Below are 72,089 nucleotides of genomic sequence, written 5' to 3' on the forward strand. Positions count from 1 at the left end.
TCCCGGTCGATGTCAGAGACTGGTACACAGTTATAAGAAACGCCTACTTGAGGTTGTTTCTGCCAAAGGGGGCAATACCACCTATTAGAGCCAAGGGTGTACTTACTTTTTATCCATGCGAAATTTGCATTTATGTTTATTTAAATTATACAATGGACTACAAAATGTAAATGTTTCATGATATTTGTTATATTATATCACCTTTATCTATCAATATTGTTGAATGAAGATCAAATAGCTGTATGTTGAATTATGTTGAAAAAGTCAAAATTTTACATGGGGTGTACTTACTTTTTCACGTGACTGTATATGTATATAAATATATAGATTTGTTTGTTTGGATATAAAGTTTAAGTATACACTTTATGTATAAATATTTGTTTGTTTGGATATAAAGTTTAACTATACACTATATGTATAAATATTTGTTTGTTTGGATATAAAGTTTAAGTATACACTATATGTATAAATATTTGTTTGTTTGGATATAAAGATTAAGTATACACGATATGTATGAAAAAATTTGTTTGTTTGGATATAAAGTTTAAGTATACACTATATGTATAAAAAAATTTGTTTGTTTGGATATAAAGTTTAAGTATACACTATATGTATAAAAATATTTGTTTGTTTGGATATAAAGTTTAAGTATACACTATATTAATAAAAACATTTGTTTGTTTGGATATAAAGTTTAAGTATACACTATATGTATAAAAATATTTGTTTCTTTGGATATAAAGTTTAAGTATACACTATATGTATAAAAAAATTAGTTTGTTTGGATATAAAGTTTAAGTATACACTATATGTATAAAATATTTGTTTGTTTGGATATAAAGTTCAAGTATACACTATATGTATAAATATTTGTTTGTTTGGATATAAAGTTTATACACTATATGTATAAAAATATTTGTTTGTTTGGATATAAAGTTTAAGTATACACGATATGTATAAATATTTGTTTGTTTGGATATAAAGTTTAAATATACACTATATGTATAAATATTTGTTTGTATTGTTGCGGTTTTGAGAACCCACACTTGTAAATATGACATCATTAAAGGTTAAAGGTAGCACCCCATAGATAGGCCACAAGCAACACGTAGGTCACCATAGGACATCAGTTATTTCATAATATGTGTTAGATAAGGCTATTTCCAATAGTTGAATATGCGTTGTGTCAATCAAATAAGAAGTAGGCCCTTCCGTCCATTTTGCAGCCTCCCTCCAAGCGACGCCATTAAGCGCGCTCCCCAGTCTGTGCCCCATGACCCTTTCCAATTTGTTGCGTGCCTTTGTTAGCAGCGTTCGCTGCCCTTGAGCTTGAGCTCGCTCAAACGCCGCCATAAGCCACGAGGTGAAGCCCGGAAAAAGGGGGCGGAGCGCCAGGGAGAAGGTGTGGCCACGTCACCCAGCCGTCAGGGCGGGGCCGGTAAGCGATCACCAGCCAACCAGGGCTGGAGGGACATCGCCTGATAGGCGTGGCTTTTGGGCTTGCGGAGCGATCTCTGGCTGGATTATAAAAGTGAGCGCACAAAGCCCTTTTAGAGGACTCTCGGAGGACTCTCGCTAAGCACTCGAGTGAAAGATTGATTAAAGAGGACTTGTTGGAAGGCACTTGGTAAAGGACGTATTGGGAGAGTGCACCTTTAAGGGGACTTACTCGCTGGCGCTGATTCCGAAGAGCTCGAGAATATATGTGCATGTGAGAGGACTGCCAAGGACTGTCGTGATTACGAAGAACGCGAGAGTATATGCGCTTGTTCAAAGAGGGCTCGCTGGCATTGAGAGTTCAAAGAAGGACATTGGAGAGGGGGCGTTTGGCGCGGGTCGTGCGCCTATTACGTACGCTAGTACCAGCCTTCCCCCCCATCATTATAACTGTCTGTTCGCGTCACGCTACATGCAGAGCTGCCTGCCGGGTGTCGTCCGCTGGACTGGAGCCTGGACGCTCTGGTGACCATCAACCTACCATCTCAGCAATCCCCGTGTGAGTGTCTGTGTGTGTGAGACGGGCCCCTTTGTCCAGGGAATAAGTTAAGCCTGTAATTAAGACTGCCCTGTGTGCTTCTCCTTCCTCTTTCCTTATTGTACATTCTTTCGTTTCCTCTTCTTTCTGTACATTTGTTAATAAATTGCCTTGTTCTTTCTGGTTTCCTCTTATCCGATCGTCCTAGTCTTTTCTCTAATTGGGCAAGCGTGGCACGATCGCAACCGCTTCGAATCGGGTCTAGTCACCTGTTAACAGCTTGGATCGTGGATTGCTATCCGCTCGGCATAGCCCATCAATATCCGTGGTTCGAGCGGGAGTTATTTCCTTGCTTACTGGGCGGCGTTAATAAGTAGGTAATAAGAAGACGGCTTACAACCGTAGTTAACGTCGTCCGGAAGTGACGTCATAACTTCCAGGGTCGCATCGGCCAGATCAAAGACAAGGGGATTAACCCCCTCTTGATAAGGGGAGAGCCGACGTTCGAGATCCGTAACAATCTGTATAAAAAAATTTGTTTGTTTGGATATAAAGTTTAAGTATACACTACATGTATAAAAATATTTGTTTGTTTGGATATAAAGTTCAAGTATACACTATATGTATAAATATTTGTTTGTTTGGATATAAAGTTTAAGTATACACTATATGTATAAATATTTGTTTGTTTGGATATAAAGTTTAAATATACACTATATGTATAAATATTTGTTTGTTTGGATATAAAGTTTAAGTATACACTATATGTATAAAAATATTTGTTTGTTTGGATATAAAGTTTAAGTTGAGATAATTGTATAAAATCCACAAGTGTGTTAGACGGATGTGAAGCGAAAATGATGGTGCCTCACCTCAGCCATCGTTTCCAGGATTCCCCCAGAAAATGATGCCATACTTGGAATGAATGTAACATGAATGAATCATATTGAATGGGATGAAGACGTGGGGTGTGTAAAGTAAAAATGGAAGTAAATGAATTGAGCAAATATGTGAATAAAACAAAAGAATATGTGTAGAAGATTAACATGATGGGTCAAACACATAAACATTTCTTGGCTATCCTTTAACATTTTTGAGAAATCAAATAACTTGAAGCCTAACCTGCAGGAACTGCATCCGTTCCACTTGCCGCAGTCCGTGGAGGGTATACGTTTCAGGAAAATACTCAGCCATATTATCTCTCCCATCACAAGTCTCATCACCTGCAGGTCCAGCATCTGATCCATTCGGCATCTCGAAATTTGCATCTTCATAACCCGCATCATAATGCAACCTCTTTCCAGGCCACTCTGTGAATGCAAACAGAAACTTGGTTCATACAGTTAATCTTACACTTTAAAAAACAATATCAAAATTGTTTTGAAGAGAGTTGATGAAAATGTCAAATACTGTGATTGTTTGTGATCAGGATATCTCTTTTTAAGATATCCTGCTGACAGACAGACAGACAGTCGTGAAAACACAACCTCCGTCCACCTTCGGTCCACCTTTGTAATCAATCACCCAGAAGGAAAACACTGAATTAAAACAATCCCTCAATGCCTCATGAATATAAGAAAACACAATAATAGCAGCCACATGACCAAATAGAGTATTGTAGAAAAAAGAAAACAAAACACAACCAGCAAGGTGTTTTTACCTTTTACCAAAGAGGAACGGCGGTTATGTTTTCACTCCTGTTTCTTTGTTTGTCTGTGAGCAGGATATCTCAAAAAGTTGTGACTGATTCGGCCAAAACTTGGTGGACAAGCTTGGCATGCGACAATGACAAATTGATTACATTTTAGTGATGATCCGGATCCAGATCCGGATACTAGAATTTTTAAATGATTCTTCACCATTGAAAGATAGGGCTAAACATGATATCTCAAAAAGTTGTGGATGGATTCCAACAAAACTTGGTGGACAGGTTTGGTATGTGAAAAAGAGAAAATTGATTCAATATTGGTGAAGATCTGAATCTGGATCTGCATGCGAGAATCTTACTATAATTCACCAAATGTCTGTCTGTCCGTCTGTTCCCAGGTACCGCAAAAACGGCTGAACCGATCGCAACGAAATTTTGGGTGGGTAATCCTGGGACGCCCTGGAGTTAAATAGGCTAGATTGTTTTTCCATTTTTTCCCCCAATTTTCCAATTTTTCCAATTTCCAATTTTTCCAATTTTTCCAATTTTCCAGTTTTTCCAAACCCCTTGGAGTAAAATAGGCCATGTTGTTTTTCCAATTTTTCCCCAATTTTCCAATTTTTCCAATTTTCCAGTTTTTCCAAACACGATCGAATAATATTTACTGATATGAACAGTGATGTGGCTTTTATTGAAATTCTACAAATACTGTTTAGATTTTGATGATTTGCGTGTAATATGATTTAACGGATGTTTATATAAATAGTTTAAAATTTAAAAAGCCTTCAATTGCTGATATTTTGCCTTTTCATTTGGGCCTCCCAATTGAAGCCCGCCCAAAGGGCTAGTATTTTTTAATTCTTCAAGTGATTCTTCACCTTTGAGAGATGGGGCCAAAACAATATACAGCATGATATTTCAAAAAGTAATGCATGAGTTATGACAAAACTAGTCGGATAAGTTGGTTAGGTGACAAGAACCAGCTGATTCGATTTTGGTTCAGGTCTGGATGCACATCTGGCCTATCAGTGGGATAGAAAACGTAACCTGTTCAGCCTGGCGGAGGTTTGTGCTCTACTGAGTGTCGTTATAGTTTGAAGGATGATATTCTCAACTTTGGAAATCACTGGATAAAATTGTATAAGTTTGTTAAACTCACCATCTTCATCGCTTGCCAACAGGCTGATGCATACGGTGCGAACGGCCTTCCAGCCTGCACGGTAACGCTTGCACAGCGTGAGTGCAGAAGGGAAAATCAAGGCCTGGCCCAGTGAGCACCACACCATAACCGCTATCATCCATGGCTCATCAATATCATCCCGGACACTCACCAGACTCACTGCCTGCAATAGATCACAAAAGGAGTGTCAGTAACTAGCTTTATCCCCTTTGATTGCACACTTTTCTGGGTTGCTTAAGCTTTAGATTAACTTCCTCTAAAATTGCCCCCACATCCTTTCATTTTCAACACTGTGCCAAATTCTTAAGAGCCATGTTGGTTCTGCACATGCAGCCCGTGTTAAGTTAAGCCATACAATAACAATTTTGTGAATCTATATATATAAAACACAGTTTGTGTGTGTGTGTGTGTGTGTGTAATGTTACTGATAGACTCCTAAACGGAGAGGCTCACGTACTTGATATTTGGCACAGACATGGCCATTGAGCCTGGGACGAACATGGCCGACCGAAAAATTTATTTCATAATATTTTTTTACCATATTTTTACCTCAGCGCGGAATATTATGACCGGAATCTGACCGATTGCAGAGCAGCGCGCTGATTCGCTCAGAGCGATCACGTGATGTTCGTTGCCGCCATTATCTCAGTTACGCGTTCGCACGTATTTCAGAGCGAAAAGCGATTGCGTTTTTGCCGGGTACTTCTGCATGATTAGCATTTAGCATGATTTAGCATGATTTAGCATAGATAGTAGCATGTTTCACATAGATTTTTTTTCAGCGAGCAGAAGTACCCGGCATTGTACGAATAATATATAGATAGTGCCGTGTAGGGCGGAGTGATGCCGCTGTGGGCGGGACCGAGCGAGGTCGCTGTGGGCGGGGCCGGGCGAGGTCGCTGTGGGCGGGGCCGAGCGAGGTCGCTGTGGGCGGGGCCGAGCGAGGCAGCTATGGGCGGGGCCGAGAGAGGTCGCTGTGGGCGGGGCCGAGCGAGGTCTGCGTTAGTGCGTTGCCGTTGCCGTTACCTGGTATAAAAAGATGGTGCTTGATGCTCTCTGCGTCAAGATACGGACTTGATGTCCGTATCTTTACAACAGACATTCCAATGATGATGATGATAAATGTAATACCACTCAAGGAAGGCCCACAACTCAAGAGAGTGGAAAAAAACAATAAAATGAACAAAAATACGGGGAAGGAGAAGCAACCACTCAGAAGAATGACAGAAAATCATTTCCCTTAAATTTACCGTGTTCACCAACTAGCACGACCAGATACAGGACACCAAAATAATTTCCCTTACACATATCGTGTCCACCAACCAGCAAGACCATACCACTTACCTCTGGATCAAACTGTATTTCAAATATTCAAACGGTTTTTACATGCTGCCGTCTCCTAGCAACCAATGAAATTTTTCAAAAATATTGTAGTAGATTTATTTTTTAATAATGTACCATATTTACGGCAGTATATTTATTTACGCCATGAGTAAGGAAGGAAAATTTCCAGCGTGCTGATTCGCTGATTCGCGCTCATTGATGACGATCACGATCACGTGATGACGTGATCACGAATGATGTTCGTGACGCGATCACATGATGTTCCTTGCCGCCATAAACTCACAGCAAGTAGCATAGATTTTAGCATGATTAGCATTTAGCATGATTTAGCATGATTTAGCATAGATAGTAGCATGTTTCACATAGATTTTTTTTCAGCGAGGAATATTATACACAGATTCTGACCGGTGGCAGAGCAGCGCGCTGATTCGCTCAGAGCGATCACGTGATGTTCCATCTCCGCCGCCAGTTGGCTTCACTTTTCACGGAGTATGAGCGTTCTATATATTTTCAATTCAGTGCGCCCGACTCGCTCACGTACTTGATTTGTGGTATAGACATGGCCATTGGGCCTTCACGGTGTAATTTGTGCGAGGCTTTTGTCCGAGTGAGCTTGAGTCGAGAGGGCGAATGTACGGGTTGGGAATGCACGGTCTCCCTTCCCCCACACGGCAACGCCGGTGCTGGAGGGCGTCACAGGATCGGTGAGTCTCCAAAATCCGCTTCGTGCTCTTGCGAAGATTCAGGACGATGTCGCGATTGTTGTGCTGCTCTCCGACCATGAGAACTGCAACGTCATTGTTGACTGGCCCTCCCCTTCCCTCCCCCTTCCCCCTCCCCCCTCCGTCTTCCCCTCCCCCTCCCTTCCCCCTCCACCCTACCCCCTCCCCTTCTCCCCTCCCCCTCCCTTTTCCCCCTCCCTTTCCTCCTCCCCCTCCCTTTTCCCCCTCCCCCCTACCCCTCCCCCCTACCCCTTCCCCTCCCCCCTACCCCTTCCCCTCCCCTCCCCTCCCCCTACCCCCTCCCCTCCCCTCCCCCCTCCCCTCTCCCCCCTCCCCCTCCCACCCCTCTCCTCTCCCATCCCTCCCCCTCCCCCCCTCTCCTCCCCTCCCCCCTCCCCCTCCCCCCTCTTCTCCCTCACGTTTATACACGGATTGCCGGGTACTTCGCCCCACTCTTCTCCCCTCCCCCCTCTCCTCCCCTCCCCCCCTCTCCTCCTCTCCCCCCCCCCCCGTTCCCCTCCCCTCCTCTTCCCCCTCCCCTCCCCCGTCCGGCAATGCCGGGTACTTCTGCAAGTAATCTATGTATATAAAACACAGTTTGTGTGTGTGTGTAATGTTACCGATAGACTCCTAAACGGAGAGGCTTACGTGCTTGATATTTGGCATAGACATGGCCATTGAGCCTGGGACGAACATGGCCGAACTCAAAATATTTGACGATCCATATTTTTTATTCATATTTACCTCAGCGCATTTCAGCGCACGGAATCAACGGAATCAGGGCAGGTGGGCGCTGATTCGCTCAGAGCGATCACGTGATGACGCTATGACGCTATGAAAAAAAAAATCGCTATGACGCTATGAACGCTATGACGCTATGAACGCTATGACGCTATGAACGATATGACGCTATGACGCTATGAAAAAAAAAATCGCTATGACGCTATGAAACGCTATGACGCTATGACGCTATGAACGATATGAACGCTATGAACGCTATGACGCTATGACGCTATGAAAAAAAAAATCGCTATGACGCTATGAAACGCTATGAACGCTATGACGCTATGACGCTATGGAAAAAAAAATCGCTCGCTTTACCAAGGGGCTCGCTCTCCCCCCGTTCCCCTCCCCTCCCCTTCCCCCAACATACATTAAGCTTCCACCACCCCTCCCCTCCCCCGCCCGGCAATGCCGGGTACTTCTGCTAGTCTTCTATATTATAAAAGGAGCCGTGTCTGTCTGTACGTTCTGAATCAAAAACAAAGGCTCCGTAATATTAACAGTGAAATAAAGAATTGTGGAGACCAAATACTTTTGTCAATATTGACTTATTTTTCGAGAAAATTGCTAGTTATTTGAAAAAAGCGCAAGGGTGCCAATATTTTTGGCCACGACTGTATATGCTTTACCTACAGTCATGTGAAAAAGTAAGTACACCCCATGTAAAGTTTTGACTTTTTCAACATATTTCAACATACAGCTATTTGATCTTCATTTCAACAATATTGATAGATAAAGGTGATATAACATAACAAATATCATGAAACATTTACATTTTGTAGTCCATTGTATAATTTAAATAAACATAAATGCATATGGCGCATGTGGAAAAAGTAAGTACACCCTTGGCTCTAATAAGTGGTATTGCCCCCTTTGGCAGAAACAACCTCAAGTAGGCATTTCTTATAACTGTCTCCCAGTCTCTGACATCGACTGGGAGAAATTTTTGCCCACTCCTCCATGCAGAATTCTTTCAGCTGTGCGATGTTTGAGGGGTTTCTTGCATGCACAGCTCGTTTCAAATCCCCCCACAACATCTCGATGGGATTTAGATCCGGGCTTTGACTTGGCCATTGCATAACCCTCCATTTATTTCTTTTCAGCCATTCCTTGGTGGATTTACTGGTATGTTTAGGGTCATTGTCATGTTGCAAGGTGCACCTTCGGTTGAGCTTCAACTTTGAGACAGATGGCCTCACATTATACTCAAGCACCCTCTGGTACAATGAAGAATTCATAGTGGATTCTATGATGGTGAGCTGCCCAGGCCATGATGCAGCAAAGCTGCCCCAAACCATAATATTTCCACCACCATGCTTTTCAGTTGGTATCAGGTTCTTGCGGTCAAATGCTGTCTTTGGTTTTCGCCAAACATGTCTTCTGGTACTGTGGCCAAATAGCTCTACCTTTGACTCATCTGTCCAGAGCACATTGTTCCAGAAGTGCTGGTCTTTGCCTCAGTGTTCATTGGCAAACTTTAGTCTTGCCCTGATGTTCTTTCTGGACAGCAAAGGTTTCCTCCTGGCACACCTCCCATGTAGATCAAATTTGTGCAGCCTCTTTCTAATGGTAGGCTCGTGCACTTTGACATCAACAGTGGCAAGAGCTACCTGTAGGTCCCGTGATGACATTCTGGGGTTCTTCGAGACTTCTTTCAGCATCTTGCGGTCTGCTCTCGGGCTGAACTTGCTGGGGCGGCCTGGCCTGAATAAGTTGGCAGTTGTTTGGAGTCTTCTCCACTTGTAGATGATCTTCCGGACAATCGAATTATTGATTTCAAATTGTTTGGAGATCTTTTTAAATCCCTTCCCAGACTCGTAGGCATCTATAACCTTCTTTCTGTAGGCCTCAGAGAGCTCTTTTGATCTAGGCATGGTGATGCCGCACACTTCAACAACAAAGAGAAAACCAAACTAAATGTCTGAGGTTTAAATAACACAGGTTCCTCCAAGATCCTCTCTAACGATGTTCTAATCATTTGCACCTGAGCTGGTGCACCTGATTCTAATTTTAGGTATTTGAAGTAGTGATAAATGTCGGGGTGTACTTACTTTTTCCACATGCGAAATTTGCATTTATGTTTGTTTAAATTATACAATGGACTACAAAATGTAAATGTTTCATGATATTTGTTGTATTATATCACCTTTATCTATGAATATTGTTGAAATGAAGATCAAATAGCTGTATGTTGAAATATGTTGAAAAAGTCAAAACCTTACATGGGGTGTACTTACTTTTTCACGTGACTGTATGTCCTTTCTAATGTGAGACTGTTATCATGCGGGACATTCATAAACTTTCTGAAGAAGTACAATTTCTTCAGAGTGCTGCAGGAGAAATCGCATGAATCCACTTCTGATTCAAAGTGATTGGTTGGTGTGAGATTTGCTCCTCCATTAATTGAGTTATGCCAATCAGATTAATTGTGCCTGCCAATTTTTATAGTTCATTGACATCTGTATATAAAAGGAGGTCAGTTTCTCCATTACGCTTTGTTCTAAAGTGGTTCTGCTGTCGTACAACAACAAAAAAATTCATTAACTAAATTACAAACCTGCCTATTTAAAAACCGTCTTTAGGGGTTTGATGAAGAAGAAGCGGATCCTCGAGCTTTCATGTAGTACTTCCAACTGTAACATTTATTATTTTACAACAGCAGGAACTCTTTACAAGGACCTAGAAGGAGCACATAAATTATCTTATATCTCCTTATATATTCTCCACCTGTCTATCTGTCTGTCCCTCTGTCTGTCCGTCTGGGCCTGGCTTCAAAATAAAATTGCCGCCATTTTCTTGCTCTGTGTTGGTTCTAAGGCCTCACAGGCCTCTGGTGTACATGAACTGCTGCAAGTTGCCCTTCGTTGGTGATGAGATTATGTGAGTGGGTGTATGCGTGGATATTTGGAGAGACGAGTGTTTCCTGAGAAGAATAAGGTAAGTCGCGTGTGTTTGTGGGGTCTCGGGTTTTTATTTTAATAATGTTAAAAGTTTTGCTGTGCTTTGAGAAGCCCGAACAAAGCTAAACCCTTTCGGGCTATCTCACAAGATATCATTTTTTTGCAATATCATTTTTCACTGTCGCTCACATAGTTTAAGACTTGACTAAAACAAATCCTGAGAAAATCGGACAAAATCAGATGTTTTTAGACAAAAAAAAAAGCATTTTAATAACGAAATATATGTGTGGTTTTCAGACCTGTCCTCTTGGGGATTGCTTATTCGTAAGGTCTATTTGACAGGTGTATGCATTTTTAGAGGTCCCGAGAGGTGTTCTGAATGAAATTGGGAGAAATCTGGGAGAAAAATGAACATTTCTTAAAACCTGGGGGAGAATGAAGGTGTCCCTGCTGCTGTTTTGTGAGATGCATGCATACTATATAGGACCCCTTTGAAAGATATTGCTGGTCATGGGGAAAGGAGGAGGTAAGGGCAGAGTGTGGGGAAAAGGGGGTGGAGTGCTGTTGAGAGAGAGAGGAGAGAGGGAGACAAGTGAGGGGAGAGAGAGAGAGAAGATGGGGGGAGTTACATTGTAACTACTTTGAAGGCTTTTGAAATACTATATAGGACCTCTTTGAAAGCTCTTCCCAGAAGCTGGGGGAGAGGAAGTGGGAGGAGGAGGGATACGGGAGATTGTGAGGGGGTGGGGGGAAGAGAGGGAGGGACTGGGGGAGGGAAGGGAGAGGGGAAGGGAGGGAGGAGGGGGTGGGTTTCGGTGAAGGAGGGGGGAGGGGTGTTGAGAGAGGGAGGGTAGAGGGGGGAAGAGTTGAGGTCTTGAAATCACATTTTACATTTCGTGGAATTTCCACGGGTCCGTGTTACCGACGAGTGTATAGTAATACTTCTCAAAACAATAGAAAAATATATACAAGTACACAGAAGGAGCACACAAACAACAACCACAGCAACAACAGCCACAGCAACAACAACCGCAACAACAACGTGTTATAAAATATCCTTTGTCGCATATTTTACTTGATATACATCCTCATTGACATCCATAGGAAGACGTCCAATATGTTTGTGAAGTACAATAGGCCGTGTTTTGATTAAATCATTCAGCGAAGCGACAGGAGGCACCCCGAGTATTGTGAAAATCAATGTAGTGCCACACATGTCTGAAAACCACGTGCAGGGGCGCCGCCAGGGAGTTTGGGCCCCATGAAAAGATATCACACTGGGCCCCTATGAAGCACGTGCGCACATTTTTCCCCAGACTTTTTGCCAGGAGGTTGAAACAATGCTTATGCTTCTGCATACAGTATGGAATTCACTATTTGATGCAAGACTGATACCCACACAAGAAATGTGCTCAAGGCCATCTTTTACAGTCTAAATGTAATTTTAATGGTAATAATTACAACATACATTAACCTCTTCAATTAAAATAAACTAACATTATCATCTATAGAATGATATAACAAACAAAATAATAAAATCAGCAGCAGAGTATACATACCAAGTATACATACCAAGTGTAATGATCCAATGGATGAGGGCGAGACTACCGGAAGTAAGCTGTAACACGTACCCTTTTGTGGTTTGTTTTCAACGTATCCAATCACGTGACTGTTGTCACGCAAAGGGTGCACTAACCGGAAGTTACGTAGTTCCGCGGGCGCCAATATCCATGGCCATGCCATTTAGTTATCACTGGTCCTTGCTCAGCCTTACACACCAAGAGCCCAGCGCCGAGCCTTGTTGCTCGCAAAGTCACTGATCAAGACTTTGAAGTCCAGCTTTCTAGCCAACTGACTTTCAATGGACAGCAGGGCAAGACTGCAAAGCCTGGTTAATAATTTAATATTGAGAATTTTTACCTAATGTTCTAATCATTTTTAGGGCCCCTGTCAGTGCACGGCCCTTGGAATCATCCGAACTTCCCCCCCCCCCCCCCCCCCCCTTACAGCGCCCCTGACCACACGTGTATTTAGTTATCAATATAATACCTTTCAGTCCTGTATATCTTTGTATTTTCATTGTTGTGCAACATGCTCAGATTTTCCAATGATAGACATTGTCTGCTTGACCACTCTAATCTGCCCTATCTTACTCTTTGCCATTTTCTTTGTTCTCTACCGAACTCCTTCCTTCTTTCATCTCTCCACCTCCTCCTTCATAAATTACAAAACTCACCAACTCTTTTCACTCCTTGCACTCTATTGTTGTGCTTTTTTCTCCCCCCACCTCCAACCCCAACACTTTCTCCTTCCACTTTCCTGTCTTTCCCTCTCCCCAGTTTCCACTCTTCCCCGGTCATCTTGACATGACTTTGATATCAGAAAGCAAGTGAACGAGCTCATTCAAAATGAAGCGACCAATCACCGCACAAGACTTGTGTGAAGTGGTTTGTTTTGGAATTCCAGCAGGCAAGAGCATTATCATAGATCTCAAGGACTCAAAGGTCTGTACTCAGTGAGTGTCTTGAACACCAAATGGCACCCACACAGACTTTTGGAAGACGATCTGTACTGAACTCAAATATTTTAAAGCTTAAGGTGAGGCATTTCTCTCATTACTAATCGTAGAAGAAGAGATGCATGCACACCAGAAAAGAAGGAAAAATCAATAGTGGTACGTGCTCCTCCCCAAACCCCGGTCACGGTGTACCTCCGAGCCCCGAGAGGAGTCACGGCAGAAAGATGTGTTATTCTGTGTGTCAAAGATCAGTGGTGAAATCACACCAATTGTTACCAACAAACAAGTATTGTATTAAGGTCACACAAGAATAACAGTACAATAACAATATTAATCAATTGTACAACCAATATATAATTCCTATGATGGTACCATCAGTTTCGTATAATATAACTCACTGTGCTCCAAGTGAGCGAAAATAACATTCCCAATGTCTCTGTCCCAGCTTCAAACCAAAGTCGATCCACGCTCCAGTGATCGTCCGAACGATGTTGTATCGAGACCAGAATCCCGCTCGGTTGACAGTCACACTGCCAAAGATAGGCAAAGGTATCCTCAAGAGACGACTGGGAAATCACACCCTCGGGTATGGATGTTCAACGGCTCCTCACACTGCGAACCGCAAATTCCCACTCGAAATCCACGTTACACATGCAAACCAAGCTAACGGCTGGATGCGTTGAAATGGTTGGAGCGAGATGAAAAACCTGGAGAGATGCGAAATCAGGCGCGAGGCAAAATGGCCAACGGTCCGTTCTCGAGACGTACGGCACTCCAATGATTCACTTCAGAATCAACCGCAAAACCTGTCATGCAGGTTTATCTGTCACAGCGATAACAACTCTGTCGCAGGAATCCCTTTCCCAGGAAACCCAAAGTTCACTCGTGACCCCCGTTCACCAGCGTTTGTTCAAAACCTCAACACAGCTCCGCTCCTTCCACCTTATTTGCTCCGCCTCTTTTTCCTCTTTTCTTCTTCCTCTTCTTCGTCCGGTTCTCGATCCGGTTTCCGGTTTCTTTTAAAACACTAACTTTTTAAACCTTTTGAAAACAGTTATCTCCAATTCACTTAAACGATAACAATAATAGTACATGCAACCAAAAATGTTTACAGTGGATGAGAACCACAACAACGGAAGTGACGAATCCGTAACAATAGGGTGGAATAATAGAGGATAGAGGCTGGCAGGATGGCGTAGATGTAGCACACTCGCCTCCAGAATGTTCCAGCCTGGGTTTAAATCCAGACCCAGCTAAACTGAACATCAAAATAAACTTATCACTTTCATTTTTTGAAATGTGCAGCTTTACAAACACTTTTCTTCAATTGTAATGGCTGATTATGTAACGGGAACTTCATTTCAATCACCTGGTTGATCAACAATGGCATGCTTGAATGGTTCTGTATATTGATCTTTCCCTTTAAATAATGACCCTCATAATGAAATCCTTCAGTTCTCGTGGTTAGACATTCATTTACTGCTGTCTACAGTCATTCTAGAGGCTTCTGACAGGGAAAACAACAAGAAAATTCAGATGCCACGCCTGACATCTGAACAACGTTTAAGGGCAATTGGGATGCTTGAGGCTGGTGTAAGCCAGCGAACAATTGCCCAACGTCTTGGTTGCTCACAGCCTGAGATTTCCAACCTGGCCAGGCATTACGGTGAAACTGGAACTGTGAATGATGGTTCCACGAAGAGGAAGACCACGGGTAACCACCTTGCAGGAGGAGTGGGACAGACTCCCCCAGGACCGCATCAGACGCCTGGTACAGAGCATGCGTCAGAGGTGTACAGCCTGCATCACAGCTCAGGGAGGACACACACGATATTGAGGACTGCTGTCATTCTGTGCTTGACTGTTAGGAGTGTTGTGTCCATTCCTGTGTCATTTTGTTTTGACTGTATTCAGGTGCGTGCCTTTGTGTTGTAGTGCTGTGACTTTTGTTGCATCACCCCCTGTGATGTTCATGCGTTTTTGTTTTTTTGTGATTGAGGCAACCTCTTGTTTATTGACATGTGTTTAGTAAAGATTGCTGAACTTTAACTCTGTGTTCAAATATTTTTCATTTTTGCGTGGAGGATTTCAATGAGTGTCCTTCTAAAGATTTGATAAGTTTATTTTGATGTTGAGTATATAAACTGTCATCTCGGTGTTTCACAGGGTGGGTGATTCATCAATGTGTGTGCTGTCCCTCAGACCGATGTTAAACTGGGTGTTCTGTCTACTGGCATTAGTTGGTGGACGTTAAAGATTCCACAGCATTCTTTGCGAAGAGTAGGTGAGCTTTCACCGACACCGTGAACAAACGTCAAATTCTTGCCCTAACTTCCTGTGTCAGAGTGGCGACCCATCCAGGACTATAACCCTCGCGAAGCAACTGCTTCATTGTAGCAACAACGATCTGTCTATAAAGCATGGTACTTGATCATCATGATGGTAAAGGATATTGATCTGCAGACGTAGTGCAGTCTTGATGGGTCACATGGCCTTCGTCTGCATCCTAGTTCATTGTGCATCCTAGTTCAGGTGTATCACCCTGGAAGAAATTCACGATGCGACACTCAGCCAGAAAAGTGATGACCATTGTGTTCTGAGAAGAAAGATGTTCTGCTTGTTGACTCTATGCCAAAGGTTGCCACTAAAAACTCAGTTGTACATTGAGACATCGAAGAAACTGAAAAGACGTGCACAGAAAGCCTGCCATGACCGGGATAGGCCACACATGAGCCTGCTCACCGCTGAGGTAATCGCGTTGTTCAGGTGGACTGTGCTGCCCTACATCGTGTACAACCCGGATCATGCACCTTCAGATTACCCTCTCTTTGGATGACAAAAGGATACGTTGCATGAACACCACTGTGACATGAAGGAGGTTGTTCGCAAATGACTAAGCAAATGTAACTAGGAGTTATAGAGTGTGGGCACACATGCCCTCGTTTGACGGTGGCAAGCATGCATTGATAGCGATGAGAATGATGTTGAAAAACACCCGGACGGTCAGAAAAATACCTAGACGGTCAGAAAAATACCTAGACGGTCAGAAAAATACCTAGATGGTCAGAAAAATACCTAGACGGTCAGAAAAATACCTAGACGGTCAGAAAAATACCTAGACGGTCAGAAAAATACCTAGACGGTCAGAAAAATACCTAGACGGTCAGAAAAATACCTAGACGGTCAGAAAAATACCTAGATGGTCAGAAAAATACCTAGATGGTCAGAAAAATACCTAGACGGTCAGAAAAATACCTAGACGGTCAGAAAAACACCCAGACGGTCAGAAAAATACCTAGACGGTCAGAAAAATACCTAGACGGTCAGAAAAATACCTAGACGGTCAGAAAAACACCCAGACGGTCAGAAAAATACCTAGACGGTCAGAAAAATACCTAGACGGTCAGAAAAATACCTAGACGGTCAGAAAAATACCTAGACGGTCAAATGGTCAGACAGGCAGAGCTGTATTAAACTGGAAATATTATATATATATGTATATACGTATATGTATATATATATTTGTACACTTAGTTGAGGCTCGTATAAGAGCTAACACATAGAGCGGAAGGGTGTGAGATATAGTAAAGTATATAGTAAAGGAGCGGGAGGCAAGAGGGGGTGTGAGAGGGAAGCAAAACAACAGTAGGGAACAGGGACATCAGGAGAGCTATGGAAGTGAGAGGGCTGGTATAAAGAAGATGGCCACTGCAGGGAATTTCAGCAAATAAATCAGCGAATTTGAAGGAGGTGGGTTTGGGGTGGATTAACAGTGGTCGAAAGGATCAAGGTTTTGGATGGGGGAAGATAAGAGATGGTGGTGAACAGCTGTTTTGAGGACCTGGAGGGAGGAGTGGGATTGAAGAGAGTGTGAGAGTTTGTTCCAGAGGCGGGAAAAAAGAGGAATGAAGGAGTGAAGGTGAGCAGAGAGTCTTGATTTTGGCAGTTTCACCAGAAGAGGGTTGCAGGCAGATCTTGTGCGACCTGTTGGAATATTGGGGGGACAGAGCCCAGAGAGAGCTGGAGGAGCAAGGCCAGAGAGGAGTCGGTAGAAGACAGAAAGACCACCAACCTGCCTGCGGTGAGTGAGTGAGAGGCCCTTGGAGATAGCGTCATCGCGGGAGATTGCAATGATTGTGAAATCTTTGGTTTCAACAGCGTGAAGACGAGCTAGGTGTGAGGCAGGAGCACCAGCCCAGAGGGGAGAGCAGTATTCCATTGAGCTGCGGATGAAATCCTTGTATGTGGTGAGGATCTCAGAAGTGCCCAGGAAGGACTTCGAATTACTTTCATAATTACCCTTGGTCATATAATTCCACTGTTGTAGCAGAAACAAAGCCGACAATACTCTCCTGCCTTGTTAATATATAGGAGAACATAGGTTTGGAGGAACCTCGGGAACGATTCATAATTCAAATAACACATTTTCCCAAACAAATTCACACCCATACTCCCCGATTACACTTTGCAACACCAGACCAGACACCTTTTTAAAAATGACATCACGTCACGCTCACATCAAACACCCCCACAGTCTGTGGATTGAACGTAGAGCTAGTAATGTGGAGCAAGATGCCAAGGGGAAAAGCTCTTCGGTCCTGGAAATATCCAGAACATGTGCCAAACGCCCAACACTTTGCGAGGATTTGATGATTATATATACTCCCAGGCGGGGGAGCCCATCTCGGCCCACCTATGGTGGGCAATTTAAAGTGGTGATATTTCCACAAAGTGATACTTTCTTCTGGCACACAATGTAGACTTGGAAAAAAATGGGATATACTATAATCAGATTTGGCCGAGCTTTGCTGGACCATACTGTAATGTTTTTGTGATGTAAAATGCAACAAAGATATAATTTACACAAAGTGATCATTGTACACCTGAAAATTATTTTTGGGACATAATGTAACCATATTTGCCTTTCTGGACAAAACTGGAGAGTTTTCGTGATGGAAAACGCCAAGTGATCATTTGTGAAGTTTTCGTCATGCATGTATAGCCATATAAGCATTAGCTCCATATATAACAATATTAAGTTATAGGCAAATATATAACATCCTTGTCAGCCAATTGAGGTGGGTGTGTTTGTATATTGGTAATTCCTTTTTTGCATTTCTTGCCCGACTTGGAGTGTATCGAACAGAAAGAAGGAGCTTGGGCAAGAGAGTGGTTCAGGCTGCCTTGAACGGCTCACTTTGGATTTGGAGGAAGTTTGCAGAGGCTCATGGTCAAACGGTGTAGGTTGAGGTTGAGGGTGTGGTGATTCTTTCATCCCAAAAGGGTTATATTAGTGACTGAGAGTGAAAGGGAAATGGAGGTGTTTGTGGTTGCTGTTTTGAGCAGTGTATTAATATTATGAGGCTACTTGGTTGGTTGTGTGTGTGTGTGTGTGTGCGTGTGTGTGTGTGGGTATGGTAGTGACAGAGTGGAAGAGAAATGGACATGGGTTTATAGTTGTTGTTTCAAGCAGTGTATGCTATGGGGATAGTTGGTTGGTTGTGTGTTTTGTGTGTGTATACGTGTGTGTTATTGCATGTGTGTGTGTGTTTGTGTGTGTGTGTGTGTGTTGTTGCATGAGTGTGCATTTTTGCATGTGTTTTGCTGTTGAGTGGTGTATGTTGTAAGGGTAGGTGGTTGGTTGGCTGTGTGGGTGGTTTGTCTTTGTTTTTTTTGTGTGTGAGTGTGGGTGTGTGTGTTGTGTGTGTTCTTTTTGTGTTTTGTTATTGAGTGGTGAAAGTTATAAGGGTGGGTGGTTGGTTGGGTGCTTCACCGTGTTTTTTTTCGTGCTGTGGATTCTGGATAGGAGTGGAAGCTGTTGTTTTGCTATGGCGTGGGACACAGTTTTAAGCAAGCATCCAAAGATAAATGAATGAATAAACAAGAAGACGTCATGCGGAGCACAATACTTGCAAAATACACCCCCCCTCCCAAAGAAAAAAAAATTCCATTGATACAGCAAATTGTCCATTTCATCAAGATTAAAATTGACAATCTTGATCAAAGCTCGGGTGAATAGGAAGAAAATTGACGATTTTTCAGATGAAAATGATGATTTAGGAAGGTTGACCTTGAGTTGACCTTTGACCTTTTGACCTCAAAAATAGTTGGTTTCCCTATTTAGTGACAATGTGCAAATGCTGTTCAATTTTCAAGTCAATCGGATGAAAAGTGATGGTTTTTCAGATAAAAAGTGATGATTTTGGAAGTTTGACCTTGAGTTGACCTTTGACTTTTTGACCTAAAAATAGTATGTTTCCCAATTTAGCGACTCGATATGCAAATGCTGTTCAATTTTCAAGTCAATCCGTTGAGAATTGACGTCTTTTTAGATGAAAATTGAGGATTTTTAAAAATTTGACCTTGAGTTGACCTTTGACCTTTTGACCTCAAAAATGGTATGTTTCCCAATTTTGTGACTCGATATACAAATGCTATTCAATTTTCAAGTCAATCGGATTTAAAATGGCGATTTTAGAAACTTGACCTCCAGATGACCTTTGACCTTTGACCTCAAAATCAATAGGCTTCTCAATTGGGACGACTCATACAACGTGAAGTTTCGTGACGATCGGTTTAGAATTGTGACCTGTAGGCTGGCGACAAACAGACAAACAGACAGACAGACAGACAGAACCACAAATGGAACCGACCAATACACTTGAAAAATCTTCGATTTTGCAAGTAATGAACAAATGAGTGTTTGTAAATGCATGTTGATATGAATCCCTCACCAGCATTGGAGCTCCAGCAAGCAAAGTATACAACAAGACGAGAGCGGTGACGAGGGCGGTGAGCTGGCGTGACGTGCGAGGTGGCTCCGATCCATCGAGCGATGCTCGTCGTTTCCCGTGGACATCTTCCACCACGATCCGCGGGACCGTGGGTTCGGAATGGCGACTGGCCCGCAACGTCTGTGCCAGGGCCACGACGACGCAAACTATGCCCATCGTTAGCCCACCGGCTAGCAAGAGTAGGAAACAAACTGCAAACCCCAGTCCCACCTGTGGAAGGAAAGGGGAAAAGGTGATCAAGGAAGGAAGGAAGAGAGACAGACAGAGACAGACAGACAGAGACAGACGGACAGAGACAGACAGAATAACAATCTGCCGTAACAAAGTTGCACTCACATAGTGCAATTTCATTGTAAATTTAAGCTCCTACATTCAACACCACTTCTTGCAACTGGCCCAATTATTCCCACCTTGTTATATGGGGGCAGTCAGGTAACGTTTCTGGCCCAAATCTTAAGGAACCGGCTGAAAAGGCCTAAAATTCGATTAGAGCCATCTTGGTGAGGAATTTGTAATTAGTTCAGGGTACCAGTGGTAACTCGTGTACTATTTGCAAAATACACCATTGGGATATTTAGCATCCATCAATGACCTATACAGGGATCTATAGCTTAACATCTTCCTAATAGAAGGAAAACATATTGATGCCTCATCCTGAATGGGAAACACCAGGGTGACAGTTTATGGCAGGGTCGATGAAATTGATGTAAAAACATGAAGTAATGGCCCTTTGGGCGATTGAGTGTTATATGATGGGTGTCTGTCTGCCTATGGGGGGCAGAACCTGACCATCGCTGCTCTGTCGGGAATCAAATCCATTGAACTTCTATATATACAGTGCATTCAGAAAGTATTCAGACCCCTTCACTTTTTTCACATTTTGTTAAGTTGCAGCCTTATGCTGAAATCGCTTAAATTCATTTTTCCCTCATCAATCTCCACTCAATACCCCATAATGACAAAGAGAAAACAGGATTTTAGAAAGTTTTGCAAATTTATTAAAAAGAAAAAACTGAAATATCACATTGACATAAGTATTCAGACCCTTCGCTATGACACTTGAAATTTAGCTCAGGTGCCTCCCATTTCTCTTGATCATCTTTGAAATGTTTCTACACCTTGATTGGAGTCCACCTGTGGTAAATTCAATTGATTGGACATGATTTGGAAAGGCACACACCTGTCTATATAAGGTCTCACAGCTGACAATGCATATCAGAGCAAAATCCAAGCCATGAGGTCGAAGGAACTGCCTGCAGAGCTCAGAGACAGGATTATGTCGAGGCACAGATCTGGGGAAGCCTACAAAAAAAATCTCTGCTGCATTGACGGTTCCCAAGAGCACAGTGGCCTCCATAATTCTTCAATGGAAGAAGTTTGGAACAACCAGGACTCTTCCTAGAGCTGGCCGCCCGGCCAAACTGAGCAATCGGGGGAGAAGGGCCTTGGTAAGAGAGGTGACCAAGAACCCGATTGTCACTCTGGCCGAGCTCCAGAGATCCTGTGTGGAGATGGGAGAAACTTCCAGAAGGACAACCATCACTGCAACTCTCCACCGATCTGGGCTTTATGGCAGAGTGGCCAGACGGAAGCCTCTCCTCAGTGAAAGACACATGAAAGCCCGCTTGGAGTTTGCAGAAAAGCACCTAAAGGTCTCAGACTGTGAGAAACAAGATTCTGTGGGCTTCCTAGTTCAGGTGTATCACCCTGAAAGAAATTCACGATGCGATGATTGGGAGCAGGCTGATTGGTCTGTAGGTGCAAGGATATGTTTTTGCACATTTTTTGTGTAAAGCGGTGATGCTGGCTGATCTCCAAGGTGATGGCAGATGACCTTGAGCAAAAGAGAGGGTGAAAAGAACAGAGAGAGGGTGAGATAGAGCGGAAGAGCAGGATTTTAGGACCCGTGGGCTGATGCCGTCTGGTCCAGATGCAGAATCAGTCGAGGTTTGTCAAAAACTTCTCCACCTTGTCAGGAGAGGACACACAGAAGAGATTGGGTCTTGTTGTATACATATATATATATTAAAGGAGCTGAGTTTGTGCGAGTAATACTTTTTCGCACACAAGAAGGGAGAATTTCCATGACGACAACAACAGCGATGACGTGTTATAAAAGACCGTTCATTTTCTGAGGCTGGTTCACTTAATTGTTCATGGTGATTGAAACTCTCACGGCTATGTTCCCGTGGCATTTTTCCCCAGGTTAGATGGCACATGACAGGCTGCACAAAAGGCATTACTAAAAATACCGGCTCACACTATGCGATCAACCTGAGTGTTTTCTATCACACCGTTTCTTTCACCTATCCTTAAACACTATCTGTCCTCATATTTTACCTGCCCATTTGAATACTTAACCAAATACCCCACACCATCACTGAGAGGGAGGACGTTGTTTGTTTGTGTGTTTTACAGCAGCGCTATAGTAAACATATACAGTGCCCTCCATAAGTATTTCAACAAGGAAGTCACATTTGTTACTATTTCTATATACTCAAGAAATTTGTATTTGAGATCAAAAGATGAATACGAGGAAGAGCACAGAAGGTCTGCTTTTATTTCTTGGTATTTCTATGTATATATGTTTTAACATTGTAGATTAATAGCACTTTTTATGTTCAGTCCCACCATTTTAGTTGAGCATAAGTATTGGAACAGATTCACTTAAAGCGAGTTAAATAGTATAATAGTTACTATGTGGTCGCATATCCCTTGCATGCAATAACTGCATCGAGCCTGTGACCCGTTGACATCACCAAACTCTTGGGTTCTTCCTTTGAGATGCTTTGCCAAGCATTTACTGCAGCCATTTTCAGTTGTTGTTTATTTTGGGGGGGTTCTGACTTTAGTCTCCTCTTCAGTAAGTAAAATGCACGATCCACTGTATTTAAATCAGGAGATCGACATGGCCAGTCTAGAACCTTCCACTTTTTCCTCTGGTGAACTCCTTGGTTGCGCTGTTCGTGTGTTTTGGGTCAATGTCTTTCAACGTGGTGAAGCGCCACCCAATGAGTTTGGAGGAATCTTTTTTTTACGTAGACGGACAAAATGTTTCCGTACACTTCCAAATTCATTCTGCTGCTGCCATCATTAGTTAAACCTATAAAACAGAGATGGCTGTCTGTTCGTCCATTCACGGTTACACTGATTGGCTGTGTGAGGCTACGTGCAATGTGATTGGCTCCTGAAAAAATTGAATAATGTATCGTATAGGCTTATGAAAAGCTAATATTCGAAATCTGATTCTATATTTCACGATCGGAACTCATGGCCGAAAGAATTATGTCGAAATTTGTGAAATCGGAAATTTAAATAATTAAAAAATTGGCTTTGCGAGACTTGAGGTAAATTGGCTCCAACATTCATTTTTTTTCACTCTTTTAAAGGTAATTATTGTGTGTCTGATTTTATTTTACACTGTCCAGGGACATTGGTCATGATCTTTTTGGATACGGAATCTACTTTTGTAATACATTTTTAAATTATAGTAATACATACCGGTACAACATGGCATCACAGTGTGGCGGACACGATGGCTCGCTGGCGCGGTGACATCATTCCGTGCACCAAGAGGGTGTCGGCCATGCCCCGAGGGGTAGGCGTGGCCTCGGGATATACACGGGGCGCGCAGCCCCGAGCGAGTCAGTGCTACAGTTTAAGTTATTGAATAAAGACTCTTTTGACCTTACGCGTTGTGGCTTACCTTCATTGGCAAACAAGTTGCGTGCGTAGCACCACGCTACATTGGTGACCCCTTTTGGTTCAGCCGTCGCTGACCACAGAACGTGCCACGGCCAACAACGCGGTAGCGGTGAAGCTCCCTGAGTTTTGGGAAGCTCAGGCCGAAGTATGGTTCGTGCAGGCCGAGGCACAGTTCCGACTTCGAGGCGTAACGGCGGATGAGACGCGTTATTACCACGTCATCGCCGCCCTCGGGCCCGGCACAGCCGCCCGAGTCATGTCTGTCCTGCGGAACCCACCGGCCGACCACAGGTACGAGGCGCTCAAGCGTCTCCTCATCGCCACGTTCGGCCTCACGGAGTGCGAGCGGCACGACCGCCTCCTGGACCTTCCCGAACTCGGCGACACATGCCATCGGTCCGGATGGACTACATGCTTTCGCTGCTGGGTGACAAAGCCCCGGATTTTTTTATTCCGGGCGCTCTTTCTACGCCAGCTGCCGGCACAGGTACGCCTCGCGTTGGCTGGTTCTAAAATAAAGGAACCCTGCACTCTGGCCGTCGAGGCCGACAAGTTTTTCGCGGCTTGTGACAACGCGGGCGGGAGTCGGTGCGGCCGTCGTGGATCCCGAGGCTGATGCTGATGCACACCTCGTGGATCCCGAGGCTGATGTCGATGCACACCTCGTGGCCGCCGCCACACCCCGCCCACCACCACCGCGAAAGTCGCGGCCTCCGCCTCCGCAGCAAACCTGGTGCCGTTTCCACGCCAGGTTTGGCCACAAGGCTAGGAATTGTTGCCCGCCGTGCTCGTTTGGCAAGTCGGGAAACTCCCGGGCCGGCGCTCGGTAGCGGCTTTGAGCATCGGCCTTTCCGGCAGCCTCCTTTTTGTCACAGACACCTTGTCCGGGCGTCACTTCCTCTGCGACACAGGCGCACAGGTGAGCGTTATCCCCGCCTCCACATCCGACAAGCGGACCGCTGGCCGGGGCCCCGCGTTGCTTTCAGCCAACGGTACACCCATACGCACATTCGGGAAGCGCTGCCTCTCCCTGCGGTTCGGAGGGCAACGCTTTCAATGGACGTTCATAACCGCCAGCGTGCCCATGGCATTGCTCGGTGCGGACTTCCTATGTGCAAATGGGTTGTTGGTGGACGTGAAGAACAGACGCCTCGTCCAGGCCGAAACGTTCAGCTCGCTTGCTTGCACGCTGAGCAGTTCGTTGGGCAGCTCCCTGAGCGGCTCACCGAGCAGCTCGCCAAGCGGCTTGCTGAGCGGTTCGGTTCCGGCGAGGTTGGTCTGTACGCATCCGGCAGCGGACAAATTCACCCGCCTCCTCGCCAGCTTCCCGGCCCTCACGCGGCCCACTTTCTCGGCGGTGGCCGTCAAGCACGGGGTGGAACATCACATCCCCACCGTCGGGCCACCGGTCTATGCCCGGGCGCGCCGCCTCGAGGCGACGAAGCTCGCGGTGGCGAAGGCGGAGTTCGCTACGCTGGAGCGGCTGGGCATCGTACGGCGCTCCAAGAGCGCTTGGGCGTCGCCACTGCACATCGTGCCGAAGCCCGGCGGGGGATGGCGGCCGTGCGGAGACTACCGCCGCCTCAACGATGCCACCACCCCCGACCGCTACCCGGTCCCTCACATTCAGGACTTTTCCGCCCGGTTGGCGAAAATGTCCTTTTCTAAGGTGGACCTCATCCGTGGATACCACCAGGTCCCCGTCAGGCCGGAGGACATACCGAAGACGGCCGTCATTACACCATTCGGCCTCTTCGAGTTTCTTCGGATGCCCTTCGGGTTGAAGAATGCGGCTCAGGCGTTCCAACGGTTGATGGACAGCATCCTGCGCGACTTGGATTGCGTTTACATCTACCTGGACGACATCCTCGTCGCAAGCGCATCCCGCAAAGAGCACCTCCGCCACCTCCGCACGCTCTTCGAATGCCTGGGCCAGCATGGCCTGATCGTAAACCCCGCCAAGTGCCGGTTCGGCGTTGCCGAAATCGACTTTTTGGGGCACCGCGTCACTAGGCACGGGGCCACCCCCTTACCAGCAAAGGTGGAGGCGGTCAAGGGGTTTCCGCGCCCCCGCACGATCAGGGGGCTCCAGGAGTTCCTGGGCATGGTGAACTTTTACCACCGTATCCTGCCCCGCGTCGCCCAGCTCATGCGCCCCCTGCACGAGGCCCTCCGGGGGAAGCCGGGCAAAGGTGACGTTGTTTGGACCGAGCAGATGGACGTGGCGTTCGCGGGCGCGAAGCTCGCCTTGGCTAACGCCACCATGCTCGTGCACCCAGCGCTCGATGCACCGATCGCCCTCACCACCGACGCGTCGGACTACGCGGTGGGCGCGGTGCACGAGCAATGGGTGCATGGCGCTTGGCAACCGCTGGCGTTTTTTAGCCGGCAGCTTCGCCCGCACGAACGCCGGTACAGCACCTTCGACCGTGAGTTGCTCGGGCTCCACCTGGCGGTCCGGCACTTCCGCCATCTGCTCGAGGGCCGTTCGTTCACGGCCTTCATCGACCACAAGCCCCTGGTCTTCGCGATGGCCAAGGTCGCCGAGCCATGGTCGGCCCGGCAGCAGCGTCACCTCTCGGCCGTGTCCGAGTACACGACGGACATCCGGCACATCACGGGAAAGGACAACCCGGTGGCGGATTGCCTTTCCCGGTCTGTCGCCCACGCGGTCCACCTCGGGATCGACTATGCCCGGATGGCGGCGGACCAGACCGCCAACCCCGACGTCCACGCCTTGCGGACCGCCGTCACGGGCCTCTGCGTCACCGAGGTGCCGTTCAATGGCGTGGGCACGACCCTCTTGTGCGACGTCTCCCTCGGGCGGCCTCGCCCCATCGTGCCCGCGGGCTGGGTTTTTGACGCCATCCACGGCCTGTCCCACCCGGGCATGAAGGCCTCCCAGAGGCTGGTCACCGACAAGATCGTCTGGCATGGCCTCCGGAAGGCCGTCCGCGATTGGACCAGGATGTGCCTCGCGTGCCAGCGCGCGAAGGTGCACCGCCACACCCAGGGCCCGTTGGCCCCGTTCACGGTGCCCAAACGTCGGTTCGACCACGTTCATGTGGAATTGGTGGGACCTCTGCCCCCCTCGTGGGGTTTCACCCACGTCCTCACCATGGTGGACCGCACCACCCGGTGGCCGGAGGTCGTGCCTTTGGCGGGGACGACGGCGGCGGACGTCGCGCAGGCATTCATCGCCACCTGGGTTGCCCGGTTCGGCGCCCCCTCGGACATCTCGTCCGACCGTGGCCCCCAGTTCACCTCGGAGCTCTGGGGGGCGGTCGCGCGGGGGCTCGGCGTCCAGCTGCACAGCACCACGGTCTACCACCCCCAGGCCAACGGCCTGTGCGAGCGCTTCCACCGCTCCTTGAAGGCCGCGCTCCGGGCCACCCTCCGCGACGGCGGCTGGGTCGACAGGCTCCCCTGGGTCCTGCTGGGCCTCCGGACGGCGCCCAAGGACGACCTGCGTGCATCCGCGGCGGAGTTGGTCTTCGGCCAACCGCTGCGGGTGCCGGGCGAGTTCCTCCCCGACTCCACGGCACCATGGGCGCTCCGCACTGCAGGAGACCGCCCGGAGGTTCGCCCCGGTGCCGACGGCGCACCACGGGTGCCCGCCAACGCACGTCGCCCCGGAGCTTCGCAAGGCGGAGTACGTGTTCGTCCGCCATGACGCCCACCGGACACCGCTGCGGCCCCCATACGACGGGCCCTTCTGCGTGCTGGAGACCGGGGCGAAACACTTCACCCTCGAAACACTTCACCCTCGACATCGGCGGTACTCCTGACCGCGTTTCCGTGGACCGCCTCAAGCCGGCCCACCTCGACGTGGACCACCCCCCGCCAGTGGCTCAGCCCCCGTGTTGGGGCCGCCCCCCGGCAGGCGGACCTCCCGCACCGCCCAGCCCTGCCGGCACGCCCCCCCCCCCCAGTCCTGCACCCATCCCAGGTGCCGCCGGGGGCATCCCAGATGACATCCCGGCATCCCAGACGCCGCCGCTTCGGCCGGGTCATCCGTTTGCCCCGCAAACTGACCCTTCAGGTGCGCGGGAATTCTGGGGGGGCGGGGGGGCTCGTGTGGCGGACACGATGGCTCGCTGGTGCGGTGACATCATTCCGCGCACCAAGAGGGTGTCGGCCACGCCCCGAGGGGTAGGCGTGGCCTCGGGATATACACGGGGCGCGCAGCCCCGAGCGAGTCAGTGCTACAGTTTGAGTTATTGAATAAAGACTCTTTTGACCTTACGCGTTGTGGCTTACCTTCATTGGCAAACAAGTTGCGTGCGTAGCACCACGCTACAACAGTTTGATTAACAGTGCGTTAAGGTACAACCTCGGCAGGCACAATGACTTCCGAGGTACACACTCTCTCCTTTAATCTGTCTGGCCTGGGTTCGATCCAGCTACAATCTATCCTCCTGGTGTTTCACAGACTGGGTAAATCATCAATATGCGGGCTGTCCCTCTGATGGATGTTAAACTGGGTGTCCTGTCCTCTGACATTAGTTGATGGATGTTAAAGATCCCACGATGTCCTCCACGAAGAGTAGGCGACCCTATCGCCGGCACCCTGGCCAAATTACAAACTCTCGTCCAAACTACTGCAGGGAAAGCAATGGAAACCACCCAATATAACCCTTGCTCAGGAAGCTTCTTTGGCGGGGAGGCAGAGGAGTGGGGGAGGGAGAGGGGAGAGAGGGGAGAGGCAGGGGAGGGGGAGAGTAGGGAGAGGGAGGGGGCAGAGACGGGGGTAATTTTGCGAACTTTTCCATCACTTGGGATGGGTACTCTTCCTAGTCATCAATAAATTTGAGTGAGCCAGTTCCCGAGGCAGCCATGCAAGCCCAAGCCATGACACTACCTCGACCATGCTTCACAGGTGAGGTAATATGCGCTTGATCATATGCAGTTCCTTCCCTTCTTCACACTTTCACCTTTCAATCACTTTGGTAAATGTTTATCTTTGTCTCATCTATCCATAAAACTTTGTTCCAGAACTCTACTGGCTCTCTCTCTAATTATTGGCAAATTCTAATCTGGTCTTTCTATTTTGGTGCTGATGAGAGGTTTGCATCTTAGGGTGTAACCTTTGTAATTCTGCTGTTGAAATCTTCTCCAAACGGTCAATTGTGAATTTTTCACCCCTGCACTCTGGAGGTTGCTGGTGATATCACTGACAGTTGTTTTAGTGTTTTTCTTCACAGCTCTGATGATTTTTCTGTCATCAACTGCAGTTGTTTTCCTTGGCCGGCCTGGCCGTTGTCTATTGCTAAGTACACCCCGTGGTTTCTTTTTTTTTGTCACGATATTCCAAATTGTTGCATTGGCTATGTCCATTTTTGTGCTGTGCTTCTAATTGAATTCTTCTTTTCTTTCAACTTCCAATTTTCTGGCTTTTCTTTCATCGCAATTAGTGACTCCAAAGTTGTTAATTGACATCACAATTAAAATTAATGACATCGCAACTAATTAGACAGTTCTCAGGTCTGCATGTTGGTTTATACTGTTACGTTTGTGGGAATGTCGGTCATTTGGGAGGTGTGTTGCTTGGGGTGTGTTGCATAGGGGTGTCAGTTCGTTTGTGGTTCCCCAAATAGGACCTTTTCTTTATTTATTTTTCCTTTTTCTTAATGTTTACCCCATACCGACTCCCTTTACGCCACGTGATTTTGACTGTTGGTGGTGTTGCACAAAAACAGCTTTGGGAAGGATTGAACCTTTTTTCTGAGAAGCAAAAAAGGGCAGGAAAAGGGAGAGGAAGAAGAAACGCGGCCGGCGTGGAGGCCTTGCTGATTTACCATTTCCTGGACTTTGTGAAGCAGATTTACAAGGATCTAGCAAAAGTAGTGTGCCTGAAGAAGTCAAAGTTCCTCGGAAACCAAAAGCTGTTCCAGAAGCAAGAAAGTGGGGGAGAAGGATAGAGGGAAGAAGAAGAGCGGCTCTTGGCAGGGCGGTGAAAATGCGATCCTTGCTCGTGGAGGTTGATGAAAGGAGAGGGGGATTGCAGAACGTTTATGAACCTTGGTTCCCGCCAAGCCCGCTCTGACGAACGTTGAGTAAGCTGCTCTTCAAACAGGCCTGAACCCCATTCCATCCCCATCCTCAAATCACATTTTATTTCAATTCCCTGCGATTATTATTTTATTACTTTGCTTACCTTCCCTTCCCTTCCCTGGGTTAGATAGAGTGTTGTGTGTGGATGTTGTGTCGGCCTTTCGGATCGGTTGTATGTGGCCTGTGTTAATTGTTTCAGTCTGTCATTATTAATTAATTAAGTCTGTCATACTTGTGACAGTATGACATTGGCTATGTGATTCTTATATGATTATATGATTATATGATGATATGATTTGAATATTGTATCGTTTTGCATTATTTGAAGTAAATCGATTGTATTGAAGCGCTGTGCTACGTGCGCTTACTTGTACAACAAGGAGGAAGCGGACAACGCGGTAAGTTCAAGAGTCTTTATTATAAGAGCTCGACTGTAGCACTGGAGCGCTCCGGGCTGCGCGCCCGGTGTATATCCCGCGGCCACGCCTACCCCTCGGGCGTGGCCGCCGCCCACTTGGTGCGCGGAATGATGCCCTCACGCCAGTGAGATTTCGTGTCCGCCACACGCGCCCCCCCAGAATTCCCGCGCACCTGGAGGGCCAGTTTGCGGGGCAAACGGATGACCCGGCCGAAGCGCCCTCTGGCGACCGGCGGCGTCCGGGGTGCAGGGATGCCAGCTGGGATGCCTCCGGCTGCACCCGGGATGGGTGCAGGACCGGGGGGCGGCGTGCCGGTGGGCCTGGGCGGTGCCGGGGGTCCGCCCACAGGGGGGCGGCCCCGACGCGGGGGCCGAGCCACCAGCGGTGGGTAGTCCACGTCGAGGTGGGCCAGCTTGAGGCGATCCACCGAGACGCGGTCGGGAGTACCGCCGATGTCCAAGGTGAAATGTTTCACCCCGGTCTCCAGCACGCGGAAAGGCCCGTCGTACGGGGGCCGCAGTGGTGTCCGGTGGGCGTCGTGCCGGATGAAGACGTACTCCGTGGTGCGAAGCTCCGGGGCGACGTGCGTAGGCGGGTGCCCGTGGTGCGCCGTCGGCACCGGGGCGAACCTCCGGGCTGTGTCCTGCAGCGCGGAGCGCTCCTGCGCCGCGGACCATGGTGCCGTGGGGTCGGGGAGGAACTCGCCCGGCACCCGCAGCGGTTGTCCGAAGACCAACTCCGCCGCGGATGCGCGCAGGTCGTCCTTGGGCGCCGTCCGGAGGCCCAGCAGGACCCAGGGGAGCCTGTCGACCCAACCGCCATCACAGAGGGTGGCCCGGAGCGCGGCCTTCAACGAGTGGTGGAACCGCCCGCACAGGCCGTTGGCCTGGGGGTGGTAGGCCGTGGTTCGGTGCAGCTGGACCCGAGCCCCCGCGCGACCGCCCCCCAGGGCTCCGAGGTGAACTGGGGGCCGCGGTCGGACGAGATGTCCGAGGGGGCGCCGAACCGGGCGACCCAGGTGGTGATGAACGCCTGCACGACGTCCGCCGCCCTCGTCGCCACAAAAGGCACGGCCTCCGGCCACCGGGTGGTGCGGTCCACCATTGTCAGGACATGGGTGAAACCCCGCGAGGGGGGCAGAGGTCCCACCAGGTCCACGTGCACGTGGTTGAACCTTCGTTCCGGCACCGTGAACGGGGCCAATGGGGCCTGGGTGTGCCGGTGCACCTTCGCGCGCTGGCACGTGGGGCACGTTCTGGTCCAGCCGCGGATGGCCTTCCGGAGGCCATGCCAGACAAACTTGTCGGCGACCAACCTCTGGGAGGCCTTCGTGCCTGGGTGGGACAGGCCGTGGATGGCGTCAAAAACCTGGCGCTGCCAGCCCGCGGGCACGATGGGGCGAGGCCGCCCGAGGGAGACGTCGCACAAGAGGGCCGTGCCCGTGCCGTCGAACGGCACCTCGGTGACGCGGAGGCCCGTGACGGCGGTCCGCAAGGCCTGGGCACCGGGGTTGGCGGCCTGGTCCGCCGCCATCCGGGCATAGTCGATGCCAAGGTGGACTGCGTGGGCGACAGACCGGGAAAGGCAATCCGCCACCGGGTTGTCCTTCCCCGCGACGTGCCAGATGTCTGTCGTGTACTCGGACACGACCGAGAGGTGACGCTGCTGCCGGGCCGACCGGCGACCACGGCTCGGCGACCTTGCCCATCGCGAAGACCAGTGGCTTGTGGTCGACGAAGGCCGTAAATGCACGGCCCTCGAGCAGATGGCGGAAGTGCCTGACCGCCAGGTGAAGCCCGAGCAACTCGCGGTCGAAGGTACTATAACGGCGTTCGGGCGGGCGAAGCTGCCGGCTGAAGAACGCCAGCGGTTGCCAGGCACCACGCACCCATTGCTCGTGCGCCGCGCCCACCGCGTAGTCCGAGGCGTCGGTGGTGAGGGCGATCGGTGCATCGGGCGCCGGGTGCGCGAGCATGGTGGCGTTAGCCAAGGCGAGCTTCGCGCCCACGAACGCCGCGTCCTTCTGCTCGGTCCAGGTAACGTCACCTTTGGCCGGCTTCCCTCGGAGGGCCTCGTGCAAGGGGCGCAGGAGCTGGGCGATGCGGGGCAGGAACCGATGGTAAAAGTTTACCATGCCCAGGAACTCCTGGAGCCCCTTGATCATGCGGGGGCGCGGAAACCCCTTCACCGCCTCCACCTTGGCCAGTAGGGGGACGGCCCCGTGCCTGGTGACGCGGTGCCACAAAAGGTCGATGTCGGCGACGCCGAACCGGCACTTGGCGGGGTTCACGATGCGGCCATGCTGGCCCAGACGTTCGAAGAGCGTGCGGAGATGGTGTAGGTGCTCTTCGCGGGACGCGCTGGCGACGAGGATGTCGTTCAGGTACATGTAGACGAAATCCAAGTCGCGCAAGACGCTGTCCATTAGTCGCTGGAACGCCTGAGCCGCATTTTTCAAACCGAAGGGCATCCAAAGAAATTCGAAGAGTCCGAACGGCGTGATGACCGCCGTCTTCGGGATGTCCTCCGGCCTGACGGGGACCTGATGCTAGCCGCGTATGAGGTCAACCTTCGAAAAGAAGGACATGCCCACCAACTGGGCGGAGAAGTCCTGGATGTGGGGGATGGGGTAGCGGTCGGGGGTGGTGGCGTCGTTGAGGCGCCGGTAGTTCCCGCACGGTCGCCATCCCCCGCCGGGCTTGGGCACGATGTGGAGCGGCGAAGCCCAAGCACTCTCGGAGCGCCGCACGATGCCGAGCCGCTCCAGCGTAGCGAACTCCGCTTTAGCTACCGCGAGCTTTGTCGGCTCGAGGCGGCATGCCCGGGCGTAGACCAGTGGCCCGGCGGTGGGGATGTGGTGTTCCACCCCGTGCTTGACGGCCCCCGCCGAGAAGGTGGGTCGCGTAAGGGCCGGGAAGCTGGCGAGGAGGCGGGTGAAGTCGTCCGCTGCCGGAAGCATACAAACTAACCTCGCCGGGACAGAACCGCTCAGCAAGCCGCTTGGCGAGCCGCTCGGTGAGCCACTCAGTGAGCCGCTCAACGAGCTGCTCAGCGCGCAAGCAAGCGAGCTGAACATTTCAGCCTGGACGAGACGTCTGTTCTTCACATCTACCAACAACCCGTGTGCACAGAGGAAGTCCGCACCGAGCAGTGCCATGGGGACACTAGCGGTTACGAACGTCCACGTGAAGCGTTGCCTTCCGAACCGCAGGGAGAGGCAGCGCTTCCCGAATGTGCGTATGGGTGTTCCGTTCGCGGCAAGCAATGCGGGGCCCCGGCCCGCGGTGTGCTTGTCGGACGTAGAGGCAAGGATAATGCTCACCTGTGCCCCCGTGTCGCATAGGAAACGGCGCCCGGACAAGGTGTCCGTTATAAAAAGAAGGCTGCCGGAATGGCCGACGCTCAGGGCCGCTGTCGAGCGCCGGCTTTGTAGTTTCCCGACTTGCCGAAGGAGCACGGCGGGCAACAATTCCTGGTCTTGTGGCCAAACCTGGCGTGGAAATGGCACCAGGTTTGCGGCGAAGGCGGAGGCCGCGGTTTTCCCGGTGGTGGTGGGCGTGGAGTGGCGGCGGCCACGCGGCGTGCATCAGCCTTGGGATCCACGAGGTGTGGTGCATCAGCATCAGGGTCAGCCTCTGGATGTGCGACGGCCGCGCCAAAACTCGCCTGCGCGTCCAAAGCCGCGAAGAACCTGTCGGCCTCGGCAGCGAGAGCTCGGGGTTCCGTCGTCACAGAACCGGCCAACGCGAGGCGGACTCGTGCCGGCAGCTGGCGTCGAAATAACGCCCGGAATAGAGCGTTCGGGGTTTCGTCGCCCCTCAACGACAGCATATGGTCCATGCGGACCGACGGTCGCGTGTCACCGAGCTCGGGGAGGTCCAGGAGGCGGTTGGCCCGTGCGTCCACCGTGAGGCCGAACGTGGCGAGGAGGAGACGCTTGATCGCCTCGTACCTGCCGTCGGCCGGTGGGTTCCTCAGGACCGACACGACGCGGGCGGCCGTGCCGGGCCCGAGGGAGGCGACCACGTGGCAGTACCTGGTCTCGTCCACCGTGATGCCTCGAAGTCGGAACTGGGCTTCTGCCTGCAGGAACCAAACTTCGGCTTGCGTCTCCCAGAACTCGAGGAGTTTGATGTGGACCGCGTTGGTTGCCATTGCTGTGACGGGTTCGGGTGGTCAGCGACGGCTGACCAGAACGTCGGAGGGTCACCAATGAAGCGCGGTGCTACGCGCGCTTACTTGTACAACAAGGAGGAAGCGGACAACGCGGTAAGTTCAAGAGTCTTTATTATAAGAGCTCGACTGTAGCACTGGAGCGCTCCGGGCTGCGCGCCCGGTGTATATCCCGCGGCCACGCCTACCCCTTGGGCGTGGCCGCCGCCCACTTGGTGCGCGGAATGATGCCCTCACGCCAGTGAGCTTTCGTGTCCGCCACAGTATTTCATATTGTTTGATTGACCTTTTTCTGATCGGTTTGCAAGCTCCCCTGAGCTGACAGTGTGGCAGTTTAAACTCCTTGCACTAAACCAAAAGTTCAAGCTTCCAAAAACCGCTCGGCCAGTTTGCAGGCCTCGGCCCGGCGGGTTAGGGATTGGACTTGGGGTCGCTGACATTAGTCACCCGAAAACGCACTTAGTCGGGAGTGACGTTTGGGACTCAGGTCCTCATCCTCGACACCCATAATATAACCGTAATGTAACGTAACGTAATATAACAATATCTACTGGCTCCAAAGGCAGACTCACAAGGTGAAGGCAAAGACTAAAACCAAGACTAGACATTCCAATATACAAAGAAATACCAAGAAATAAAACCGACCTACACTCTTGCCTCATATTCATCTTTTGATCTCAAATCCAAATTTATTGAGCAGATAGCAATAATAACAAACTTGACTTCACTGTTTCAATATTTATGGAGGGCACTGTACTCCAAGTCCTGCTTCCTCTTCTCCTCTAAGGACGGGCTCTTTGCTATTAGCTAGTGTATAAATGCCTCGTTTCAAAATACTTTGAGAGGTTATTACATTATGACCATAAATATATAATGATTGAACTGCCTTTAGAGGCCATTTTTTCCCCGCAGAGCAGGTGTTGGCCTTTTTTGGGCACCATGGTCCCCTTTTTGAAGCAATGTTTTATGGCCGGATGCCCTTCCTGCCACCAACCCTGTTAGTCGCCGCTTGTGACACACAGGGAATTACCAGTGAACTGGTATTCAAATTGCCGATCTCAGAAGGATGACAGGCTGAGTCAACCCAGCCCCCGTGGCGTTAATTCAGCGATCGACCGGGATTTGAACCCAGGATCGTCGGATCCCAAGCCGGCACCCAAACCGCTAAACCAACACCAGGCTAAACCATCGTAAAAATGCAAATACACAAAAAAGACATGCTACTGTATATAGGTAAATGATGGCGGTCCATTGGCAATACCTTTGCAACGATGAAGTCGCAGCGGCCATGGTAGAAACGCTGACTGGTGTCATGCCAGCCAACGGCTGGAAGAGCGCACAGAAGGAAAGCCACCAGCCAGACCCCCGTGAGGGTCTGCAAAACCTGCTTCCGAGGTTCGCCCAGGCGGTAGTTCACAGGCCAACGGACCATCCACATTCGGTGGTATGCGAGTGACGTCACCATGAAACACGTCACGAGAGTGAGGGTGTAGAAACTAGAGACAAACACCTGGATAGAAACAGGAAATGAATATAAGTTTAATACATTTCACACAATTTCTCAGCTGTCTGTTTTCTGATGTCCAAATCAGGTATTGTGAAGAAAGTTTAGATTTCCTGTCATGGCGGATTCAGATCGTCGAGGGAATATGCAATAGCAGGTAACATTAGTCTGTGTGCAATGAAACGTCAATTCAAAATAATCTCTGTGATGTTCCACCATATTCACTCTCCTTGGTAGGCCAGCGTTTGTCGGCTCGTGGCCAAAACTAAATCAGAGCACAAGTGTACACTACAAACAATTAGGACTTTTTATTGAAAGGCAAATATTAAATAATAAAACGTCAGAAAAATTATATTTAGTGAGAAGTGACAAAAAATTTATGCCATTGCTATTTTTGAAATAAATAATTAAATACTGTGCGTTCTGAAATTTACATCGGCCACCTCCACTCATTATCGGCTTGTGACTTTGTGGGAGCAGAAGATTCCCTACAAGTGCAAGCCATATCTATGCGCACTCGTCCACACCTCGGACGATGCCTGCGATAGCTCACATTTGAGCAAGTAATCTTCGACTAGTACCCTACTGCAAAGCCGCAATGAGCCGGCGAAGCCAAAGCCCCTTGCCACTATTTTACCCATCACTATGGCATCAGTAGGTTAGGTAGTTGGTAGTAGGTAGGTGTAGTAGGTACCGTACCTCGTTCAAAATGACACCATTTGCATTCTGGATGAGATTAAAATTGATAAAATTTCCTTCTTGATTAATTCGGTGAATTCCGTTTCAACTTCGGATATTTCCGGCCGTGAAAAACTATCCCCTACGGCCGCGAGATTTCTAAAAAATAATTCTTCGTCAATTTTAGAATATTTGACGCCGTTTTCAGCCTCCGAAACGAGGGAAACAGCTTTTTTGAAATATGTTTTCAAATGCTAGAATCTCATTGGTTGCGGTGTTTGGTGACGATTTTCGTTGAAGATAACTAGGCCCGTGCGGGCCCGGGGAACGAGGTTGGTCTTAAAGTATTTTAATTACAAATTAGAGGTGCATAAGATTGTGAATCAAAAAAAGACGGGTGAAACAAACTCCTATTGAACTTTATCGCAATTTTTTTATGCATACTTCCGCATCCGCAAGATGGGGCATTGAGTGATTTGGTTTTTGAAATATTTTTTCAAATGCTCGAATTTCATTGGTTCCGGTGTTTGGTGACGATTTTTGTTGAAGATAACCAGGGCCAGTGTGGGCCCGGGGAACGAGGTTGGTCTTAAAGTATTTTAATTACAAATTAGAGGTGCATAAGATTGTGAATCAAAAAAAGACGGGTGAAACAAACTCCTATTGAACTTTTTTCAATTTGTTATGCATACTCCCGCATCCGCAAGATGGCGGCCTCCTTGAGCGATTTGGTACGTCAAAGCTTCGAAATTCTCAAGGGATCCAGCAAAATCTGGCTTTTCAACATAATATGTACGCGTTCATTCACAACACCGGCTTCGCCGGCTACTATATAAGAGAGATGTTGGTCTGTGTGTCTGTTTGTGTGTCTGTCTGTCTGTGTGTCGCCATTTTTATCAGAGATGGCTGAACGGATCTTCTTCTTCCTGATCAGCATCACACTTAACTCAGAAACGTGAGCCACATTCACCTACCAGCATATATATGAACCCCCTTCCTCTCCTGCCTCCCCTCCTTCTCCCCTTCCCCTCCTCACCCCTCTCCTTCCACCTTCCCCCCTCCCCCTCCCTCCTCTTCCCCCCTTTGACCCCCACCCCCTCCCCTTCCCCCCACCTCCCCTCCCATTTAGTGAGAAGTGACAAAAAATTTATGTGATAAATTTCCCTCCCCCCCTCCCACCCACCAGCATATATAAGAATCCCCTTCCCTCCCTCCCCTCCCCCTCCCTTCCCTCCTCTACCCCCTTTCACCCCCGCCCCCTCCCCTTCCCCCTCCCCTCCCACCCCCTCCCCTTCCCCCCCTCCCCTCCCACCCCTCCCCTTCCCCCCCTCCCCTCCCCTCCCATCCCTCCCGTCCTCCCCTACCCCTCCTCCCCCGCCCGGCAATGCCGGGTACTTCTGCTAGTATCTTATATCGCTGAGGGTGGTATTGCAATGCCAAGTTTGGAGAAAAATATTGAGTGCAATTCCCAGTTGGAGTCAAAACTCAATAAAGGGTATGGTTCATCCGTCCACCTGATAATACACATCCAGTAACGACGAATTGGGTTTGCAGCTCTCAGGTACTATTGCCCATGACTCCGCTAGGCACCATCACTGGAAGCGCAGGTGGAAGATACTTCTGTCGTAAGCAGCATGTGGCTGCGTGCATAACATTATTTGCTGGGGTGAGCTGGATGCCTTATCCTGCCTGTGATACACCAGGAGAACAGTTAATATCTGGGCAGAGATTCCATCTTAGTCCGCAGACAGGTCAGAGGCGAGTGTGCGTACACCTCTAGGCCATCCTACCCAGAACTCCTTCAGCCTTGCCCATTCATCCAACTCTTCAATTATTTAACAAATTAATTAAATCTTAAATCAATTAATGAATTAAATCATTAATTCAAATTAATTAATGAATTAATGAAATTAATTAACAAATTAATTAATCAATTATTTCAATTCAATTATTTAACTAATCATTTAATTATACAATATTATCAAGCCTTTAATTTCAACAGAAAACTGTGAAACATCCAGCAAACCCACAAGTTGACCAACAAAACTGCCACCCACTCCGAAATCCCTGCTGAGACATCCAATCTATTCGATTAATGCATTTGACCATAACACTTTAAATTCAACAAACCGAATAGAAACTTTTAACTTCTTATCATATCCTCTTCCCTTTATAAGGGGTGAGGTCCGATGGCACCAAACTCAAGCCACGAGGCACCAAACCAAACTGGCACCAAACACCAAACCAAATGGCACCAAACCAAACTGGCACCAAACACCAAACCAAACTGGCACCAAACACCAAACCAAATGGCACCAAACTCAAACTCAAGACCACGAACCTCCACTTCCATCTGTCCTCAGCCAACTGTCACCACTCTCCAAACTACCCCCACATTATCGATATCCCTCCTCACACAATCCTCCCATTTCAACCATGATCTACCTCTTTTTCTCCTAACTGCGTTCCTCAACCTATCCGCTTTCTTTTCCATTCTTTCTTCCCCCATCCACACCAAATGTCTAGCCCATCTCAGCCGATATTTCACCAATCTCCCCATCAAGCCCATCTGAACACCAATCTCCTCCCTCAGTTCATCCATTCTCCTTCTACCCACCCTCTTCACTCCCGCAATCCTCCTCATCCAGTTGTTCTCACAAACCTGCAGCCTCTATTGTTGTGTCTCTCTGTTAGTGTCTCCATCTCCAGACCGTAAACGTAAGCTGGTGTTACACACCACATCAGAACGTTTCCTTTCAATTTATGGTGAAAATAAAATTAATTATCCACAAAACTACCATCTTAACATGTTCCAAGATGCCCAGCTATTGTGTTTAAGGTGAAACTTTATGGAGCATCAAAAAGATTTCACCAAAAGATGAGCAAATCATACCATTTATATTGCTTCAACTGGCGATCTTCTCCATAGGCGTAGCTTGAATTCTCTATTTGGGGGGGCAAGGGCTTAATATTAATAATGGGTAGCTCGGTCTGACTTCCAAAATTACCCTTTGTTAGTGTAGTTATGTGAAATCACAAATACAGTTTACGTTCATTATTGTTACTCACGTTTAAATACGGGATGTTTTTATCTTAATTGTAAACAACTGAAGAAAATAAAGGTGGGGGCATTGCCCTCCCCGCCGCCCTCCAAACTCCGCCGGTGTGTGGGAAAGACAGAGAGGGTTATGTGACGGACAGAGACCTTTGACGCCGAAGTCTAATCAGTTCATCTTTGCCTTATAATATATACTTTTATGTTCATGGTGGGGGCAGGGAAGGGGGGAATTAGGGGGGGGGGGTCGAGTTTACCTTTGAATAGATACAACTGTATAGAGTAGCATGGTCCATGTGCACGAGTAGGAAGCAATTTCGAAGTAAGGAAATAGGGACCTGTCATCTTAAGGATTGTGTTTGTAATACATAGAGAGGGCCCAAAGTTATTTAACCGTGTGTAAAACCTTCCTGTAACCATATGTCGGGTGCATCGGGAGGGGAAGGGAAGGGGAAAAGGAGGATAGGGGGAGGATAGGTGGGAAGGGAGAGGGGAGGGGGAGGAGAGGGTAGGAGAGGAGATAGGGAGAGAGAGGGGAGGGGAGGGGAAGGTGGGTGTGAGGGAGGAACAGGGTGAGGGGGAGGTGAGGGATGGGGGAGGGAAGGTGGAGAGGAGGTAGGGAGGGAGAGGGGAAAGGGAGGGAAGAATGAAGAAGGGAGGGGAAAGAGGTGGGAGAGAGAGAAAGAGAGGGGAGCGAAAAAGGAGGGGTGGGGGGGGGGGGGGAAACAAAGCCTCACCACATGTCACTATACTGTACACTCCGGGAGGGAGCGGTGGTGCGAGGAGGGGAGTAGGAACAAGAGAAAGCGATAGGGAGGGGGAGCGACAGATCGGGGAGTGGGAGAGACGTATAAAAAAACACGGTTTTGATTCCAACCCATTTTCCGTCACCTTCAACTTGCCATGTATCCATTGTTAATCCAACATGTGTAAACTCCATGGGGCCGGCACCGCAGGTCTCTCTCAAAATACCTCCTGTCGCTAGCAAATTCCACCCGTCGCTTCACTGTATATGGAGGAGGGATCTTCTTTGTCTTCTTTATAAGTTTTATGACGTTTTCAGTGGTGAGGCTTTCAGGGTCCCCACGCATTTCTTATGTAAGAATTCCCGGTTTTTTCCAGGATAAAATGTTCATTTTTGAAGGTTACCTTTTTCTACAGAAAATACAGTAAATAAGTTATTACCATCAATTTTCCAATATTGTACCAATGAGTATCGAGCTTGTGCTACATTAGCCTCATACAGAGAAGCTGTTGCCCAAGGCAAAGACGGCGACCTACCGACCGACATCTTCGTGCAAGGTCCCCAAGCATCCCAGTCACATGAGGTGATTGCTGTAGATCTACCTAAAGTCTGTATTGGAGAGTAAGCAGGTCATGCAATTGTTGTCATGCAATGTTGGCAACTCTGTATATATAGATACTTGTAATGTTTGCTGATAAATAAATAGAGCTGAGTGCCCGATGCAAAAATCACACCATTGTTAAAGTACAAATTTGATTTAACTTTACAATCGACCCCACCTTGCACAGACCCTCGTTCCACTGGTATGAGGCCGAGGCCCGCTTGCGAAGCTGAAGTACAGCATACATCGCAATAGGCAGAGCTGTATTGAGGGCGTGTGCTCCACCCAGGGCACACATTAACAGCTCCAGAGGTTTCCACTTGGATTGGCGAGCGGTGAGTGCCAACACGGCCCACGTGTTCGCTCCCGCAGCCACCAGAGCACATATGAGCCACGGCAAGGGCTGTCCGGCAAAGGGTCCTCCTCGCTCCTCTGCCAGGGTCTGCATGGTGTCCGCCCCTGCGGTTGGCTCAACGCGGGTGTGGTGTCTTCAACATTGCCTACAGGAAACGGGGAAGGATCAGAAATGATTTGTTTTGAAGTCTTCGATGTATTAACCCAATCCTCACCACAAGCTTCCTTTACCTTAGCATCCACATCCCTTTGTCAATCGCTGCAATCTCAAGGCAGGGGATTTAGACAGTGTAATGCTAATCAATGGCCGACTCCTTTTGAAAGATATCATGACATCTTCAACATCTACATTCTAACTGGAGGCCAACATGCTGTAAATGCAGAACCCCATGCAGCACTGTGGTGGGATGCAGTTCAATGGGATTAGACTCTAAAAGAAAACGGATCCAGGATTAGATAGCTCAGAAGATAGAATGCCATCAACTGTGTTACCTTCGGTCATGACCATTATGAACTGGGTTCGACTGCCTAGCTTCTGAGATCAGAAGGGATCAGGTGCATTAAGCCAAAAAGTTATTTCTTAAACGAATGTCAATACAATTGTGGAAGGCGAACTTTTGGCATCTCACTATAATTCACCAAATGTCTGTCCGTCTGTCTGTCTGTGGCCCAGGTACCGCAAAACGGCTAAACCGATCGCAACGAAATTTTGCATGGGTTATCCTGGGAACCCCTGGAGTAAAATAGGCTATATTGTTTTCCCAGTTTTGCAATTTTTGATGCAATAATATTTACCGATATGAACAGTGATGTGGCTTTTATTGAAATTCTACAAATACGGTTTCGATTTTGATGATTTGCGTGTGATATGATTTAACGGATGTTTGTATGGATCGTTTAAAATAAAAAAAGCCTTCAATTTCTGATATTTTGCCTTTTCATTTGGGCCTCCCAATTGAAGCCTAGTACGGCGGGTATCGTTGCTAGTTTGCTTAATTCATCAAACTGACATAGTGTAGCAGCATAGCAAACCTGTTGTGCATTTTGTGATACAAGCACCAAATTTGGCACAAATGTACATTAATATGTTGCGAACATTTTCAGATATTGGGCCACTTGAAATTCCGTAATTTTTTTTTTCAAATTTTTTCAAATTTCGTAATTCCAAATTTTTCGGGTGACACCGTCACAATTTCGGTCTTCGAGGCCGGCCGATATAGTGGGGCGGCTTAGCCCAAATATTCAAAAGAATTGTGCATTTTGTGATACAAGCACCAAATTTGGCACAAATGTACATTAATATGTTGCGAACATTGTGTGGTCAGCAATGAAGACGAGAGTCTGAATTACATGTATGCAAAAGACCTTGTGAACCAGTGAAGCAAATACACGGGTAAGCATGAATTAAATCTAGGGCATGATATAATTTCCATGATGTTTACCTCTACACTCAATGGTGGAAGGAGGTAATGTTTTTGATCCCAGCTTGTCTGTATGTCTGTTTGTCTGTTAGTCCACAAAATTCCAGACAAAGCTTGTAGTAGTGGTAGTTGTAGTGGTAGTGGTGATAACAGAAATTGTTATATAGAACTGAACTTATATTATTATTATATGCAAAAAATAACTTCATTTCTATATGCCCTGCAGTGGACAGGTTAATTGGTTTATGCACTGAAGGGGTCACCCTGGTGTGCACTGCTGTGTTCTGCCTCACTGAGTTGTTCAGGTATGATGTACTCAGCACAAGCTTCCGGTCGGCCCGGAGGTGGGGGTGCGGGGCCTGTCACGGAACGTCAAAACAAACGGCCTGCCGGGGCCGCCCAAAAGTCGGGCGTGAGGGGCGCGTCCACTAATGGAACGCCTCTCGCTTCCCAGATCGAGGGCCACGTGGTCAGGAGAACCTCGTCCCTTCCGGTCACACTTTGCCTATCGGCCGGCCTCGAAGACCGAAATTGTGACGGTGTCACCCGAAAAATTTGAAATTACGAAATTTGAAAAAATTTGAAAAAAAAAATTACGGAATTTCAAGTGGCCCAATATCTGAAAATGTTCGCAACATATTAATGTACATTTGTGCCAAATTTGGTGCTTGTATCACAAAATGCACAATTCTTTTGAATATTTGGGCTAAGCCGCCCCACTAACAGTGGAATTAGATTGATTGAAAGAAGCATGCTGATTCTGCAGTAAAGGCAGGTTGAACATGATCTTCCACACCACTCTGCTCTTTATTGTGCAAATCGAACAGACCTTCAGAGGTCATTCACAAGACAGGTTCCAAACTTGCATCCGGCTCGTGTATTGAGCTATTTAGCTTGTGTGGCATTTGTTGCAAGATGGCTGCAACACGACCGCAAGGCGATTACCAACAAACAAGCACAAAGAGCTTTCAAATGTCCCTTTTGTTCCCCTTCAATGTGTAAGAGTCACGAAGGAGTTTGTACATATTTTCGAGGGACAAAAGAACATTAGGAGGCAGTGAATCAACTTAGAACTTTTTATATTAATAGCCATGGGACATTAGTAGATAGCTACGTAATATTAGCATTCAAAGTTGGAGGATCATGGAGAAGCTGAATGATGGAGTAAGAGTTCAACACACAAACAATGGTGGAGCAGATGAGAACAGAAACACAACACAGGTAAGAAATGAACAGATAGACAGCAGTGTGTAGGGATGTTGGGACAGGATTGCAATGAGAAACAAGAAAGAGCAATCAGAGATTGCAGACCCTCGCCAGGACGTGTTTTTAATGTTTTTTTTAAAGGCTTTTGTGTTAAAAAAATATGGCGCCCGAACCACATGACCAATGACATCATAATTTTTTTTCCTCTACCAATTTATCCCTAGATGACGCTCAACAAATTTCATCTTGATCGGATGAAGTTTTGTACTTGTCGAATTATGACATCATCATTGACATATGTTATTCACCATGGATAGTTCTTTACAATGAGCCATGTCTCAACTCTTTCTATGCAGCGTTTTCGGAGACATAGAGGTGCAAAGTTTTTCGTTTTTTACAAGATGGCGCCCATACCACGTGACTTATGACGTCATAATGTTGCAGACAAACAGTTGCAGAGAAAATCATATTTATTCTGTGTGAACAAACAAACAAACATATGAAAATTGAGGATTCTAGAAACTTGGCCTTTGTTGACCTTTTGGCCTATGTTAACCTAAACATACATGGTAGTTGGATTCAGTGATCTGGTATGCAAATCCTCTTAATATTTCAAGTCAATCAGATGAAAATTGAGCATTTTAGAAAATTGGCCTATATTGACCTTTTTTTTGGCCTATGATGACCTCAAAAATAGTTGGGGGTTGACCTCAGTGACCAGATATGCAAATCCTCTTGAAATTTCAAGTTAATTGGATGAAAATTGAGGATTTTAGAAATTTGACAAAGTTGGTGACATTTGGCCTATGTTGACCTATTAACCTTCTGACCCCCAAAACAATTGGCTTCTTGCTTATGACCAACTCTACCATTTGGTGAAGTTTGGTGATGATCGGTTGAAAATTGTGACCTGTGGGCGACTGACATACAGACAAACAGACAGAATAACGCATAAGACCAACCAATATAGTTGAAAAATCTTCGATTTTCGCAAGTAACAAACAGACAAACAAATGGACTCAAATGCAATACCCTCTCCTCTGGCGAGGGTGGAGGAACAATACCCTCTCAATAGAGAAAAATGTGGAGGAAGAAGAGCAAGCAGAAACAAGAAAGAGCAATCAGAGATTGCAGACCCTCGCCAGGACGTGTCTGTGTGGTGTATTTTGTGTGGTGTTTATTAGCTGCTGTATTTGTGTGGTTTATTGACAATGTAGATTTATGTTCAATCCAATATGGCTGCCGAACCACGTGACTGATGACGTCATTAATTTCATTCTCCCATACAATTTTGGTGCAGACCATGCTCAATAAATTTCAAATTGATGGAATCAAGCGTTCTTCATGTCTAATTATGACGTCATAATGAAGGCACCAATGACATCATCATGATAAATACATGTTGTTCCCCATGGGAAGTACTCGACAAGGAGATATGTTTCAGTTTTTTCCATGGAGCGGTTTCAGAAATACAGAGGTGCAAAGTGTTTTGGTTTTTCCAAGATGGCACCCATGCCACATGACCTATGACGTCATAATCACTAAAAAATATACAGGAGGAGGAACTCCTATAGTGAAAATGTATTGTCAATCGGCAGAGTCAAGCGTACTCACATTCTGTGCGGACAAACAAACGAACAAAGGGAGCCAAAGCAATTACCCGCTCCTCTGGCGAGAGTTAAAATATGAGTGGAGAGGAAATGCAGAGAAACACAGTGTAGGAAGACAAAGCTTCAGGTGAATTGGAGGAAAGCCAGTAAGAGATGGGAATGAAGGATAAGCTGCCATCTTTGAGGGAAGAGCATCAATGGAAAAGCTCAAGGAAGTCCTACACGTGTGAGAAGGGGAGAAATGAAGAATGGAGGTGAACAGTAAGTTAGACAAGGTTTAATGAGGAAGTCAAGACTCGTAGAAGAGCAGGACGCAACATAACAAAAGGAACAACAGAAGGAGAAGTGGAAGGGAGAAATGCCAACAGCAGGACCGAGGGAGAAAATAGATGGAGATGGACAAAAAAGGGATGCAGGTAATGATGGTAGGTATGGGAGGATGCAAGGGGTGGACATGATGGATACAGAAGCCAAATTTAGGGGGTTGGAGGTGCACGGGTGTAGAAAAGTTCATGGTTTTGGAGTGGGGATGAATCGAGATGGTGGTGAACAGCTGTCTTGAAGACCTTGAGGGAAGAATGAGATTGAAGAGAATGTGAAAGTTGGTTCCACAGCAGCAGAAAAGAGGAACAAATGAGTGGAGGTGAACAGTTGTTCTGGATTTCGGCACTTTCACTCGGAGGGTGTTTCTGGTGGGTGGGACAGAGCACGGGGAGGGCAGTGGGTACAAGACCAGATAGGAGGCGGAAGAAGACGTAGATACCAACGACTTGTCGGCGATGGTGTAGTGATACGCCAATAGACTCATCTTCATCGTAGGAGATTCTGATGATCTTGCAGGCCTTGGTTTCCATGGTGTCAAGTTGAGCAAGGTGTGAGGCAAGTGCGCCAGCCCAGAGGGGAGAAGTACTCCATCAAGCTGCCGAAGAAAGCCTTGCAGGTGGATAGAAGCTCAGATTTGCCAAGGAAGGAATTTACTTGACGGAGGTTGCCCAGTTGGCGGCTGGCTTTGGAGGCCAACTTTGAAATTCCGCTTGCCCAAGAAAGATGACAGCTGACAGTGAGACCCACGAGTATGAGTGACTGAACTTTTTCGAGAGGGTTGTTAAGAAAGTTGATGGGAGGGTTTGCGGTACAGTCCTTTCGGAGAGAGGTAGGGAGTATGTGGGATTTCTCAAGGTTAAAAGACGTATTTCAACAGTTTGATTTTGTCAAGGCCTGAAAAGAGGGAAGAGGCTGCTTCCTGTCTGTCTGAGGATGAAGAATGTCACGGCAGAGAGTGGAGTCATCAAAAAAGAAGGATGGTGCAAGCTGAGCCTTTTGTCAATGGAGGACAAGACTAAAAAGATTTGTGCTGCAGGATGACTTGGTGGAACTTCAGATGAATGGAGGGCTGGAAGTGCAGGGCAAGAGGTGGAGCAAAACCACATTGGAGATTGTAGGAATCTGCTGGACCACCAATTTGTTTATGGTGAGAGAAGAACAGGCCCTGAGCCTTGTCGCGTATCACATATATTACCATCAAGACATTTGGGGAGAATGAGCAATCTCATGATACCCTCAACGTCACCTATAAACCATAATTTTATGCTTTCAGTTTGATTGGTGCTTAGCAAGTAGGCAATTGCATCACAAAGTATGTCATCGCTCAGATGCATGTTGAGCTGTGTCTTGTCGGCTGGCATTATCTATGCATGTTAAAGATATCACGGTGTATTTTGTAAAGAGTACATGAGTTTTCACCGGCACCTTGAAAAACGCCAAATTCCTGCTGCCTTCAGTCAACCGTCAAGCCTGGCCAGCATGTTCGTGAAAGACTTGAGCCAATAACGATAACAGCCCAGCTGAGATCACAAGAAGGTGGGAATTGGTCATCCTGGTGTTTCCACAGACAGGGTGATTCATCAAGACATGGTAACATTTTAAAACTCCTCAAATAAGGCAAAATGTGGAACGGGGCCCCAGACTGGTGTACATGTAGTGAGATCTGGTGAAGTTTCGATGTGGAGAAGAACATCTCCATTTTGCATGTGTCTTTTGTATTCTGAGTCTAGAAACCTCTGCACAGAGTTGTTTCTTACATTCATGATTACAAGTATTGGCATTTATTCATGATTTAACTCCCCTCAAGTCCTACTACCAAGCTCAAGTTGAGAACCTCCCTCCCATTGCCTCCTCAAGTCCCACTACCAAAAGTAAAATATAAGTCGCGAACACCACCTTTCCCTCCCCACTTCCCTTCTCCCATCTTCGCCTCCCCCCCCCCCCCCCTCCTTGCTCCAATCCGCCTCCTTGCTCCCCCATCTCTTGGTATTCCCATCAGCAAAGCAATGGGTGGTATTTTGAGAGAGACCATTGGTGCGGCCCCACGGTGGTCACCCACGTCTTTTTACAACGTGGCAGTGTCTTTTGTGTCTTTTGTATTCTGAGTCTAGAAACCTCTGCACAGAGTTGTTACAACGTGGCAGTGTCTTTTGTGTCTTTTGTATTCTGAGTCTAGAAACCTCTGCACAGAGTTGTTTCTTACATTCATGATTACAAGTATTGGCATTTATTCATGATTTAACTCCCCTCAAGTCCTACTACCAAGCTCAAGTTGAGAACCTCCCTCCCATTGCCTCCTCAAGTCCCACTACCAAAAGTAAAATATAAGTCGCGAACACCACCTTTCCCTCCCCACTTCCCTTCTCCCATCTTCGCCTCCCCCCCCCCCCTCCTTGCTCCAATCCGCCTCCTTGCTCCCCCATCTCTTGGTATTCCCATCAGCAAAGCAATGGGTGGTATTTTGAGAGAGACCATTGGTGCGGCCCCACGGTGGTCACCCACGTCTTTTTACAACGTGGCAGTGCCGATTGAGCGATGTGCTATTACATACAAAGTTCAGTCCCCTGCGCTATGCACAGTGTTAATTCACGGGCAAAAGTACCTGTAGGTGGCATGCATGCACATGTCACTTTGCTAAACACAACCAAAAAGATATCCTATTCACCTTTATAATAACTGATCGATAGATCAAAGTACAAAGTTCAGGTTCCACACGCCTGTGGTGCGGCCCCGCAGAGTCGTGCGGTACCTCAGTGCCATCCGGTCTGCCCGCTGAAAATGTTGTGAATTTTTTTTAACACGAGATCGCATTGTTTCACCTTATTGTGATGAGATCTGCTTTCATTATATTCTGAATTTATCTGATCTTATCTGCTCCCCACTCTTCTCTCTCCCCTCTCTCTCCCCCGTCCCCTCTCCCTCTCCTACCTCCTCCCACCCCCCCCCCATCCCCTCTCCCACTCCTACCTCTCTCACTTCCCCCACCTCTCTCTCCCCCATCCCATCTCCCACTCCGAACTCTCTCACTTCCCCCACCTCTCGATCCCCCCGTCCCCTCTCCCTCTCTCTCTCCTACCTCTCTCACTTCCCCCACCTCTCGATCCCCCCGTCCCCTCTCCCTCTCCTACCTCTCTCACTTCCCCCACATCTCTCTCCCCTGTGTCTCCTCCGTCCCCTCTCCCTCTCCTACCTCTCTCACTTCCCCCACATCGCTCTCCCCTCTATCACCTCCGTCCCCACTCCCTCTCCTACCTCTGTCACTTCCCCCACCTCTTGATCCCCCCCCCCCCCCGTTCCCTGTCCCTCTCCTACCTCTCTCACTTCCCCCACATCTCTTTCCCCTCCATCTCCTCCGTCCCCTCTCCCTCTCCCTCTCCCACCTCTCTCACTTCCCCCACATCTCTCCCCCCCATCCCCTCCCCCTCTCCTACCCCTCTCACTTCCCCCACCTCTCTCCCCTCTCTCTCCCCCATCCCCTCTCCCTCTCCTACCTCTCTCACTTCCCCCACATCTCTTTCCCCTCCCTCTCCTCCTTCCCCTCTCCCTCTCCTACCTCTCTCACTTCCCCATCCCCTGTCCCTCTCCTACCTCTCTCTCTTCCCCTCGCCACTCTCTCTCCCTCTCTCTCTCTCTGTCTCCCCCGTCCCCTCTCCATCTCCTACCTCTTTCACTTCCCCCACCTCTCGATCCCCCGTCCCCTCTCCCTCTCTCACTTCCCCCACATCGCGATCCCCCCATCCCCTCTCCCTCTCCTTCCTCTCTCACTTCCCCCACATCTCTCTCCCCCTCTCTCCTCCGTCCCCTCTCCCTCTCCTACGTCTGTCACTTCCCCCACATCTCTCTCCCCTCTCTCTCCTCTGTGTCCTCTCCCTCTCCTACCTCTCTCACTTCCCCCACCTCTTGATCCCCCCCCCCCCATCCCCTCTCCTCTCCTTCTCCTACCTCCCCCACATCTCTTTTCCCTCCCTCTCCTCCATCCCCTCTCCCTGTACTACCTCTCTCACTTCCCCCACATCTCTCTCCACCCTCCCCGTCCCCTCCCCCCTCTCCTACCCCTCTCACTTCCCCCACCTCTCTCTCCCCTCCCTCTCTCCCCCATCCCCTCTCCCTCACCTACCTCTCTCACTTCCCCCACCTCTCTCTCTCCCTCTCTCTCTCTCCCACATCCCCTCTTCCTCTCCTACCTCTCTCTCTTCTCCTCACCACTCTCTCTCCCTCTCTCTCTGTCTCCCCCGTCCCCTCTCACTCTTCGACCTCTCTCTCTCTTCCCGCAACTCTCTCTCCCTCTCTCTTCCCCCCACTCTCTCTCTCAGTGAAGCGACGGACGGGTGCGATTTGCTGCTAATAAATATAGAAGGAAACTAGAATCCGGGCACTCGGTAGAGCGCATACCTTCGCCGCAGCTACTGTTCTGTACTTGGCATGGGAGTGTATGCGTTGTTGCTAATAAACCTGCATTCAATTGATACATTCTTGTTTAGAAATGATCGCGGGAGATTGCGTTATAGTGATGACGTCCTGGATGGACATCTTCTTCTTCAGTCGCGCATAACTTTGAGTGAAATACGATCGAGTTAAAAATAGTCAGAATTTGAGCAAATCTGTTTCATTCGTTTGTTAATATGCCTCATCTATTGTCAAATCTGCAATTATAATTTTTTTTGAGGTTGAAATGATCGCGGGAGATCGCGTTATAGTGATGACGTCCTGGATGGACATCTTCTTCTTCAGTCGCTCATAACTTTGAGTGAAATACGATCGAGTTAAAAATAGTCAGAATTTGAGCAAATCTGTTTCATTCGTTTGTTAATATGCCTCATCTATTGTCAAATCTGCAATTATAATTTTTTTTGAGGTTGAAATGATCGCGGGAGATCGCGTTATAGTGATGACGTCCTGGAAGGACATCTTCTTCTTCAGTCGCTCATAACTTTGAGTGAAATACGATCGAGTTAAAAATAGTCAGAATTTGAGCAAATCTGTTTCCCAAAATCTAATCAAATGTGTCCCGTATAATAACCAATCATCCCACCAAATTTCATGCAATTCGGTTGAATACTTTTTGAGTTATGCGATTAACATACACACACACAGACATACAAATAAATACACAGCGATCAAAACATAACCTTCCGCTTTTGCGAAGGTAATTATTAAAATCTCCTTTCCCGTTCTACGTGTAAACAATTTAAACAGAAGCTGAGGTTAGTCACTCGTCTCATGTACATATATTCAAGTCGGTACACTAGATAAAGGAAGTAAATTTAACATAAATGTATTTTAGTTGGGAACAAAACAAAAACATCCACTGTATGAAGTTGACAGGCAAAAACTTGAGGAGCTAAACAGCTTTTCAGAACATATATTGCAATAAATGATGCCAGTGTCTTAATTCCCTGATAGCTTGTACCGGTACTCCACATCTTATAAGTAAATGTGAGAATTGGCACAAGTTGAAGTAATAATATGGTGACATTGGACCCTGACTTGAGACTGGGCCGATCTCTCACAGTTACTTTTTCATACAAGGTCCAAGGCTCATAGTATAGCTGCCACTGACGCAAACATGGACATGCTGATGAGACAAACACTTAACACAACCACTGAACTTATGGAGAAATGACGTCACTTCCGGGAGACTCTGGGCAGCAGTGACGTCACAACAATGGCGCCACTTGTCTCTCCGCACTCGGCAGGGCATTTCCTCAGGAGGCATGTCCTCCACCCCATGGATGCCAACCTATGGGGATTGTCAGTGCTCTATCCTTTGCTCATACCTTCACAGGTATGACATCATGAACCACGACGTCCCTTGAAATGGATGTTAAGCTGGGTGTGTTGTCTGCCCGCATGGATTAGCTGTTGAGGCGTTAAAGATCCTACCAGATCTTTTCGAAAACAGTAGGTGAGTTATCGTCTGCTGGTTCGTCCTTCAATCATGATGATACTTGCAAAACAACCAATGGTTGTTTGATTGCGCTATGTTTTTAAGCGCTGAGCAAGTAAGCAGTATAGAACCACCTTTGGAGGCCATTTTTCCCTGCAGAGCTGGGGTTGGCCTTTTTGAGCACCGTGGTCCCCTTTTTGAAGCAATGTTTTACGGCTGGATGCCCTTTTTTTGAAGCAATGTTTTACGGCCGGATGCCCTTCCTGCCACCAACCCTGTTAGTCGCCTCTTGCTCAATATGTGAGCTGGTACTCAATTTGCAGACCTCCGAAGGATGACAGGCTGAGTCAACCCCCCTGGCGTTAATTCAGCGATCAACCAGGATTCGAACGCAGGATCCTAGGATCCCAAACCGGCACCCTAACCGCTAAGCCAACACCAGCCTATCGAGCAAGTAAGCAGTATGTACCATTTATAAAGTCTTTTCTATGACTCGGCCGAGTTTGAACCACCGACCTCCCACACTCGTTGTGGACACTCGAACCATCTGGTTACTTAGATGGAAAACCAGGCTGTGCCAGAACTTTGGTTTGAAAAGCCTCAAAACGGATGACATTATAATATGGCACCGAGCCAGGAATTCAAATTCCCCCTCACATTCCTGACAGTTGCTGCACAAGGAAATACTAATTACATCCATTATGTACAAAGACTCAAATGTGTGCATCCAATCAAACGCTCCATGTTTACTGAAGAAGGTGGGTCTATTAATTGTGTTGCAGACACCGCATTTCTTTCCTATGAGTCAAGGCTCGGATGATAAAACAGAAATTGCATGATGAACCAGACAGTCCCAAGTGTTTTTTAATCACCCAAAACAAAGTATGATACTTTAGAAAGTTATTTGATCCATAAACACATTTTATAACTTAAAAACTGAAACAAAGGGGAAGTGAAGCAGCAGATTGGTGGTATCAAACCTCAGGCTGGAACTCATTCTAATTTTCTTAATTAGCCGAAGGACACCAAATATGTCATTCGCGTTTAAATGATAATAAAATTGGTAATTGCTTGGATCACTCCTTTTTCCATTCACTACTGGATATTCTAAACTCTAAAAGATATAGGTATGCCAACTCACAATAGACTTTAAACCTTGGGCTAAAAATGGTGAAAGTGTTGGGAGGGATGGGGCCGATGGTGGAGCCATATTTGAGCTGCTTTTTAATGCACCGTGTTCCAGGATTAAGCGTCCCCACCTGGCCTCGCCCGATACAAGAGGCTTTACTCATGTGAAATATTATAATCCTACCATGCTTGACCATGTTGACGCAGAATCTTTAAATAAAACAACATGAACCAGATTGAAGGAAGTGTTGCACCACATTCTTACTTTTTCATATCCACTTAGATTTTCCTTTTGCTGTAATTAAAATACAAAATTGCTATTCGAAAATCAATCAGATGCAGCGTACAAGCATGAAATTAGGTAAACAAAAATTTAACGCTGAAGCAATAAAATTTGCCCTTGTTAAGTGTTATCCTCAATCATAAAAATAAATCATGCATTGCTCTGAAATGCTAATACAAAAAAAAATTAAAAATAGAAAGGAATGTGAAAATGCAAAGCCCATCCGCGTCTGTTTGTATTCAGTAGTCTTCTTCTTCTTCTTCTGTATGCTCAAAATAACAAAAACAGTTTAAATAAAATACAAAATGAAAATTGATGATTTTATGCACTTGACCTTTGAGTTTTTGATCTAAAAAGGCAATTGACTCCTACCTTTTGATTAGTGGACAAATTCAGTGACCCGATATGCAAATTCCTGAAATTTCAGGTCAATCGGGTGAAAATTTATGATTTTACGCAACCTTGACCTTTGACCTTTTGATCTAAAAAAACAACCAGCCTGTTGCTTTTTATTGGTGAACCAACTCAGTGACCCAATATGCAAATTCTCAAAATTTCAGGTCAATCGGATGAAAATTGACAATTTTATATGATGTTGACCTTTGACCTTTTAATTATGAATGTGCCTTCTCCATATTATCATAATAAAGCTTTGGTAAAAATTTGATAACAAAACTCAAATGGTAAATTGAAATTTCAGGTCAATTTGATGAAAATTGATGATTTTAGGTGATGACCTTTAACCTTTTAACCAAATTATTAATTTGCCTTCTCCATATTATCATAATAAAACTTTGGTAAAAATTTGATAACAAAACTCAAATGGTAAATTGAAATTTCAGGTCAATTTGATGAAAATTGATGATTTTAGGTGATGACCTTTAACCTTTTGACCTTTTAACCAAATTATTAATTTGCCTTCTCCATATTCTCCTATTAAAGCTTTGTTGAAAATTTGATGACAAAACTCAAATGGTAAATTGAAATTTCAGGTCAATTGGATGAAAATTGATGATTTTAGGTGATGACCTTTAACCTTTTAACCAAATTATTAATTTGCCTTCTCCATATTCTCCTAATGAAGCTTTGTTGAAAATTTGATAACAAAACTCAAATGGTAAATTGAAATTTCAGGTCAATCGGATGAAAATTGATGATTTTAGGTGATGACCTTTAACCTTTTAACCAAATTATTAATTTGCCTTCTCCATATTCTCCTAATGAAGCTTTGTTGAAAATTTGATGACAAAACTCAAATGGTAAATTGAAATCTCAGGTCAATTGGATGAAAATTTATTAATTTACATGACACTGACCTTTGACCTTTTGACAAAATTATTAATTTGCCTTCATATTATCATAATAAAGCTGTGATGAAAATTTCATGACAAAACTCAAATGGTAAAAAAGTTACGGCCCGGAGAGACACAGACAGACACACAGACAGACAGAAGTGATTACAATACCCGTCTTCTTCTGCGCAGGTCAAGTCTAATAACAAATGCAAACGCTTTGGTGACAAATCATGTCATGATTTTGCCAATTCAAGCTTCACTCAATAATATTTGGAGGGAAGAATGAAGAACTTGTGTTGCTGGTGAAGGTCAGTATCGTTGATCTTTGCTGGCAGACAGGTAGAACAGTGGATGAAACCAATGGGCATTGATCGAGGCATCGTAACTGCAATGGGGAACAAGGAGAAGCTGTCGTTTCGGGCATTAACCCTTCGTCGGACCAATAAAGTTGTGATGAACATGAACCAGCCTCTTTTGCTCCGACGAAAGGTTAACGCCCGAAACCTTGGCCTCCCATTACTTTACATGGCGGTTAGCACACCTCCATCGACATCCTGTTGATTTGATATGTTCTTCACCCTCCACTGTCACATATTCGTCAGGCTCCTTATCTAGAGTGGGTTGACACCTTCTTTGGGCCGATTTCCTTTAAAAAACGCCCATTTGGGCCGATGTGGGTCAAAAGTATGTTGTTGTTTTTTGTTGCACACACACACACACCGATGTCCCTGTTTTTAATACTTGGGCTAAGGCTCATATTAGAGCTGATACACACACGCACGCACACACACACTACACACACACACATACACACACACACACACATATATATATACACACACACACACACATATATACACACACACACACACACACACACGTGCATGCACACACACACACACACACACACACACACACACACACACACACACACGTGCATGCACACACAATACACACACACACACACACACGTGCATGCACACGCACACACACACACACGTGCATGCACACACACACACACGTGCATGCACACACACGTGCATGCACGCACACACACACACACACGTGCATGCACACACGCACACACACACACACACGTGCATGCACACACGCACACACACACACACACACGTGCATGCACACACATACACACACGTGCATGCACACACACATACACACATACACACACACACGTGCATGCACACACACATACACACATATACACACATATACACACACACACACACACACACACACACACACACACACACACACACACACACGTGCATGCGCGCGCACACACACACGGATATACTGACGAGACAAACACTTAACACAGCCACTGAGCTTGGGGGACGTGCTGCCGTCACCACCGTCACTTCCCTGGATACTCTGGGTACCAGCTACGTCATAAAAATGGCGCCGCTTTTCTTACTGTACTCAGCGGGGCATTTCCTCAAGAACAATTTCCTCCTCCCCATGGATGATAACCGATGGGGATTGGCCGTGCTCTATCCTTTTCAAGCAAAGAAGCAGCACGTACCATTTTTAAAGACTTTGGTGTAATTTGAACCGGTTCAAACCGGATGGGTGTTTTTTCGGAGACACCACCTCCTTACTGGATGGCCATTGGCTCCCTGTGGGACCTCATCCACCCTTTGCCAAGTGTACTTTTTGGTCCTGACAGGGTCACAGTCACCCTCCCCACTAGAAAAGCCAGTGAGGGGTGGCGGTTTAGTCGCCCCCAACCCGACCATGCGGCAGGTAGCACTGGGTTACAGGTTACCAGTGGCAGTCGCAAAAGACTGACATGAATCCAATTGCAAATTCCAAAATCAAGACTCTCTGCTCACCTTCCCTCCTTCATTCCTCTTTACTCCCTCCTCTGGAACAAACTCCCTCACTTTCTTCAATCCCACTCATCCCTCCAGGTCTTTAAAACAGCTGTTCACCACCATCTCTTATCTTCCCCAATCCAAAACCTTGATCTTTTCTACCCCTGTTAATTCACCCCAGATCCACTTTTTTGAAATACGGACTTCTTTCCCGGAAGTCCTAGCAGTGGCCATGTGTTTTTTTGTTTTTTTTTTACCTCTCCCACCCCCCCCCCCCCCCATTCCCAACCCCATTCCAACGCCTCCTCCCCCCAAGCCCTCTCCCTCCCACAGATCTCCCGATGTCCCTGCTCTCCGTCTTGTCTCCCACTCTCCCACCCCCATTCCCATGCCTCCTCCCCCCAAGCCCTCTCCCTCCCACAGATCTCCCGATGTCCCTGCTCTCCATCTTGTCTCCCACTCTCCCACCCCCATTCCCATGCCTCCTCCCCCCAAGCCCTCTCCCTCCCACAGATCTCCCGATGTCCCTGCTCTCCATCTTGTCTCCCACTCCCTTTATCACATGTTTTATATTTTATGTGTCAGTTTGTCTTTTTGTGATCAATGTTAGCTCTTACACGAGCCTCGATCTTGTACAAAAAAAAAAAAAATCAAGCAATGAAAGAAATCAATAACATAAATAAATTAAATTAAATGTTATCAACCAATGGAAACTACAGTGTTTGCAATGCAATGCTGGAAGCAGCACAGGTGAAAGGTAGAGGGCATTTGTGACAGCAAGGGTTGGTATTGTTAATGTCATCAGTAGACAAAGTGCATCAGTCTCTCTCGAGCTTTATTTGTGAGCGCATTGGCGGAACAAAGTGATTGCCTTTTACAAGACTTGACAAGCAATTTTTACTAATGCCTTCTCCATAACGGCTTGACATGATGGCAATATCACAAGTCAAGTGACATCCTAAAAATATTGTGCTGGTTGGGGGAAGGAGGAGGAGGGAGGGAGTGGGGGGTGAATGTGGGGGAGAGAAAATTAAAGTGCATAAGCTTTCAGGCAAAAACAAGAATGCAGTGGAATGCTTCCTCTCTTCTGCGTCATATCACATGTGGATTAAATGTCCCGCAACATCAGTCAAAGAATGAGATTTTACAATAAATCATGAAAACAAAGCAACGTTGGCTGGGTAAGGAGAAGGCATGATGTTTAAATCTGTGCCAGACTAAGTCCGCTGAATATATATATATATATATATATATATATATATATATATATATATATATATATATACTATCGGGGTCACCCGTGGGAATCCCACGGGCATGGATGTGTGTGACATTTCGACATATTGAGTTAGATGCTGCACATTCATTTTTACAAAATGGTTACTGGCAAGTCATCAGATCCAGAAATGGTGTGATGAACACAATTTATTTATTTCACATAATATGTGACCCCTCACTCCTCTCCACCTGACACTCTCCTGTCTCCACCTGACACTCTTCTCTCTCCACCTAGCACTCCTCTCCTCTCCAATCCCTCACATTCCTCTCCTTTCCAATCCCTCACCTCTCCAATCCCTCACATTCCTCTCCTCTCCAATCCCTCACACGCCTCTCCAATCGCGCGCGCCTCACACTCCTCTCCAATCGTGCCTCACACTCCTCTCCAATCGCCTCACACTCCTCTCCAATCGCACCTCACACTCCCCTCCAATCACTCCTCTCCAATCGCGCCTCACACTCCTCTCCAATCGTGCCTCACACTCCTCTCCAATCGCGCCTCACACTCCCCTCCAATCACTCCTCTCCAATCGTGCCTCACACTCCTCTCCAATCGTGCCTCACACTCCTCTCCAATCGTGCCTCACACACCTCTCCAATCGCGCCTCACACTCCTCTCCAATCGTGCCTCACACTCCTCTCCAATCGCGCATCACACTCCTCTCCAATCGCGCCTCACACTCTTCTCCAATCACTCCTCTCCAATCGCTCCTCACTCGCCTCTCCAATCGCTCCTCACTCGCCTCTCCAATCGCTCCTCACTCGCCTCTCCAATCGCTCCTCACTCGCCTCTCCAATCGCTCCTCACTCGCCTCTCCAATCGCTCCTCACTCGCCTCTCCAATCGCTCACTCGCCTCTCCAATCGCTCCTCACTCGCCTCTCCAATCGCTCCTCACTCGCCTCTCCAATCGCCCCTCACTCGCCTCTCCAATCGCGCCTCACACTCCTCTCCAATCGTGCCTCACACTCCTCTCCAATCGCGCCTCACACTCCTCTCCAATCGCACCTCACACTCCCCTCCAATCACTCCTCACTCTCCTCTCCAATCGCTCCTCACTCTCCTCTCCAATCGCCCCTCACTCGCCTCTCCAATCGCTCCTCACTCGCCTCTCCAATCGGCTTTCCCCGTCTCGTTTCTCTCGTTTTTCTCCCGTCTCGTTCTTTTTCTTGCTCCAAATCGGCCCGTCTCGCCCGTCGGCCCGTCGGAATCGGAAATCGGCCCGTCTTGCTTTCGTGCTTGCGCGTAAATAAATTGTGTTCATTGCACCATTTATGGATCTGATGACTTGCCAGTAACCATTTTGTAAAAATGAATGTGCAGCATCTAACTCAATATGTCGAAATGTCACACACGTCCATGCCCGTGGGATTCCCACGGGTGACCCCGCAAGTTTGCATTGACGTTCGTCGATGGACTCGTTCGGCCGTCTCATTCGTTTTCTTGCTGCATCCTGTTCAAGTCTGCGTTCTTCATCGATCGTCTCATTCATTTTGGAAATAGAAGTTTCCACGCAGCGCATGAATTGTCGCGATCCTCAAGAGGAATTTGTCTCGTAATCATCAAATGATAAATGGCAAGTAAATTATATTGTGGAAAATTAAAGATTTCAAATAAACCTATTTAAAGTGTATGCGCACATAACTAATTTAAAAAACGAAGAAATATCTCTCGGTAATTTCCTGAAACATATTTTACTTCCGAATAATAATGTTGAATGAAATAAAAACGAAGAAATATATGTCGGCATCATTGTTGACGTTTTTGTGACGACTGTCATCAAACGAAAAAGTAATATATCTTAACGGAAAAGCAAAAGCGAATTTTTAATATATATTGACACGTTGCCGTCGGTGTCATGTTGGGCGGTGTATGATACACCATGACGCGATTTTTAAAAATATATCTCTGCATTTTCCCGCGTGTGTGGAATGTTCTCAATTATTGCTGACACCGAGTCTAAAACCATTGATAAAAATGAAATCATATGGTGAGTTAGATTGGAGATAAAGGCGTGAGAGAGACTCAATGGCCTTGAAGTTACAGGCGTTTGAGAATTCATTTCGTTCTATAAAGGGCAACTTTCATCGGATTTTCTTCCCGTTTTTTTTCAACCGAGTCTAAAACTATGTTAGCGACTGTGAAAAATGAAATGATATATCGAATTTGATTTGAAATAAAACTGGGAGAGAGAGCAAGACACCACAGGCCTACAAAACAGGCCTCAAAGCTATGCGAGTTAATAAAATGGTGGATATTTGTTTATAATTATATGAAGCCTCTCCCAGAATGGGTGGAGCTATGGGTGGAGCTACTCTGCAAACCGAGTAAGCCACACCCCGGACAGACACCCAACAGAGACAGACAGACAGACAGACAGACAGACAGAATCATCTACGGCTATTATAATATAGATATATAACTCGAACAATTTTTGGTAAAACCAAACAAGGCCCAGAAGTACATTCGAGCTCATTTTCCTTGAAGAAGGAGGAAGAACAAGACGTCCCACCAGGCACTAACCTTGACCACTTCCGGAAGAGGTTTATTTTTTATTTAAATATGTCTGGTAATTGTTTTTACCCTGCGCTTGCGAAGCGAAAAGCAGGGTTAGGCATTCGGTTGCGTATGTACGTGTGGGCGTATGTGCGTGTCTGCATTTTTTAAATTCATTTTCTCGGCAACCGTTGGTCCAATTGTCACGGAATTTTACCATAGGAGTGCCTCCACCTGCAGCATTTTTTATTCATAATTATGACGTCATAGGTCACATGGTACTACGCCATTTTGGAAAAAAGTTACACCTCTATATCTCCAAAACAGCTCAATGGAAAAAATTGAAACATGGCTCATTGTGAAGTACTCCCCATGGGTAATAAGATATGTTGATGATGATGTCATCGGTACCTTAATTATGACGTCATAATTTGACAAGGACAACGCTTAGTCTGATCAGTTTGAAATGTATTGAGCGTGATCTACGCAACACTTATATTGGAGAATATAAATTTATGATGTCATCACTCACGTGGTCTGGCAGCCATATTGGATCAAAGAAAAAAAACCCTTCAAAAACAGAAGAGTTGGCTCGCACCAAGTTGACTGCGCAGAGTAAGTATTCTATTAATACCATCTAGTTTATTTTATTTATACATATGTGTACTTGAATATACGTAACTATCATTAATCCAAAAAGGTCACACTTTTCAGGAATGCATCCCCAGCATAAAACATATACTTGAAGGACCAAAGAAGCTGATCTCAAAGCCGAAGGACACGTATAAAGTCCATATATAAAGTCCAGATGAAAAATTCCTCATCAGCTCTGCCCTTTCAATGTTTCTAAACCCAATTGATCGCTCATCAATGAAAACTGCCCATATTCAATACTCTTCAATTACTACATTCCTTTATGACTTCATGAACCTTTCTATCCTATTCTTCCCTCGCACCAGAAGTCCTATATAAAACCACCTTATGAATATGTCACTGGACAGTATTCTTACCATCTCTGATCTCTATACACAAAAAACCTCTATATTTACCTCCTTAATGTCACCACCTTTTGCTTGATACATTTATTACACCGATTCAATTGCTACACCTACTACCTTCTCTTTCCTAACACACTGACATATTAAACCATGTCTCACTTAATGCAGCTACATTATACTATTATTTGTCTAATTTTCCTTCAAGCCCCTCCATATCATTATTGGAATTCCTGGAGTTGGTGGTGAATTTTTATGAATTTTTCCCTTCCTGTAATTAGTTTTCATTGCCTGCAATTACCAAAAATATTATCAGTTGCAGTTCCTCCTGTTTTGCCTCTTCACTCTGCGCTGGCCTCCCCCAAAAACCCACAATCCCTCCTGATTCCCAAATCTTGCTGCCCCCTTTTTGGTTAATCTACAGTCATCATTCGAAGAACAATCCCTTTGACCACAAAATGATTTATCGAGGTTCCTCAAGGCAAAAAACATTGCTGCATTCATCATTCTTCCAATCGCACTGTTCATATATTATACACACCTTTGCATGCATGACCTGACAAACCTTTGCTTTCAGATTGTTCCCCAGTAACTTGTACCTATTTTTCAAATCCTCCAAGTCAATTTTTCCTCTTCCATTTAATTTGCTTGTACGCATAACTACCTTGACCACACACTACATAATTTAAACATCTTTCAATATCCCTTACTACCACTACTTCAAAACAACACACACTTACTCCACCCTCATCACTGCCAATCTCCTCCAGAGAATCCCACCACAAATGTCACCAACCTGCAACTACATGGTGATTTGTTTTATTCGAGAACCCTAAATAATTCCTATACATTAAAAACTACAGTCACGTGAAAAAGTAAGTACACCCGATGTAAAGTTTTGACTTTTTCAACATATTTCAACATACAGCTATTTGATGTTCATTTCAACAATATTGATAGATAAAGGTGATATAATATGACAAATATCATGAAACATTTACATTTTGTAGTCCATTGTATAATTTAAATAAACATAAATGCAAATTTCGCATTTGGAAAAAGTAAGTACAGCCTTGGCTCTAATAGGTGGTATTGCCCCCTTTGGCAGAAACAACCTCAAGTAGGCGTTTCTTATAACTGTCTACCAGTCTCTGACCTCGAATGGGAGAAATTTTTTCCCCACTCCTCCATGCAGACTTCTTTCGGCTGTGCGATGTTTGAGGAGTTTCTTGCATGCACAGCTCGTTTCAAATCCCCCCACAACATCTCGATGGGATTTAGATCCGGGCTTTGACTTGGCCATTCCAGAACCCTCCATTTCTTTCTTTTCAGCCATTCCTTGGTGGATTTACTGGTATGTTTAGGGTCATTGTCATGTTGCAAGGTCCACCTTCGGTTGAGCTTCAACTTTCTGACAGCTGGCCTCACATTATCCTCAAGCACCCTCTGGTACAATGAAGAATTCATAGTGGATTCTATGATGGTGAGCTGCTCAGGCCCTGATGCAGCAAAGCTGCCCCCAAATCATAATATTTCCACCATCATGCTTTACAGTTGGTATCAGGTTCTTGTGGTCAAATGCTGTCTTTGGTTTTCGCCAAACACGTCTTCTGGTACTGTGGCCAAATAGCTCTACCTTTGACTCATCTGTCCAGAGCACATTGTTCCAGAGGTGCTGGTCTTTGCCAAGGTGTTCATTGGCAAACTTTAGTCTTTCCCTGATGTTCTTCCAGGACAGCAAAGGTTTCCTCCTGGCACACCTCCCATGTAGATCAAATTTGTGCAGCCTTTTTCTAATTGTAGACTCGTGCACTTTGACATCAACAGTGGCAAGAGCTACCTGTAGGTCCCGTGATGACATTCTGGGGTTCTTAGAGACTTCTTTCAGCATCTTGCGGTCTGCTCTCGGGCTGAACTTGCTGGGGCGGCCTGGCCTGAACAAGTTGGCAGTTGTTTGGAATCTTCTCCACTTGTAGATGATCTTCCGGACAGTCGAATGATTGATTTCAAATTGTTTGGAGATCTTTTTAAATCCCTTCCCAGACTTGTAGGCATCGATAACCTTCTTTCTGAAGGCCTCATTTAGCTCTTTTGATCTAGGCATGGTGACACCGCACACTTCAACAACTAAGAGCAAACTAAACTAAATGTCTGAGGTTTAAATAAGACAGGTTCCTCCAAGATCCTCTCCAACGATGTTCTAATCATTTGCACCTGATTCTAATTTTAGGTATTTGAAGTAGTGATAAATGTCGGGGTGTACTTACTTTTTCCACATGCGAAATTTGCATTTATGTTTATTTAAATTATACAATGGACTACAAAATGTAAATGTTTCATGATATTTGTTATATTATATCACCTTTATCTATCAATATTGTTGAAATGAAGATCAAATAGCTGTATGTTGAAATATGTTGAAAAAGTCAAAACTTTACATGGGGTGTACTTACTTTTTCACATTACTGTATATCTGTTAGGAACCTAATATTTTGCGTAATGGAGCCTAATGTTACAGAAATACGCAACATGATCCTGAGAGTTATCAGGTATCACGTAACCCGCAAGTGCAGTTTAACGGTTTCCCACTGAGTTATGCCATGGTGTTCACTGTGGAAGAACGCGTGTTTCTCGTTGAACATGACATCAATAATGCATCCTTTCGGGAATGTCAAATTGTATTTAAAAATCGCTTTCGTGGTCGTACAAAACCTTCAAAATCAGTGATATGGAAACTGCGGAAGCAGTTCAGAGAAACGGGCTGCGTGAAAGTTAAAAAGCGCATGCACCAGCCAAGTGTTGTCACACCAGCCCAAATGGAAGCAAGCCCCAATAAATCTCTGATACATTTAGCATAACGAGCTAATTGTTCATATTCCAGTGCAAGGAAGGCGGTCAAGACACCCAAGCTTTATCCCTACAAAATTCATGCCGTGCATCAGTTACTGGAGCCAGATAAAGAGAAACAGGTAGCCGACTGTGAGTGGCTCCAGAGGATAGTAAGAGAACAAGACAATGTTTTGGATGTTATGTTTTTTACAGACGAAGCATGTTTTTCTTTGTTTTTTTTTTGTATACAACATCGAGGCTCGTGTAAGGGCTAACATATTGAACATGAAAACATGCACAGACACATAAAACATGCAATGAAGGGAGCGGGAGACAAGATGGGGAGAGAGGGGGAAGCACACAAGTACAACATTTGAGAGCAGGGACATCGGGAGATCTGTGGGAGGTAGAGGGCTTGGGGGGAGGAGACGTGGGAAGGGGGGGTGGGGTGGGAGAGGTAAAAAAAAAACAACACATGGACACTGAAAGGACTTCCAGGAAAGAAGTCGGAATTTCAGAAAAGTGGATCTGTGGTGAATTAACAGGGGTAGAAAAGATCAAGGTTTTGGATGGGGGAAGATAAGAGATGATGGTGAACAGCTGTTTTAAAGACCTGGAGGGAGGAGTGGGATTGAAGAGAGTGTGGGAGTTTGTTCCAGAGGCGGGAGAAAAGAGGAATGAAAGAGTGAAGGTGAGCAGGGAGTCTTGATTTTGGCAGTTTAGTTTAATCTTTGGGCAGGTAAATTCACAAAACACTCGTTCCTGACTAAGTGAACAACCTATGAAATGCATGAAAGGCCATTGCATTCTATGAAAATTGGTGTTTGGTTTGCTCTAAGGCAAAGAATTATTGGCCCAACTATCTTCTCAGAAACAGAAACTCAGAACGTTACATCAACATAATCCATGAGTTTCTTGGGCACCTTCCAGAAGGTGAAATCAAGCGAGGATGCTTTCAGCAAAATGGTGCCATGAGTCACACTTCACGATACAGCATGAACGAACTTAGGATACTCTTCGGTGACCGTGTGTCCAAGTCATTATGGCCATGACACTCTGTTACCTCCTTCAAGACAACTATCTGTTCCTTCAACCTCCCAATAACAATCCTCTGGGATGCCATTCCTACACACTTCCTGCAGTGAAGACTACCCTCTTTCTCTCCTATGTCAGATACGACCCACATCAAACATGCAAAACAATGCTTACAATCTTCCTCCATGTTCGGCGAGTGACTCGCTGTCTATCGGCACGTTTCCCAAGCATCCTTTCACTACCTATAATTACCAGCACTGCCCACCAATAATCTAATTCCAGAATTTTTATTTAAAGTTACCATTAGATTTTCTGCCGAAACAACAAGGTCTTAGAACAAGCACTTCTTCATAAAAACCAATATAATTACCTGCTGCGCTCCTACGAACCTGCTGCGCAAGTTCAAATAAACATCGACTACACCAACCACCCGATACTAATTGCAATACTATATTTAAAAACAACACTAACAACATCACTTCTGCCATAAGGAGTGCAGAATCCACCACAAAAGATTAACCTCAAATTAAATTTGATCCAAAATGTCAATTTTTTATTATTATTCTTTCTCCCTTTTTTAAAAGTTTTTGCCTGGTGTTGGCCTAGCGGTTAGGGTGCCGGCTTGGGATCCTAGGATCCTGGGTTCGAATCCCGGTCGATCGCTGAATTAACGCCAGGGGGGTTGACTCAGCCTGTCATCCTTCCGAGGTCTGCAAATTGAGTACCAGCTTGCTGGGATGAATGATCCCGGTGTGTACCCCGGTTTAGAATAGGTACACCGTATCCCTGCGCGTCGTAAGAGGCGACTAAGGGTTGGCGTCAGGAATGGCGTCCGGCCATAAAAACATTGCCTCAAACAGGGAACCATGATTGCCATGGGGCCCGCAAGCCTAACCACCACTCCAGTGGGGAAAAATGGCCTTAAAACGATCATTCATTCATTCATTCATTCTCCCTATTTAGTTTTACGAAATATTCTCCCTGCTCCTTAATTTTTCTGCTAGTGTATACCATTATAGTTAGTCATTGTTGTTGGATACTCATTCTTCTGTGTAATTACCCCCGTACGCGGTGGGACACCAAGAGCAGGGTTGAAGGACAAAATAGAGTGAGACTTGGACAAATAAGCAGTGTCGGAAGGAATGAGGGTTTGGGTAGATGCATGGGTTGGACAAAATAGATACAGGAGCAAACTCTCAGAAGGGAAAAAACGGAAATTTGAAATGAGGTGGACTTGGAGAGGAGAGTGAAATGGGAGAAAAGATCATGGTTTTGTATTGGGGATGATTTGAGATGCTGGTAAACAGCTGTCTTGGAGACTCGAAAGGGAGGATTGAGATTAAAGAGAACGTCGAAATTGGTTCCACAGGTGGGAAAAAGAGGATCAAATGAGTGAAGATGAGCAGCAATTCTGGATTTTGGGGGGGGGAAGGTGATGGTGGACTGCGTGCACAATGCAGAAACTTGGGGATGGGGAGACAAAGCATGGAAAGACCAGAGGGTGCAACACCAGAAAGGAGGAGGCAGACAACATAAATTGCACCGACCTGTCTGCGAAGGCAAAGTGATAGGCCCATAGACGCAGCTTCATCATGGACTCCAATAATATTGAAGGCCTTGGTTTCCATGGCATCAAATTGAGCTAGGTGTGAGGCAGGGGCACCAACCTAGAAGGGAGGGCAGTACTCTATCAAGCTGCAGATGATGGCCTTGTAGGTGGATATGAGTGAGGTGGACTTGGGGTAGGGGAAGGTAGTTGACGTGCTTTGTACGATGCAGGATGCCCAGTCGGCCGCTGGCTTTGAGGCCAACTTTGAAATGTGGTTTGCCCAATAAATATCATGGCTCATAGTGAGACACAAGAGTTTGAGTGACTGAACTTCCTCAAGAGGATTGTTAAGAAAGTAGATGGGAGGGTTTGCCCTACCATCCTTTCGGAGAAAGAAAGTGAATGTTTGGAATTTCTCAGGATTAATATTCATATTCCAAGTGTTTGACAGCTTGTGATTGAAGAGAGGGAAGAGGCTGCCGCCTGCCTGTCTATCTGAAGGATGAATGATGTCACGGTAGAGGGTGGAGTCATCAGTAAATAGATAAAGAGGATTTTTCAGAGAGTCAGATCCTGATTTTCAGATTTGTCTGAAATTTGTCTTTTTTGTCTTTAACAGATTTTCAGATTTTTCCAGATTTCAGATAGATGTCTTTTTCTCTAAAAAAAAGTTTCAGAGAGTAAGATTTCAGATGGGTGGCTATCGGAAGGAAAGACATCCATGGAATTAGATGAACTCGTCAAAGAAAATTCACATAATAAAATAATGAAAAATCACTCATAGAGCGACACTTGGCAAAAGAGAACAAAGTAGAATGGCACTCAGTGGGGCATCCTTTTAACCTCACAAATAATTAGTGGTTGAATTCTGTGACCTGATATGCAAATCGCCTTCAAATTTTAAGTCAATCAGATGAAAATTGACAATTTTAGAAATTTGGCCTATGTTGACCTTTTGGCCTATGTTGACCTCAAAAATAGTTGATGGTTGGTTTCAGTAAGCTGATATGCAAATCCTATTCAAATTTCAATCAATCGGATGAAAATTGAAGATTTTAGAAATCTGAAAAGGTTGTTCACCTTTGACCTATATGTTGACCTTTTGGGCTATGTTAATCTAAAAAAATGGTTGGCGGTTTTCAGTTATCTGATGTGAAAATCCTATTCAAATTTCAAGTCAATCGGATGAAAATGGTTATGAAGATTAGGAATAGGACTGGGCCCAGAACACTGCCTTGGGACTCTCCAGCCTTGACCGGGAGAGGAGAGGAAAGGATTCCGTTGAATGCCACACGTTGGCTACAAGAGTAGACGAAGTCAATAAGCCATGTGTGGAGTTGGCCTTGGATGCCATAGGCAGATGGTTTGGAGAGAAAGGTAGGTACTACTGGGTAGACTTGAACGCAGGCCAGGCTCAGGCTACCACACAGAATTTTCATAATACAGTACCTTTTTGGGCTTCAAGGGTCATACAAGCTTCAACTATTAAATAAATGCTGCAAAAGATATGACTGTCAATGAAATGGAACACGTGTTAAGTTATACTTTCAATTGTCAATATTTAAATAAAATCAGACGGAGCTGTTGCCGACGTTCTTGTTGCATTGCGTCGGCTAGTGTGTGGCGGGCTTGAGAGAACGGGTGTCCGCTCACCCTGTTTGACCGAGTTTGCAATTTAAGTTCCATTCTCATAGCATTACAAACTGCCTCCGAGACGTGTAGGAGTCAGGAGTTCAGGAATACGTGTACGGTGTGAAAATTGGTACCTGGCAGTATTGTACTACCACTTGCAGTAAAGATCTGGCCATGAAGAATACAAATTAATTCCACTGAATGTTTCAAGGTTGTGCTAAACACCATGGAGGCAGAATAAGTTGCACCACCAGAGTGCAGGGTTGAGGAGGAGTTTGAGAAGGTTCCATTAAAGTATTCAAATGTGGAACGGGTTCAAATTAACAGAAATATCGTTCATATGTTGGGTAGTTTAATGGATGATGACATGATCCTTTTGAAAACGTATTTGAGTGATACATATAACATTCAAATTAATGATGGCATGATAACCCTGAGAACTGATTTGGCTCAGACCAACATTAATGAATTTTGCTGACAAATTTGTTAATTTAGATTTGGTTAAAATTTAAATACCAGCAACGGTACCCACCCTATGGGCGGGGCTTCAATTGGGAGGCCCAAATTAAAAGGCAAAACACCAGAAATTGAAGGCTTTTATTTTATTTTAAAGGATTTATATAAACATCCGTTAAATCATATCACACGCAAATCATCAAAATCTAAACAGTATCTTTAGAATTTCAATAAAAGTCACATCACTGTTCATATCGGTAAATATTATTTCATCGTGTTTGGAAAAACTGGAAAAACAATTAAGCCTATTTTACTCCAGGGGGTCCCAGGATTACCCACCCAAAATTTCGTTGCGATCAGTTCAGCCATTTTTGCGGTACCTGGGAATGGACGGACGGACAGACATTTTGTGAATTATAGTAAGATTAATGGTTAAATTATTAACCAATAATTTTTGTTTAAATTATTTAAATATTTGGTTAAAATAATTAATATTAAAATTGAAATAAACTTAAATTTTGCTGACGGACCAAATGAATGATTAAATTTACACATTTATGAAGAGAAAATGTTTCAAAGCCAAGAGGGCTGATAACATGAACAATTTTGAATGCTGAAATGGATTAAAAAATAGCAACTTTGAGTAAAATGAAGATGACTTGAAGGACACCTTTACACGAGAGAATCGACAAATTGAGAACGGGTGTCAATGCTCGGTAGTCACATCATTGATCTGTCACAATCAAAATAAGTGACAGATCAATGTGGGCAATTTCGGAGAATTTGAGGGAGTGAAAAGCCAAATGGCAACACACAACATGGGTGGCTGAGCAATGCAGTTTTCTTGACAGACAAATGATAACATAGGAACATTTGGATTAGAAAAGATATTTGGTAATGGGAACTGTTGATTTTTAAGTCTCACTTTATTTGTGGAGTGTGATAATAACATTCATGTCGATCTCAGACGAAAAACTGGTAATTATGTATGTGAATTTTGGGAGGGGACCTCAGGGTTCGTTGTGGGAATGGTTGATTAAAAAAAAAAATTGAAAGTCAATGTTTACTTCAAAAACAAACAGTATTTCGCTGCACAACCTCGTGTCATAACAGGAGTCAATGAAAGGTCGGTGTCTGTGCTATTCAGTGATATCCTCGACTCAGTCCAATATTATGCTGTCGTTCCAATATGCAATGTTTTTATGGGTGAGTCTGAGTGGCCATTGGAAGGATTGAGATCCATGGAAATAGATGAACTCGTCAAAGAAAATTAACATAATAAAATAATGAAAAATCACTCATAAAGCGACACTTGGCAAAAGCGAACAAAGTAGAATGGCACTCAGTAGAGCATCCTTTTAACCTCAAAAATAATTAGTAGTTGAATTTAGTGACCTGATATGCAAATCGTTTTCAAATTTTAAGTTAATCGGATGAAAATTGACAATTTTAGAAATTTGGCCTATGTTGACGTTGGCCTATGTTGACCTCAAAAATAGTTGGTGGTTGGTTTCAGTAAGCTGATATGAAAATCCTATTCAGATTTCAATCAATCAGATGAAAATTGAGGATTTTAGAAATCTGAAAAAGTTGTTCATCTTTGACCTTTGTTGACCTTTTGGCCTATGTTAATCTCAAAAATAGTTGGTGGTTGGTTTCAGTAAGCTGAAATGAAAATCCTATTTAGATTTCAATCAATCGGATGAAAATTGAGGATTTTAGAAATTTGGAAAAAATGGTTGATCTTTGGCCTATGTTGACCTTTTGGCCTATGTTAATCTCAAAAATAGTTGGTGGTTGGTTTCAGTAAGCTGATATGAAAATCCTATTCAGATTTCAATCAATCAGATGAAAATTGAGGATTTTAGATATCTGAAAAAGTTGTTCATCTTTGCCCTTTGTTGACCTTTTGGCCTAAGTTAATCTCAAAAATAGTTGGTGGTTGGTTTCAGTAAGCTGATATGAAAATCCTATTTAGATTTCAATCAATCGGATGAAAATTGAGGATTTTAGAAATTTGGAAAAAATGGTTGATCTTTGGCCTATGTTGACCGAAAAAATAAACAGGATTTTGTCAGACCACTAACTCTACTATTTGGTGAAACTTCGTGAAGATCGGTTTAAAATTGTGACCTGTAGGCAGGTATAAGTGAGTGGATAGACAAACACACAAACACACACACAAACCGGACTGATACACATACTTGTTTTTTTTGCCAAGTTATAAAGGAAAACATAGTTGGATGAGATGGCAGAAGGAAATACAGAGGGTATAATTCACCAAATGTCTGTCTGTGTGTCTGTTCCCAGGTACCGCAAAAACGGCTGAACCGATCGCAACGAAATTTTGGATGGGTAATCCTGGGACCCTCTGGAGTAAAATAGGCTATATTGTTTTTCCATTTTTTCCCCCTATTTTCCAATTTCCAATTTTTCCAAACATGATGGAATAATATTTACCGATATGAACAGTGTTGAGGCTTTTATTGAAATTCTACAAATACTGTTTAGATTTTGATGATTTGCAAGTGATATGATTTAACGGATGTTTATATAAATCGTTTAAAATATTTTTTAAAGCCTTCAATTTCTGCTATTTTTGCCTTTTCATTTGGGCCTCCCAATTGAAGCCCCGCCCATAGGGCGGGTACCGTTGCTAGTGTATGTAATCCACACAAGAGTGAAGTTGATGTCGCGCGCGCAATCGCAAATTCGAATGCTTCCCATCTAAAGCAAAGTTGAAAGATTGCAAACAGTTCCACCAGGAATGTCCTAATATCAAATTTTGGTTTAAACGAAAATCTTTTCGAATGTGGCCGTAAGTCCCCACCACCTGGGACATGAATCAGTGAATCAAATCCCCAAAAATCACACATTTCGTGCGTCCCCCAATGTTGATTGCATATCCAAAGTTTCATCAAAAATGTTTTAAAATGTGCCCGTAATTGCATTTTCCAGTATTTTATATTTTGACCCCCACCCCAGGGGGCGGAGACAAAAACGATACTGCTCTTTCACATTCTTGGCAGGTGGTGATCAAAACTCCCAAATTTAGCAAACTTCTGCACAACTTTTTAGGAGATAGCGTGACAGATGGACAGATGGAGGGACGAACAGACAGATGGAGCCAATTACAATATCCCCGCGCTAATTCCAAAAGGTGTGGTGATAAAGGGATGAACAATTTGCCCGATATTTTTGTTGTTTTTAGAGTTGCAGTCATTACCCTGTGCTCGAGAAGGGAAAATCAGGATTAGGCATTCGGTTGTATCGTACGTACATGTGGCGACTGTGGCGTACGTGTAGCGTGCGTGCGTGCCTGCATTTTAAAAATTCACTTTCTTGGCAACCATTGGTCCGATTGACACGAAATTTTCGCCATAGGAGCGCCTTCGCCTGTATAATTTTTATTCATAATTATGACGTCATAGGTCACGTGGAACTGAGGCCATCTTGGAAAAACTTTATACCTCTATATCTACGAAACCACTCAATGGAGAAAATTGAAACTTGGCTCATTGTCAAGTATTCCCCATGGGAAATAAGATATGTTAATGATTATGTCATTGACATCTTTGTTATGACGTCATAATTCGACAAGTATAGCGCTTGATCCGAGCAGTATGAAAAAAAATGTCTCTGCAACTGTGAGTACGATGGACACAACATTTTCACCCTA

At 46.0% G+C, this 72,089-nt stretch overlaps 1 protein-coding gene across 1 annotated transcript; it reads right to left on the minus strand.

The window, feature by feature from the left end:
* Window positions 1–3,076: 3,076 nt before the first annotated feature.
* On the minus strand, window positions 3,077–41,246 carry GPR153 (G protein-coupled receptor 153). Its single transcript, XM_078781083.1, has 5 exons — window positions 40,977–41,246; window positions 35,477–35,725; window positions 19,805–20,074; window positions 4,783–4,966; window positions 3,077–3,285 (listed from the first exon to the last, which is right to left on the minus strand). Exons 1-5 carry the CDS (start codon window positions 41,244–41,246, stop codon window positions 3,077–3,079), a joined length of 1,182 nt encoding a protein of 393 aa, XP_078637209.1.
* Window positions 41,247–72,089: the final 30,843 nt, after the last annotated feature.

Source organism: Myxine glutinosa, chromosome 6 (genome assembly GCF_964187855.1).
Source record: "Myxine glutinosa chromosome 6, kmMyxGlut1.1, whole genome shotgun sequence".
Taxonomy (NCBI): Eukaryota; Metazoa; Chordata; class Myxini; order Myxiniformes; family Myxinidae; genus Myxine; species Myxine glutinosa.

Coding starts and splice junctions, on each gene's coding strand:
- GPR153 (XM_078781083.1), bottom strand. CDS start 41,246: ATGCAGACCCTGGCAGAGGAGCGAGGAGGACCCTTTGCCGGACAGCCC. Junction 20,075..35,476: donor GCGACTTCATCGTTGCAAAG/GTATTGCCAATG, acceptor TTCCTTCCACAG/GTGGGACTGGGGTTTGCAGT. Junction 4,967..19,804: donor TTGCTGGAGCTCCAATGCTG/GTGAGGGATTCA, acceptor GATCTATTGCAG/GCAGTGAGTCTGGTGAGTGT.